At 41.0% G+C, this 72,089-nt stretch overlaps 3 protein-coding genes across 3 annotated transcripts in view; all 3 read right to left on the bottom strand.

Annotated features, from left to right (window-relative positions):
• LOC125372307 overlaps window positions 1-5,153 on the bottom strand; it is a 10,395-nt gene extending 5,242 nt beyond the window's left edge. Inside the window, exons 1-4 of the mRNA XM_048381659.1 lie at window positions 5,020-5,153; window positions 3,199-3,467; window positions 1,543-1,759; window positions 37-494 (exon numbers count right to left, since the gene is read on the bottom strand). Of these exons, the coding sequence (XP_048237616.1) occupies window positions 37-494; window positions 1,543-1,759; window positions 3,199-3,467; window positions 5,020-5,022 (947 nt within the window). The 5' untranslated portion in view covers window positions 5,023-5,153. The remainder of the gene's footprint in view (window positions 1-36; window positions 495-1,542; window positions 1,760-3,198; window positions 3,468-5,019) is intronic.
• A 40,721-nt stretch (window positions 5,154-45,874) lies between these two features.
• On the bottom strand, window positions 45,875-47,673 carry LOC124152867. The gene is made up of 2 exons (XM_046525922.2): window positions 47,137-47,673; window positions 45,875-46,145 (listed from the first exon to the last, which is right to left on the bottom strand). Exons 1-2 carry the CDS (start codon window positions 47,602-47,604, stop codon window positions 45,897-45,899), a joined length of 717 nt encoding a protein of 238 aa, XP_046381878.2. The 5' UTR covers window positions 47,605-47,673; the 3' UTR covers window positions 45,875-45,896.
• Window positions 47,674-55,166: 7,493 nt separating this feature from the next.
• LOC125372306 lies at window positions 55,167-71,766 on the bottom strand. The gene is made up of 8 exons (XM_048381658.1): window positions 71,633-71,766; window positions 69,812-70,080; window positions 68,156-68,372; window positions 60,445-60,902; window positions 58,986-59,125; window positions 57,643-57,806; window positions 56,812-57,327; window positions 55,167-55,459 (listed from the first exon to the last, which is right to left on the bottom strand). Exons 1-8 carry the CDS (start codon window positions 71,633-71,635, stop codon window positions 55,208-55,210), a joined length of 2,019 nt encoding a protein of 672 aa, XP_048237615.1. The 5' UTR covers window positions 71,636-71,766; the 3' UTR covers window positions 55,167-55,207.
• Between the last annotated feature and the right edge of the window lie 323 nt (window positions 71,767-72,089).

Below are 72,089 nucleotides of genomic sequence, written 5' to 3'. Positions count from 1 at the left end.
ATATATTGGACATTCAAGCGACATGCACTTACTTACCCATCCTCATCGTAGAGAGAAAATCGCCCTGACCGACTTTCACTGAACTCACGCATGGTCTCACCATGAGGAAGTCTTGCAGAGAGGTCATCTACGACATGTAAGTACTTCAAGGGAATGTCTTTCTTCAGTGGATGACACAGAATACGGTAGTTCCACTGGGCGAACTCTGGAGTGCCGTTTACTACTTCCATGATTGCGGTAGGGAGATAGGCGAAGTTCTCATTGACGTTCTTGCTCCCGGAGTAGGATGTGAACCTGACCTTTTCCTGAAGATCAAGCCAGCTGGTTGCGTCGATGGCGTGTCGGTCGCTGCTGAAGGGCTCGGAGAAGTGTTGGGTGTCCATCGTCCATGCTGCTTCCATGTAACACAGGACGGGTTTAAAGTACTTCCTGTAGTCTCGAGTGCTATGGTCCTGGTCATTCCAGGCTCGGAACCATTCTCTCATTTCCGCCACCTGTGTAACACGATAGTGGAATAGATCAAAGTAATATTTCTATTGTCAAAAGAAATCTCCGCTAAACGTAGAGGCAGCTGCACGACTCCGACCACATCAAAAGCAAGTGTGCATGTTGTGTATCAAACAGTGATAATATCAGATCTTTGCTATCCTGCCCCTCTGTGGCACCCGTCACAAACACTTGCAAAGGCAAGGCAAGTGTTGAAACAGACGAGTTCATAGCACATGGCTCACCTCAATCCCGCAGGTCAGCTCGGCCAGCATTGAGAAGAAGCCATATTGGAACTGGTTTCACTAGTTTCACTCGTTCACGTGACTATTACATTACACACCTTTTTTATGCGAAATGTTGCTTGATATCCAGTTGCATACCTTCTTTCTATATTAAACTAACCTTTGCATACCTTATTTCTTCATGGATACTTTTTATACCAATGCGTAAAGCTTTTCTTTATTGGAACTATATGTGGAGGGATGCGGTATGGGTGAAATCAAGAATTATATCACTGCCCCATTGAGGCCCGAAAAACTATTTAGGTAACGAATGGTGGTCATCGGGCAGACCGTTAATATTACTACAATACGCATTATTCTATTAATAGTTCCCAGGATTCCAGGTCAGCAAAGGTTCTAGTACCTCGTGCTTGTCGCCAAAGAGGTTGCAGCGGTCAGGCGCTATGACATGGCTGATTGTGAGTCATCTTACCCCTTCGTTGATGGTTGCTCATATATAATTACCGAGGGTCCTGATGTGAGATCTTAACATGAATACTCGACTCTGACACAATACATTGACTCCTAGATGACCATTCATTCATTCATTCATTCATTCATTCATTCATTCATTCATTCATTCAGAGAAAACATGAAAAACAATTATTTTGCTCCATTTGAAAATAAAATAGGGCAAACGTTTCAATCACTGCAGTTTGTAAGCTGGCTTCAGTGTGTCAATATATAATGAAGAGGATTTAATGAAAATTAAATAAAAGATAATATACTCCGTTAACAATGTCAAATAAGTTAATATTCTGAAGTCACATACCTGTTCTACGACTGTTTTCTGGGCCGTCACTTCCGGTGGTACACCAGGGAACGGAATGTCCTTCATGGCGTGAAACATTGAAGAATTCGTGCTTGGCATGCGCAGTTTGTAGTCGTTGTGCCTCGTTCTGAAGTCAACGCCGTTGATGACCATGTTTACTTCGCCCATTCCAACGGTGCGATCATAGTTGGCATGGTTGTGGATAGAGCACACACCCCTTTAAGGAGAGACACACACTCCTTAAGTATCAAGAATTGACTTCAATATATTAACCGTTCACGGGGGTGTGAGGGTAAACACCAGTATGTCCAGCTGCGAAAATACGCTTAGCCTAGTGGATTTAAGTAAAAGCGTGAAGACCAGTTTTCACTATTATACATCCAAGTCAGTTCTTATAAATAAATAAGTTTACAAAAATAACTGCTTATTCAATCATTGGCTTGGTCAGCCATTCACATACTATTGAATCATTGGAAGTTGGAATCCCTTTATTCCTTAAGATGGGGCGAGCAGTACTTGTATTACCTGTGTCTCTTCCGTAAATAACAAAGGGTCAAAAGGGGATCCGGAGGCTCTTCCAATGTAGACAGATCCTATTTGACGTTAATGTACAATTGGAATCCTCTTTCTCATTTTGAACGTTCTCGAGATCTATACGATCGGAGTGAGTAAGTGAGTGGCCTCCTACCGTCATCGCATAATCTGACCTGACTGACCTACCTGAAGGTGTACGTCTCAGAATAATAGGGTGTCGTGCCGTCATGGCACTATCTTTCTGACTGACAAACCTGAAGGTGTTTCTTAGAACAATAGGGTATTGTACCATCATGGCACTTTCTTTCTCATTGACCCGACTGATGGTGCGTCTCAGCATGATAGGGCCTCGTACCGTCATCACACTACCTTTCTCACTGACCTACCATGAAGGTGTGTCTCAGCATAATAAGGTCTTGTACCATCGTGGCACATCTTTCTGACTGACCTACCATGAAGGTCTGTCTCAGCATAATAAGGTCTCGTACCATCGTGGCAAAATCTTTCTGACTGACCTACCATGAAGGTATGTCTCAGCATAATAAGGTCTTGTACCATCGTGGCACCACCTTTCTGACTGATCTACAATGAAGGTGTGTCTCACCATAATAAGGTCTTGTACCATCGTGGCACCATCTTTCTGACTGACCTACCATGAAGGTGTGTCTCAGCATAATAAGGTCTTGTACCACCGTGGCACTATCTTTCTGACTGACCTACCATGAAGATGTGTCTCAGCATAATAAGGTCTCGTACCATCGTGGCACCATCTTTCTGACTGATCTACCATGAAGGTGTGTCTCACCATAATAAGGTCTTGTACCATCGTGGCACTATCTTTCTGACTGATCTACCATGAAGGTGTGTCTCACCATAATAAGGTCTTGTACCATCGTGGCACTATCTTTCTGACTGACCTACCATGAAGATGTGTCTCAGCATAATAAGGTCTTGTACCATCGTGGCACCATCTTTCTGACTGACCTACCATGAAGGTATGTCTCAGCATGATAAGTTCTTGTACCATCGTGGCACTATCTTTCTGACTGACCTACCATGAAGATGTGTCTCAGCATAATAAGGTCTTGTACCATCGTGGCACCATCTTTCTGACTGACCCACCTGAAGGTGTGCGTCTCAGAATAATAGGGTCTTGAGCCGTCATGGTATTGTCTGATCTGTTTGACCCCAGACTGCCCGTCAGATCGGATTCTTTCCTCCACGTACAACTGCTGCATCATCATCTGGCGCATGATCTCCTCCATCCGGACGTGGAAGTTATCAATCCTGCCCTGAAGGTCGACATGTGGGAAGGGTGTGGTGGTGGTGTGGCGCACATTCCCACACGCGTACCCAATCAAGACCAACAAGGCGAAACTGGCGTAGCGGATCTGGAAACATGGAACATGACTTTGTAATTTCCTCACACAATGCACTTAGCCTTCATATTTAATCTCATTCAAATCAGATCCATAGAAGGTCGTATCAGGTGAACTTTCATCGACAATCACCATTTCGACATTTTTTTAACCACATAGATTCGGAAATTTACGAAAGAAAACCCACATAGAAGACAACTATTCCTTCGATGGTACTCCCTAAAGGGTGCCATGGCGCCCAGAAACGACAGGATGTATAAAATATCCAAAACAATATAAAGGGACGGTAGACTTTCTACTTTCGGATTAGTATTTTGCTTCGTTTTCAGGATACATATATTAAATCGGATGTACTAGTTTGAATGTTTCGCTCACTCGTACCGAGACTCCAAACGGAGTGAGTAAGTATGGTTTTACGCCGCTTTCAGCAATATTCAAGCAATATCATGGCGGGGGACACCAGAAATGGGCTTCACACATTGTACCCATGTCGGGAATCGAACCCGAGTCGTCGGCGTGACGAGCGAACGCTTTAACCACCAGGCTACTCGACCGCCCCGATTTACAATGGAGGTAACCTCAGATATTGAAGCACGGAGGTGTCGTATCGGAGTAAAAGATCTGATTTTAATGAGTTTGCCTATGTTTTTTCTCCTTCAAGAACAACCAGTGAACCATCAGAGAAGCATCTGAGTACATGTAATTAATAATGATATTTTAATAAACAATTAGTTGTGGTCATCGCATTGTTTTGGTACATGTTGCTATTCTGGACGTTTTGAAGTTTGCGTCGCCCTGGTTGATTATCTTTGGTTTGTCACTGGTACTATGATCGCAGTCAACTTGTACAACCTGCGCTACTTTAGGATTTCACCCACATTAATCAGACACGACTTGAGTCTTGGTTTCTCTGGAATACATGTAGCGTCTTTCGGTTTCTTCCAAGCGGTAAAATACAAGTACAGTAAACTACGGTTATAACGAACTCAAAGGGACCACTAATTTCAATTTGTTACAACCGTAGTTCATTATAAGCATAAGTACAACATATATACACAAGAAGGACGGGACCAAGAAACAGTTCGTTTTATCCGGAAAATCGGTATAAGCGTGTTCGTTATAAACGTAGTTTACTGTACTCGTACTTGAAGGCAAGTCTCTCCGGAAGTGAATCTGCATTTGTCTTAAGGTCACGACGCATGCGCTTTGCGGGAGCATGTGAAGAGCAGTGCAGATGTGGATTTGGATTTATTAGGAAAACAGTATGTGACAGCCCGTAGGTCTGTGTAACATGCCAATATCAAAATTGTTTACACGGAGCACCACAGAGATACGGTTCCCGCAGCTACATCAACTGACTACATGAACTTGCATCACTTTAGCCGTTCCTCCCATTACGCTGACGCTTAGTGATATAACTGCAATACTATTCAAAGTCACGTCAAACTCAACTCACTCACTCACTCTTGTCGGGTAAAAGAGTAGTTTAAGCGTCAACTCGTCACCCAGATGATCGGGGTTCGAATCCCATATGAGTATACAATGTTTGGCCGCCTGTACTTACCATAGTTGAATCGCTGTGCCAACACCTCTAGCAAAACTGTACGGTCTTATATAGCGTTCTTCTATCTAAAGGCGCCCATTTGAGAGATAAACAGCAGTTGTTTTTACATTCCTACCCGGTCTGTATATATTATCGCCGTTAATAGCACCTGCAAGACTCACAACTCTTTACGCTTCAGGTTATCAAATGAGTTATCATTTTTCGATAGTGAATAGAAAATGGTTCTATTTTGGGGCTTCTAAATCGCATACCTTATCTTACCAGATATACAACTGGTGATAGATTACTAAAACATGACAAACATTAGCATATATATTTAAATTCTTATCGCAGTATTTCGAAATTAGTGTTGTGGTCGTGTGTGAGTTTAAACATTTTGAAATTCCTGAGATTCTTAAATGTATATACTCTTCAACAAAGGGGCGTTCGCTCGTCACACCGAAGACTCGGGTTCGATTCCCGACATGGGTACAATGTGTGAAGCCCATTTCTGGTGTCCCCCGCCATGATATTGCTGGAATATTGCTAAAAGCGGCGTAGACCATACTCACTCACTCTTCAACAACACAAAACAAATTAAAGGAGTGAGTGAGTTAATTTTAAGTCACATCGGCAATATTTCAGCCATATCGTGACTATCAATAGTTAAATAGAATACATATACTGAAACGATTGTAAAAACCTGCCAACAAGGGACAGTAAAACAACTAGACTTATCACAGCAATAAATTTAAAACTAGTATGTAATAATAAAATCAATAGCGCTATACATAACAATACATTATAAAAACGGGCTATAGATCGCCAACAACTGAAGGTAGATCACCATGCTAGGGTCCATGGGGACTTACAGTACTTTTGCTACCTGCATGGACCCCAGCCGGATTTACATCATCCCTTCAGGTGTTGGCAATTATTGACAAATGTAGCCAAATTAAAAGAACACATATTCTACGATTAAAACTGTAGTTGGAAAAACATACTTTGAATGATATGGACTTACGATACCCTCTCAGGGGGACAATAATTTTATACTACTTTAACCCCCTTTGAGGATACAGCCACGATCAATCACAGAGATTTATTTATTCCACTAATGCTAAAATTCATTTATTATATACAAAGCTAATTAACAAAATTTACTGAACAACTCTATTTCTTTTAAAAAGCCAATAATTAAATGAGAACTAATAGTGTTAAAAAGATCCTTCATAGAATTAACCTTGAAATAGTTATCCCTTGTGATGGAAAAATCAACACAGTCAAGCAGGACATGCTTGACCGTGATTCTTTCATCACAAGGGATGCAAAACGGAGGATCCTCACCTTTCAATAGATATTCATTGGTGTAACGCGAATGGCCAATACGACATCGTCGTAAAATGACCTCTTCAAATCTGGACTGACAACCCAAGTAGGTGTAACCGATATTTGGTTTAATGTCATGTAATTTATTGATACCTACTTGGGTGTCCCACTTCTGTTGCATCAGATCTCGTATATATGATCCAATCACAGGCCTGTAATCAGTGTATGGAACAAGAAGTGGTGTCACAGATTTGTTGAGTGCAGCTTTAGCAGCAGCATCGGCCACTGTGTTACCTTTGATTCCAACATGGCTTGGTAACCAGGAAAAAACGATGTCGCATTGGCCAGTGGCAAGTTCATTATATAATTCAAGTATTTCGATTAAAAGTGGATGTTTTGTAGATTGATTTGTAATTGCCTGAAGACAGGAAAGAGAGTCGGAAAATATAATAAATTGTTTATGCTTCGATTGTTTACGAATGTATTTTAGTGCTGTTAATATGGCGTTTGACTCGGCTGTAAAAATAGAACAGTTATCCGGTATTCTAGATGATATTGTCCTGGATCCGATGATGGTAGCGCTTGCAACTGCGTCACCATCCTTTGATCCGTCGGTAAATATAGATTGATAAGTATTATATTTGTTTCGTAACTGATTATACTCTTGTTGAAAAATTAGTTGATTGGTTTCAGATTTTTTAAATTTAGTTAAGGTTAGATCCACCTCTGGTTTCACTAACTGCCATGGAGGGGAAGTCAAAAGTTGGGTGGGGGCTATATTTTCGAGAATTATTTGAGCAGTCAAAATGGACGATTGTATTCTTAGTCCAAGGGGTGGAGTGAGTGATGATTTTTTATTATATAGGTCTTCATAAAGAGGGTTAAAAACACAGTCATAGGCTGGATTGGAATTCAAAGAACGTAATTTAGAAACGTATTGTAAAGATAACTTAATGCGACGTTGTTTAAGTGAAGGCTCATCAGCCTCCACATACAAACTATGAATTGGAGAAGTTCGAAAGGCTCCAAGGCAAAGCCTCAGGCCCTGATGATGAACAGAATCCAGTTTTTTCAAATTGCTTTTACATGCTCCACCATAGACGATGGAGCCGTAATCAAGTTTAGAGCGGATGAGGGCTCTGTACAATTGGAGGAGGGTTTTCTGATCCCCTCCCCATTTTGCGTTTGAAATTACTTTTATGATATCAAGAGCCTTCAGGCATTTAGTTTTTAAATAATTTATATGTGGCAGAAACGTCAAGTGATGGTCAAAAATAAGACCAAGAAACTTGGCCTCTTTGACAACTTTGATAGGAGCACCATCCAAAACTAAATCAGGGTCCTTATGTTGCTTATACTTTCTGCAAAAATGAATGCAGTTGGTCTTGGCTTTTGAAAATTTAAAGCCATTTTCCAGACACCATTTATTGATTTTGTTTAAACACAATTGTAGTTGTCTTTCAATGGTATGCATGTTTTTACCACGACAAGAAACATTAAAATCATCCACAAATAATGATCCATCAAGTGAATCGTTTAAAACCTTCGACAAACTGTTTATCTTTATGCTGAACAATGTTACAGACAAGATACTGCCTTGTGGGACACCCTGATCCTGATTGTAATGGTCAGACAGGGTTGAACCCACACGAACTTGAAATTGTCTATTTTTTAAAAACTGAGATATAAATAGAGGCAAACGGCCCCTTAAACCAAAATCATGTAGATCTTTTAAAATACCATACTTCCATGTAGTATCATACGCTTTTTCGAGATCGAAAAATATTGATACAGCATGTTGTTTATTTATTATGGAATTTTTAATAAAAGATTCTAAACGGACTAAGTGATCGACAGTACTACGATTTTTGCGGAAACCACATTGAATGTTAGTAATGAGATTGTTGGTTTCCAAGTACCAAACTAAACGATTATTTATCATACGTTCCATAGTCTTACAAACACAGCTAGTGAGGGATATTGGTCTATAATTCGAGGGATCAGTATGATCACGACCAGGCTTAGGTATAGGAATGACAGTAGCATGTCGCCAAGATGATGGAAAATTTCCAGAAGTCCAAATATTGTCAAAGATATTTAGCATAGTTTCTAAACACGATTCAGGTAAATGTTTAAGGAGCTGATAATGAATATTATCAGGCCCCGAAGCAGTATCGTGAGCTTGCCCAAGGGCAGTATGGAGCTCATGAATGGAAAATACTTCATTATAATCCTCACCGTTATCTGAGTGAAAATTAAGCTTCTTTTTTTCTTGTTGTTCCTTATATTTCTGAAAGTTAGGCACATAATTAGATGATGAGGAATGTTGAGCTAATGTTGCACCTAATTTATTAGCAATATTAGATTTATCGGTTAGTAGAGTGTCACCCTCCTTGAGATGGTGAACACTGGATGTGGATCCTTTTCCTTTAATTTTCTGAACCATATTCCAAACCTTTGAAATAGGCGTTCGGGAATTAATTTTAGAAACATATGTTTGCCATGACTGTCGTTTATATTGCTTAAAGGTGCGACGAGCCTTGGCATTTGAAATTTTAAATTGATTCAAGTTATGGACTGTTGGATGGCGACGAAAATATTTTTCAGCCTTTTTTCTAGCCTTTCTAGCTTGTTTGCAGTCCATGGTAAACCATGGTTTACGGATATGTGGAACCGTAGAGGACTTTGGGATACATTCATCAGCTACTATATTCAATTCATCAGCAAAAACCTGAATAGGGTCATTATCATTTAGAAATAATTCGGGTTTTAGTCTTTCAGCGCATAATGTTTGAAATAAAGACCAATTGGCCTTTGTAAAATTCCATCTTGTAGAAGGTGGAACATCAGTTGGATTAACAGTTGATAGTATAGTTGGGAAATGGTCACTTCCACATAGATCATTGTGAACTGACCATTCAAAATCGTTCAGTAAAGTAGAATCAGTGAGAGACACATCCAAAGATGAGTAAGTGCCAGTTGCAGGATGCAGATACGTATGGGAGTCATCATTAAAGATACACAGATCATAATTAGATATAAAATCTTCAAGTATTTTACCTTTAGCATTTGTGTTTGTACCACCCCAGAGAGGATTGTGGCCGTTCAAATCACCCATGATAACACAGGGCTTAGGGAGCTGATCGTAGAGATTTTGAAGATCAGACTGCTGGAGAGCTGATGACGGCGGAATATACAGAGAACACAATGTAAATGCAACGTGCAAAGTAAGTCTCACTGCAACAGCTTGCAGATTAGTATTGAGAACAACAGGACTGTGTATAACGTTCTGTCGCACAATGATTGAAGATCCTCCTGTGGCCTTATCCCCTGGAGGAGAAAACGAATGATACGCACTGAACTGACGTAAATTAAAATTGTCTGTCTGCTTTAAATAGGTTTCTTGTAAGCAGAACGCTGATGGATTAAGATCCTTGACTAAGATATGTAATTCATGAAAATTAGTCTTTATCCCTCTACAATTCCACTGTACAATATTATTTGAAGACATTAACTTTTAGGGGGATTGACAGGAGATCTACCCCTCACCTTCCTTGAGGGTGACAAACTTTGTGCCCTTTGATGGCTGATGTCGGACACATCCATGTCCTCAAGGGATCCATACTTATTAAAAAGTTGGATCATATTCTCTGCCCCTTTTGAGGCTCTACCACTCTGATACCTTTTGGAAGATTCTGATTTTGGTTTAGACTTGTTCTTAACAATTTGTTTGATATTTTTGTCTGAGTCAGATGGTTGAGCTGATAGAGTTGATGACTGTTCTCGAGTTATAGTTGAATCCTTACCACAAGAAGTCTTGGACTGAGTTATTTCTTGTGACGTGATGAGTGTTTGGGAACTAGAATTCTCATGTGAATGCCTCACCTGGACAGCTGCAGACAATAATGTGGGACCAGATGTTTTAGTCCATGTGTAATCGGTCTGGCAACCGGTGGAGTGACATGTAACAGGTTTAGTCTTAGAAATCTGGAGTGAAGCTGAAAGAGCAGTAGAATAGGTTGGACCTGGATGTTCCTGATCAAGAACAATCTTTTTGGCATCGAAAAAAGAAATGTTGCGCTCGTGCTTGATTCGTGAAATTTTAGACTGGAGTTTCCATGTTGGACAATCTTTGGATGAAGAGGGGTGGTTGCCAGAGCAGTTGACACAGAGTGGAGGTTTGTCACAGATGGTATTGTTTTCACATGTGCCAGCACATCGATGACATGCAGCTGGAACATGGCATGACTTTGATCCATGGCCATACTTTTGGCAGGAGTAACAGCGCAAGGGATTTGGAATAAATGTATCTACCCTTAAATTACAGTAGCCAGCTTTGAGTGAGTCTGGACGCACTGGAAGACAGAATGTGAATAGATAAGTGTTGGTTTGGGTAATTTCATTATTTTTCTTTGCTGTGAAGCGTTTGACGGCAGTTACTCCTTGGGAAGTCAACTCTGTCACAATGTCATGTTCTGTCATGTCTGAAAGGCAACGTCCGATGTCACGTACGATGCCTTTACTGCTATTTAATGTTCTGTGAGGAGAAACCTGAACAGGAACATTAGCGAGTGATTTGGTTGATAAGAGAATTTGAGATTGAGTGGGTGTTCTGCATTCAATTAGAAGAGAGCCAGATCGTAGTTTTTTCACTTCTTTCACATTGCCAGCCAAACCTTCTATGCCCTTTGCTATGGCAAACGGATTGAGTTTTAAAGGACTACCATCTGGAGCAGACATCACAAGAAATCGAGACCAATATTCAGGATTTGTGGGACGTTTATGAGTATCATCATCCTCAGAAGAGAACGAATCATCAGATTCGTGAGAGCGTTTTTTGAGTGGGGGTGCCATGGTAGTTTTAAATGTGGTTCACCCTCCTAGCTCCCCACCCACCATGGAGTGTCAACGTGGACGATGCCACACGTCTGTGGATCTCCAACAGACGGCACCAAGGATACCAGGAGGGTATACTCAAGCAGAAGTATTAATCGAAGATCAATATATCCACCGGATTGGCCCATGAGCCACCGCCTTCTGGCACTGGCATCTAGGCAAATTTTGAATTTATCAAGAACAAAATCAATAGTCATGTATATTCAAACATATGTCATAAATTCAAAAAATTCAAACAGTAAATCAAATACAGTTATACATTTCCAAGCCGAATATTTCGAAAATTGAGCAAAAAGGTAAGGTGCTCAGGGCTTGGCATGACCAGCCGATTGATAAGACCGGGCCCATCTTACCACCCGTCTAGGCGAAGTAAGGGTCGAAGTGGTGTATTGGGCAAAGGAACACTATTCCTGGAACCAGTGCCCTCAACCACCAGACTCCCGTCCTCCGCCGACACAGGGACGCAACCCACGGCAAACGGGCTGCCCACTTTGGTCGCCTCTTACGACCAGCAATGGGGTGCTGTGGAAATATTCTACCCCGGTTCCACACGGGGGAAGAGCTATTAGCGCTACCCAGCACTCACCACGAGGAGGTTGCTCTTCACGAGTGCCACAAATTAAAGGAAGTCAGCGAGTGATACCCAAAGGCTGGAATATCTAAAGTAACACGTGGCCTATATACGTCACAATGGAAATCCCGTTCTGCACAGGTCACCATAGTTATAACTAACAGTTTGGACATATGTGTAGAAAATACAAGTGATGCTAAACGTGGCACGATGAGGTAAGTCTCACTGTGATATTAACTAGCGCTCACTGGCTACCCGTAATACACTTTACTCTCAAGAAGTTCATTATGATATCCACTCTAGGAACCTTTAGTCAAGGGGTAGTCCATTAGCATAATCGTTGAGTGGCCATACTCACGAGCTAAAAGAAAAAGGCTAAAAGTTGAAAATGATTTGACGCTACAGGAGAACGACAGTGCGCTCCTGAGAGTGAGGTCAGTACTGTTTCCGATGGTGTATGGGACAGTGGTCAAGTTAAACTGTTACTCTGTAACAGATACATATTTCTGTCCCAATCGGAGACAGGAGTGTCTCGCAGTGTCCTTAGTTTTGCAAAACAACCTTATACTTGGCCGGCGCTCATGTTCCGTAAATTCTGACTGCAATCTTATGACCACAGATTGGCTGTATGGCTGTGTGGCTGCTTTTACTAGTCCGGACTAATGTTGGTTTTAAAGTGCTGGCGCACTGAGATACCATGCCACCGTTTTCACATAACTACGCTTCTGAGACACAATCTACCCGACTAGGACACATGTAGTATAGTCCGAGCCGACCAGTCCTTGTTTAAACCCACTAACCGAGCGCCAGGCAGCGCAGTGGATTAAGCCTCAGCTTGGAGAGCGAAAACTTGATTGCTCGATCCCCGTCCGCTTCATACCAGTAGAGGTTAAAAGATTTGTTGTCACCCTGGCTGGCGCTTGACATTAAGAGTGAATGAGTATGGTTTTACGCCGCTTTTATCAATATTACGGCGGGGGACACCAGAAATGGGCTTCACACATTGTACCCATGTCGGGAATCGAACCCGGGTCTTCGGCATGACGAGCGAACGCTTTAACCACTAGGCTACCCGACCGCCCAATTGACATTAAGAGGTGAGCTAGGTATCAGTGCACTATGTCTGAGTGGGGTATTCATGATAAAATCTTACCTTTGGACCCGCGTTAATATTACACTTGAAATCATCCGCCATTTCAATATTAAAGTGCTAAATGAAAGTTATATATATAGATCAACCTTTTCGGGTGATATCATTGCAGACATATAGCGATGTGAATGCACGTGTGTGTGTGCGCGCACACTTAGATACCATGCCACAGTTTTCACATAAATACCCCACTCAGACACAGTATACCCCACTCAGACACAGTATACCCCACTCAGACACAGTATACCCCACTCAGACACAGTATACCCTCTAGGACACAGTATACCCCACTCAGACACAGTATACCCTCTAGGACACAGTGTACAACCGTCTCAGTCGAACAGTCCTTGTTTAATCCCATAAACCGAGCTAGGCTAAGCGGAGTTTCATACCGGCTTTTACCTTCACACCTCCATAAACGATAAATATATTGAAGTCAATTCTTGATACTAAAGGAGTGTGTGTGTCTCCTTAAAGGGGTGTGTGCTCTATCCACAACCATGCCAACTATGATCGCACAGTTGGAATGGGCGAAGTAAAACATGGTCATCAACGGCGTTGACTTCCGAACGAGGCACAACGACAAACTGCGCATGCCCAGCACGAATGTTTCACGCCACTGTGGACATTCCGTACCACCGGAAGTGACAGCCAAGAAAACGCCTCCTGAACAGGTGACTTCAGAATATTTACTTATTTGACATTGTTTACGTGGTATTCTATCCTTCATTTAATTTTCATTAAATCCTCTTCGTTATATATGACATGCTGAAGCCAGCTTACTGCAGTGATTGCAAAGCTTGCCCAATTGTTATTTCCACATGAAGCAAAATCATTGTTATTTCATTTTTTCTATGAATGTGTTTATGTGTGTGTGTGTGTGTGTGTGTGTGTGTGTGTGTGTGTGTGTGTGTGTGTGTGTGCGTGTGTGCGTTTGTCTGCGTGTGTCTGCGTGTGTGCTATATTATTCTGCATTCGGATATACCCGATTACATTCGTTTTCTGGATAAGTGCAAATCAGATATGATCGTCCAAATGCTTCACCTCGACTCGACCAAATCGCTGTGTAAAGTTGCGTCCCTTGGGTATGTTATATGTGAACTCGCCTGTCTGGACTTATGTCGATCTTTTAATGCTAGCCCACTGTGATACAAAAGTTTAACATGACACCACTCAGACACAGTATACTGACTCCGAACCGGCCAGTCCTTGGCACGGTAACAACACAAGTACATCTTATAACGTATTTTGGTTTGACGTGGCCGGGGATCGAACCCCCGATCTTCCGCTCTCCGGGTAGACGCTCTACCACTGGACCACGCAGGCGGTCTCCAGTGAGTGTTCAATTTATCAGAATACACTCGGATACTGATTATTTTGCTGAGAGTGAGTTAGTTGGGTTTAACGCCGCTTTGAACAGTACTCCAGTTATATCAGGCATGTCAGCTTAATGTCGGAGGAAACAGCTGCGATGACATCAGCTCCAACACCAGTGACGACATCACCTCCGACGCCAGTGGTGACATCAACACCGACGCCTGTAATGACATTGGCTTCGACGCCAGTGAAGACATGCCCTTCGACGTCTGTGATAACAAACATTTATTCTACGACTGCAAAGATGAAAGAAATAAACATACTTTTACTCCCTCTCAGGGGGACAAGAATTTTACAGTACTTCAACCACCATTGAGGATACAGCCACACTAACAATCTCATTTACAAGTTACACACTACTGATACTAAAAAATGGTAAATATGTACATAAATTCAATATTTATCAATCAGTTCAATTTCATTTAAGAACCTAATTATTAAATGAGGTGGAACATTATTACAAAGATCCATTAATGATGTTGCCCTGAAATATTTATCCATTTTGATGGAAAATTCAACACAGTCAAGCAGGACATGCTTGACCGTGACTCTCTAATCACAAGGGATACAAAACGGAGGATCCACACCTTTCAGTAAATACTCATGTCTATATCTCGAATAGCCAATAGGACATCGTCTGAAAATGATCTCTTCAAATCCAAGTGTAACCGATTGTTGGTTTTATTTGGTGCAATTTGTTAATATCTACTTGGGTGTGCCACTTCTTTTGCATTAGATCAACATGTAATTACAGGTTTGTAATCGCTGTTGAATTAGAAGTGGTATCACAGATTTGGTGAGTGCTGCTTTAGCAGCAGCAGCCATTGAGTTACCAATGATTCCAACATGGTTTGGCAGCCAACAAAAGACGATGGTTTTTTTAATTCTAATATTCCATGTAAAAGTGGTTGTTGATAGGAAAGAGAATCAGAAAATTGTGAACTGCTTATTTTTAGAATGAGTATTTACATACTTTAGAGCTGTTATAAAGGCGTTTGATTCTGACTTGTCATTTGGTAATAATGTTTTTGATCCAATTAAAGTGGCCCTTGCAACCACATCACCATCCTTGGATCCATTTGTAAATATAGATCTGTAAGTATTGTAGGTGTTTTGTAAGTGATTGTATTCTTTCTGATATACTCGTATTAGTTGATTAGGGTCTGGTTCTTTAATTTTGTTGATGAAAAATCTACCTGTGGCTTCACCAGATGCCACGTAGGAAACGACAGAAGTTGGGTCGGAGATATGTTATTGCAGCAGACATTTCAGGTTTTACTCTTATGCCCGGGGCTGAATAAGGGATTGTTTCTTATGATACAGATCCTCATAAGCTGGATTACATTGATTTGTGGTGTATTGTAATGATTGTTAGAGGGATGGCTCATCAGCCTCCACAGGCTATTGACAGGAGATGTCTGAAGGCACCAAGGCAAAGCTTCAGGTTTTGATGATGAACGGTGTCCACTATTTTTAAATACTTTTATAGGCTCCACCATAAACGCTTGAGCCATAATCAAGTTTAGTGAGTGAGTGAGTTAATATTTAACGTCACATCGGCAGTATTTCAGCCATATCGTGACGAGAACTGATATAAAATACAAAGATTTGAATGGATTAAATATCTGTCATCGAAGGACAGTAAAAATAACTAGAGTATCACAGTTTGGATTTTAAAACTAGTTGAGAACATTTAAAAGAATACATTTTCAATCAACAATACAATATAAAAATGGGCTATAGATCACCAGCAACCAAAGTTAGGACACCTTACTGGGGACCGTGGGGACTTACAATACTTTTGCTACCTGCACGACTCCCCAGCAGGATTTACACCATCCCTTCAGCCGCTGGTGATTATATGCAATTTAGCCAACACTTAAAATAAACAAATATTCTACGTCTAAAACTGTGGCAAGAATAAATGTACTTTGAATGATGTGGTCTTACATATCCTCTCAGGGGGACAATAATTTTACGTTACTTCAACCCCCTTCAAGGATACAGCCACTAACAATCTCAGTCATCAAATTTATTTTACCAAGTATAAAAACTATATTATATACAAAACATATCAATCAAAATTTATGTAACAATTCAATTTCTTTTAAAAAGGCAATAATTAAACGAGCATTGATACTAAAAAGATCCTTTAAGGATGAAACTTTGAAATATTTATCCCTTGTGATGGAAAAATCAACACAATCAAGCAGGACATGCTTGACGGTGATTCTCTCATCACAAGGGATACAAAATGGAGGATCCTCACCTTTTAATAAAAATTCATTTGTATACCTGCTATGGCCAATACGACATCGTCGTATTATGACCTCCTCAAATCTGGACTGACAACCCAAGTAGGTGTAACCGATATTTGGTTTAATTGCATGTAATTTATTGATACCGACTTGGGTGTCCCACTTTTTTTGCATCCGATCACGGATGTAAGATCTAATGATAGGTTTATAATCACTATAGGGGATGAGAAGTGGTGTCACAGATTTGGTGAGTGCTGCTTTAGCAGCAGCATCAGCCATTGTGTTACCAGTGATACCAACATGGCTTGGTAACCAACAAAAGACGATGTCGTATTGGCCAGTAGCAAGATCATTATGTAGTTCTATAATTTCACGTAAAAGTGGATGTTTACAAGATATATTCTTAATTGCCTGAAGACAGGAAAGTGAATCAGAAAAGATAATGAACCGTTTATGTTTAGATTTATTATTGATATATTTGAGAGCAGTTAATATTGCATCCGATTCTGCTGTAAAAATGGAACTGTCATTCGGTAATCTAGTTGATATGGTTCTGGATCCAATGACAGTGGCGCTGGCAACAGCGTCACCATCCTTGGATCCATCTGTAAATATGGAATTGTAAGTATCATAAGTGCTCCTTAATTCATTATATTGTTGTTGATAAATTAGTTGATTTGTTTCAGATTTTTTTAATTTGGTTAATGTGAGATCAACTACTGGCCTTACCATTTGCCAAGGAGGTGATGAAAACAGTTGAAAGGGAGCTATATATTGCAGTTTAATATTAGCGGCAGACATGGCAGACTGGATTCTGATTCCAAGTGGTGGAACAAGAGACGTTTTTTTATTATAAATATCTTGGTAAAGAGGATTAAAGATGCAATTAAAAGCTGGATTTGACTGATTTGAATATAATTTAGTGACATATTGTAATGCTAATTTCAGACGGCGTTGTTTAAGAGAAGGTTCATCCGCTTCTACATACAGACTGTGAATTGGTGACGTCCTAAAGGCTCCAAGGCAAAGCCTTAGGCCCTGATGATGGATAGTATCGAGTTTTTTTAAGTTACTTTTGCAGGCTCCACCGTAGACGATGGAGCCATAATCGAGTTTTGAACGGATCAATGACCTGTACAAGTGTAGGAGGGTTGTTTGATCACCTCCCCACTTAGAATTTGAAACTACTTTCAACAAATCGAGTGCCTTCAGGCATTTAGCTTTAAGGTAATTAATATGCGGAAGGAAAGTTAAATGACTATCAAAAATAAGGCCCAAGAACTTGGCCTCTTTAACAATTTTGATATGGGTGCCATCTAAATAGAGCTCAGGGTCCTTATGCGGCTTATATTTTCTGCAGAAATGTATACAATTAGTTTTTGATTTCGAAAATTTAAACCCGTTTTCGAGGGACCATTTATGAATTTTATTGAGACAGATTTGTAACTGCCTCTCTATTGTATGCATATTTTTTCCTCGACAAGAAACATTTAAATCATCCACGAAAAGTGATCCATCTACTGAATCACTTAAAACCTTTGAAAGACTATTTATTTTTATACTAAATAAAGTGACAGACAAAATACTGCCTTGTGGGACACCCTGATCCTGATGATAATGATCAGACAGGGTAGAGCCCACGCGGATCTGAAATTGTCTGCCAGTTAAAAACTTGGATATAAATTCAGGCAAACGGCCTCTCAATCCAAAATCATGTAAATCCTTTAAAATCCCGTGTTTCCACGTTGTGTCATACGCTTTTTCTAGATCGAAAAAGATAGACACTGCATGCTGGTCAGTAATGATTGCATTTTTCACAAATGATTCTAACCGTACTAAATGGTCAACGGTACTTCGATTCTTTCGAAAGCCACACTGAATATTTGTAATTAAATTATTTGATTCCAAGTACCATGTTAATCTATTGTTGACCATGCGTTCCATGGTTTTGCAAACGCAACTGGTCAATGAAATGGGTCTATAATTTGAGGGATCACTGTGATCCCGTCCAGGTTTCGGTATGGGTATTACTATGGCATCACGCCAGGAAGAAGGAAACTTACCTGTTGTCCATATATCATCAAAAATCAACAAAAGGGTTTCTAAACACGGTTCTGGCAAGTGCTTCAGGAGTTGGTAGTGTACATTATCAGCTCCTGTAGCAGTATCATGAGCTTGTCCAAGAGCAGTATGAAGTTCATGGATCGAAAATATTTCATTATAATCTTCCCCATTATCAGATTTAAAAGTTATAGTTTTCTTTTCCTGCTGTTTTTGAAATTTTTGGAATTGAGGGACATAATTTGAGGAAGAAGAATGTTTTGCTAACGTTTCACCGAGTTTATTAGCAATATCCGATTTATTTGTTATAAGGTCATCCCCAGACTTAAGATGGTGGACACTACTTTTAGAACCCTTACCTTTAATTTTCTGTATCATGTTCCATACCTTGGACATGGGCGTTCGTGAGTTTATTTTGGAAACATAATGTTGCCAAGATTGCCGTTTATTTTGTTTAAACGTACGCCTGGCTTTAGCATTTAAGATTTTATATTTATTCAAATTATGGACCATTGGATGGCGACGGAAATAGTGTTCAGCCTTTTTCCGTGCCTTCCTAGCTTGTTTGCAGTCATTGTTGAACCATGGTTTACGGATGTGTGGATTTGTAGAGGACTTAGGAATACATTCATCAGCGATTTTGTTTAATTCATCAGAAAATAATTGCACAGGATCAGTCACGTCAATAAATAGGTCAGTCTTCAATTTTTTGGATGCGAGCATTTCAAATAAAGGCCAGTTGGCCTTAGTGAAGTTCCATCTTGTTGAAGGTGGAACATCTGAAGGTAAGACAGGTTTTAAAATGGTAGGGAAATGATCACTGCCACAGAGGTCGTCGTGGACGGACCATTCAAATTCGTTTAATAAATCAGAGTGAGTGAGTGATAAATCAAGAGCAGAGTAGGTACCTGTACCGGGATGAAGATATGTGTTTGAACCATCATTATGTATACACAAGTCGTTGTTTGAAATGAAATCTTCCAAAAGTTTACCCTTGTTATTTGTCTGAACACTACCCCAGAGTGGATTGTGCCCATTTAAATCACCCATAATAATACAGGGCTTGGGGAGTTGATCATAAAGAGCCTGAAGTTCAGACTGTCGAAGGGAAGAAGATGGTGGAATATAGAGCGAACACAAAGTAAAAACTATGTGTAAGGTTACACGGACGGCAACAGCTTGAAGAGGAGTAGCAAGTTGAACAGGGCTATGGATAACGCCGTTTTTCATGAATATTGAAGAACCTCCAGTGGCTTTTGCCCCTGGAGGTGAAAAGACATTGTAGGAGGTATAACCTCTTATATCGAATTGATCAGTGTCTTTGTAATATGTTTCTTGAAGACATATCGCCGATGGTTTGAAATCCTGAATTAAAAGTTGTAAATCATTATAATTAGTCTTAAGTCCTCTACAGTTCCATTGTATTAAATGTGATGATTGATTCACGGTGGCTCAATGGGAGATCTCTCACGTGAACGTGAGGAAGAAGAACTCCTTTCGCTACTGTCTGACGATGGAGTCACCTCCATGTCTAAAGCACTAAAGGAGTTGTGAGTAGTTACTTCCGAAGAAGAGGGGGTACTGGGTGATTGATTTCTATTTAACTTTTTTCTTTGTTTTTTAGATGATTTTCGTTCCAGAGAAGATGGTTCTTCAGGAGATGTTTCCGGCAATGCTGCAGGAGAAGTTTCAGTAGCAGCTTCAGGAGATGCTTCAGACGAAGTCTGAGTTTCAGCCTGAACACCATATGATATTGATGTGGAGTTACGTTCAGTGATAGCAGTGACAGAAGTACTTGGAACAGGTCGATTTGAATTGACCCATGTCAAATCAGTCTGACACAGTACAGATGAGAATTTTTTAGCAGATTTGGTCACTGCAGCAGAATAATGCAGAGTTGAAGGAGATGTTGATTGACTGGCAACAAGCTCCCTAGCCTCTGCAAAAGAGATGTTTTTTTCACATTTCAGTTTTAGTATTTGGGTTTCTGTTTGATATACAGGGCAGGATTTAGAAGAGGCCATGTGTTGGCCTGCACAGTTTGAACACTTTAGATCCTTAGTACAATCCATACTCTCATGGTTGCCACCACAACGATGACAAACCATGGGGCGTCTACATGTTTTCGAACCGTGACCAAACTTTTGACACTTGTAGCATCGGAGTGGATTGGGGACATACACATCCACTCCGATGTTGACATAACCTGCTTTTATTGATTGTGGAACCGATGGACGGGCAAAGGTGAACAAATAGGTGTTTGTTTGAATGATATTTGACTTGTCATCCTTACGGGTAAAACGTTTGACAGATAGTACTCCTTGATGTTTGAGTTCCGAAACAATCTCATCTTCAGACATGTCTGAAAGTGAACGTGTCCTGTCGCGAACAATGCCACGACAAGAGTTCAATGTTCTATGCTTAGAAACAGCAACCTCAACATTAGCAAAGTGTGTGATTGATAATAAATTTAGAGATTGCTGTTTCCTCAAGCATTCAACCAGAAGAGATCCAGTACGCAGTCGTGTGACATTTTTGACTTCTCCACAACATCCATGAATTGCTTTGGATACAGCAAAGGGATTTAGTTTTAGTGGTTCATGATCTGTGGCTTCGATCACAAGGAATCGAGCCCAGGAATCAGGAAGAGTATCAGCTTCATCAGAAGAACTAGAGTCCAAATGACGTCTTTTTGAACCAGAGTGTGAGTTAGCCATGATTATGTTGAAGTGATTCAGCAACCCTGCTCCCCACCCACCACGGAGTATCATAATAGACAGTGTTGCAAAGCACCGGATCTCCAAGATGCATACACCAGGGCTACAGGGTTGTTATACTCCAGAAAATATGACACAAACAGCAATATCTGTATACCAAAATAGATGCCAGGCTGGTTCTGCCCAAGACAAGAAATTGGATACATACTGAGTTTGGAGGTCAACATTACCAGATTGGCCCATGAGCCACCGCCTTCAGGCATGGGACTCTAGGCAAATTTGTACATATAATTTTCAATGAAAACATTCATTTACAGTATTCAAAAATACAGAACATAATTAACATGAATGTGTACCATACACAGGGCATGGCATGACCAGCCGATTGATAGAACCGGGCCCATTCTACCACCCGTCTAGGTGAAGTTAGGGTCAAAGTGGTGTGTTGGGCAAAGGAACACTGTTCCTGGAACCAGTGCCCTCAACCACCAGAATCCCTTCCTCCACCGACACAGGGGCGCAACCCACGGCAAACAGGTTGCCCAATTTCGTCGCCTTGTACGACCAGCAATGGGGTGCTGTGGACAAATTCTACCCCGAGTCCACACGGGGGAAGAGCTATTAGCGCCACCCAGCACTCACCACGAGGAGGTTGCTCTTCACGAGTGCCTAATCAAGTTTAGAGCGGATCAGTGTTCTGTATTGTTTTTATATCCACACTCCACTTGGAATTGGAGACAATATTTATTCAATCAAAGGCCTTCAGACATTTGTTTATTAAGTATCTAATGTGGATCAGAAAGGTCCAATCATGATAAAACTGTTATGCCTACAAATTTAAGCTTCTTTTACAAATATAATTGGGGTGTCAATAACATTAGTTCTTGGTTTTTGTGAGGTTTATATTTTCAACAAAATTGAATATAGTTTGTATTAGAGGTTGAGAATTTAAAATCATTTATCCTTTAACGTCTAAAGACCATTTATGGATTTTTTTTTAAACATAGCTGCAGTTGCCTTTCAATAGTACTCATGTTTTTGCTGTTGATGATTCTGGTTCTTTGTTTCACGTGAAGGCTTGTTGATTGTAGATCCTCTGTCTGTGATGCTGATGTTGCTTATATTGTATCATCTAGAGATGTTTGAGCTGTTAAATCTACTAGGATCTGCTGATAACGAAACCAAGAGATGGTTGTTTTACATCCCGTGGATGCTGTCGGCAATAGGTGTGGAAGTACTGTTGCTAAGTAGGAATTAGAAGAAGCATTCTTTTTGCATCCTGAAAAGAGACATTGTTTGTGTGTTTTTAGTATTTTTGATTGGAGGGCAAAATCTGGACAAAGTTTTGATGAGGCCAAATGGTCCCCATCACAATTTGCACTTTTAATGGCATCTGTGCAATCAGTGTTCTCATGTGAGCCACTACAGTGGACACAGACTGTGCTGAAGGTGCAGGTCTTGCAGGTCACCATGTCCAATGTTTTGACATTCGTAACATCAGAGAGGGTTTGGAAAATACACCTCCACTCCATTATTAAAATACCCAGCTTTGATACATTTAGGAATTTTAGAAAGTGAAAAAGTAAAGAGATATGTGTATGTCTTGATAACATTGTCATTTTGTTTCGATGTTTGTTACAATGCCTCGACATGAGCTCAGCTTGTGAGACAGCAACCTCTACATTTGCAAAATGGCTGACTGGTAACAAGTTTACAGATTGCTGTCTCCTTACACACTACACAAGTATGAAGCGGGTGACATTTTTTACTTAACCACAGCAGCCATTGATGGCCTTGGAAATGTCAAACGGATTTAATTTCATGGGCTGATGATCTGATGCTTCGATTACAATGAATCGAGCCAGGAAATCTAATAGTACTTCAGTTTCATCATCTTCAGGATCTAAGTGTTTTAACCACAGTGTTTTATAGACCTAATGAAAGAAAGTGTTTCTGCACCCCTGCTCCCCACTCACGATCGAGTGTCAATAATGATGGTGTTTTATTGCATGCGATATCCACAATGCAAAACAGAAGGGCTACAGGGGTATTATACTTCAGCACATATGACATGAATAGTTATATTTGTCTACCAAATTTACTGCCAGGCCGGTTGTGCCCATAACAATAATTTAGAGACATACAGAATCAAGCAGGCAACATTACCAGATTGGCCCATGAGCCACCGCCTTCTGGTATAGGACTCTAGGCAATATATTACATCAATCATAAGTGTTTTCAAAGACTAAGACCAAGCAATACATTTGTGAGAAACAAACTACAGGTATGTGCAATAAAATAAGTATTATGCACAGGGCTTGACCAGCTGATTGACAGAACCGGGCCCATTCTACCATCCGCCTAGGCGAAGAAATGGTCAAAGTAGTGAGTTGGGCAAAGGAACTCAGCTCCTGGAACCAGGGGCACAACCCACGGCAAAGGGGTCGCAGCTTCTACCCCGGGTCCTCAAAGGGGTCACAAGGATGTGACACCTGGATACAACGGTTCCTCGCTTGAGTAGTGACCCACGGCCCGAAAGAGGTCCGTCTTGGACACTGCCTCTTGATGCCTTGAAAACAATAGGGTTATAGTCACATGACATCCAAAGTGCCTCGCTCATGCTGTTGCCTGTAGCATCCCAATGGCAACAGCAGGGGCGAACCATGCTTACTGTCCTTTATCAGAGTCGAGTATGGTTTTTTTTATGGTGACTTGTAAGGGATGGACAAGGGGGGACGCACGTATTTTTATGCATGTGAATAGCGTTCAAAAATCGTCAATCGAGACGAAAGGACTGCGTTCCTGCTACGTGCTCAAAATGAATGACGTAAACATTGAACAGTGTCTCTTAAATGCGTTCCTTTACGTTTGCCTGCTTTGTTTTCGCAAAATATTATTTCATTTCACAAACAAAACTTTTGACTTGCCTTTCTTTTGCTGTAAAGTGTATGTTATTGGACATTCTTATCTACTGATTTGTAATTCTTTATTCTGATTTTCAGTTCAATCGCACAAGAACACCTTGCCATATACCAGTCTATCAAACATACAACTGCATGCATGTACTCTCTTGTGCCCGGATATTTACTTTGGAAATGTATTCTGTAAATTATATTTTTTTTGTATAACTAAGTTATGTCACGTTAATACAACTAATACAAACTAATACAAAGCAAACAAACAATAGCCTGTTATATCAGCATATACAAGCGCACTCGAGAGCCTTTTGTAAAAATGAAATGTACTTTTGGCCATGTGGCCTCGCCTTCATGACTAAAGAAATGAATCGGATAATATTCCTAATCACTCCATGCACTCTCACGATATACCAAGCATAGTCACGAAGTTGCAAAGATTAAGACATGATACCACTAAAAAGGTAATGTAGAAAATCTGATTATCTAGATCCGGACAGGATGGGTCGGTATGCACTTCAGTCGTCACCACTCGCCCCTTTCCGTATATAACACGAGTTGGTCACGAATGTATGCACTTGTGTTAGGGTCTCGGGTTATTTATGTATTAAGTTAGTTGAAGAAGATGAGGAGTAAAAGAAGGCGTTGGATTTTGCATTTGTTTTACGATAAACATGCTCTCAAATTGAATAAAAAAGTCAACAGTTTTATTGTTAAAATGGCATGGTACTTGTCATAATATCGCAACCACACGGCAAGGAGTGATGGATATATTACAATAAGATGTTACTGCCATCTGCTTGACCCGCGACACATGTGGGGGCCAATTTCATGAAAGTCAGATCTTTTACTCCGATCCAATACCTGTCTGCATGATGATCTGAGGACATCACGATGGAAAGTCGTGTCAGGTGAAGTCTGAGCGAACTTTGACCGTCCAATCAAAACATTTGTGTAGATAAATTCTGGCGTGACCATCATCCAATGACTTATACGTTATAGTCGCCTTGCCTTAATATTTCGACTGAACGAGAATATACCATTAAGTCTCAGGCCATGTCTCTGACGCTATTCTTTCAAACTGCCTGAAGAAACCTTGTACTTCAGACTCATCAAAGACAGATAACAACCATTTATCTTAAACACTATACTGACTTATAAGTGCCTCAGCTTGAGATCATCTTACATCCTTCTTTCCTCTCTTTGAGCCTCTTACTTACTTTCCTCTAATTCTAGTTTCATCAACTCTAACTGCTCTGCAAAGGGGATACCTACGCTATTTGCCAAAGAGTGAGTGAGTTTAATATTATAGTCACATCGGCAATATTTCAGCCATATCGTGACTAAATCAAGTTGTACAGTAATAATACATAACTATAACCTATAAAATCTGTCGGCAAAGGACAGTAAAATAACTAGAATATCACAGCTATAAATATAAAACTAGTAAGTAACTATAAAATTTGGACTAATCAATACAATACAATATAAGAGTTGGCTAGAGATCACCAGCAACCAAAGTTAGGCCACCACACAAGGGACCATGGGGACTTACGGTGCATCTGCTTCCTGCATGGTACCCCTGCAGGATTTACACCATCCCTCTGGTCACTGGTGATTAGTAGTAAGTTTAAGCCAAAGCATTTAAAAACAAACAAGTATTCTGCGATTAAAACCAAGGAAAATGAGAAATACTTTGAATGAAATAGGACTTATGTACCCTCTCAGGGGGACAATTATTTTACGTTACTTCAACCCCCTTTGAAGGTACAGCCACTAACAATCTCAGTTATTAATTCATTCTTCCAAATTAAAAATATACTTTTTACAACATATCATATACATATCAAAATTTAACAATCAAGTCTATTTCTTTTAAAAAATCAATAATTAAATGAGTACCTATATTAAAAAGATCCTTCATAGATGAAACCTGGAAATAATTATCCCTTGTGATGGAAAAATCAATACAGTCAAGCAGGACATGCTTGACTGTGATTCTTTCATCACAAGGGATGCAGAATGGAGGATCCTCACCTTTTAGTAAATGTTCATGAGTATAACGAGAATGGCCAATACGACAACGTCTTACAATGACCTCTTCAAATCTGGACTGACAACCCAAGTAGGTATAACCGATAGTTGCTTTGATTGCATGTAATTTATTTATACCCACTTGAGTGTCCCACTTCTTCTGCATTAGGTCTTTGATATAGGATCTAATAACAGGTTTATAGTCACTATATGGTAGTAGAAGTGGTGTCACAGATTTGTTGAGAGCTGCCTTTGCTGCAGCATCAGCCATAGTGTTACCCGTGATTCCAACATGACTGGGCAACCAGCAAAAGACGATGTCGTATTGGCCAGTAGCAAGGTCATTATACAATTCTAAAATATCTAAAATGAATGGATTATGCGAAGAGCTAGATTTGATTGCCTGTAGACACGATAATGAATCTGAAAAGATGATGAACCGTTTACAACTGTACTGTTTTTGGATATATTCCAAAGCAGTTAATATTGCCTTGGCTTCAGCAGTGAAAATGGAGCTATGGTCTGGTAAGCGAGATGAGACGGTTTTGGATCCAATGACAGCAGCACTGGAGACTGTGCTGCCGTCCTTGGATCCATCTGTAAAAATAGAACGGTGGGATTCGTATTTAGCTCTAACTTGTAAATATTCTTGCTGATATACTAATTGATTTGTGTCTTGTTTTTTAAATTGTGTGAGAGTCAAGTCCACCTCCGGTCTGATAAGTTGCCAAGGAGGGGAAGACAGAAGCCTGAAAGGAGAAATATTATCTAAATCAATATGTGCAGCTGTAATGTGGGGTTTAATCCGAATGCCTAGTGGTGGGACCAGCTTAGGCTTACTATGAAAAAGGTCTTCGTAATGGGGTTGAAATATACAGTTATATGCAGGGTTTAACGGGTTAGAACGTAATTTTGCAATATATTGAAGCGATAATTTGATACGGCGCTGCTTTAACGATGGTTCATCAGCTTCTACATATAAGCTTTCCACAGGAGACGTTCGAAAGGCGCCAAGACATAGTCTTAGGCCCTGATGGTGAATAGAATCTAATTTTTGTAAATTGCTCTTACAGGCTCCACCATAAACGATGGAGCCATAATCTAATTTAGAGCGGATTAGAGACCGATACAAGTGTAGGAGAGTTGACTGATCACCTCCCCACTTCGTGTTGGCAACAACTTTCAACAAATCTAGAGCCTTCAGGCATTTAGTTTTAAGATAGTTAATATGCGGCTTAAAAGTTAAATGGTGATCGAAAATGAGACCCAGGAACTTGGCCTCTTCTACAACCTTGATAGGAGTGCCATGTAAAAATAGTTCTGGATCTTTGTGGTGCTTGTATTTTCTACAAAAATGAATACAATTGGTCTTAGCTTTTGAAAACCTAAAACCATTTTCAAGACACCATTTTTCGATTTTGTTGAGACATAGCTGTAACTGTCTCTCGATGGTACGCATATTTTTACCACGACATGAAATATTAAAATCGTCCACAAAAAGTGAACCATCAATGGAATCATTTAAAACCTTTGACAGACTATCAATCTTTATGCTAAACAGAGTTACAGACAAAATACTGCCTTGTGGGACACCCTGATCCTGATTATAATGGTCAGACAGGGTGGAACCCACACGAACCTGAAATTGTCGGTCTGTTAAAAATTGGGATATAAATTGAGGCAAACGGCCTCTTAACCCCAGATTATGTAGATCTTTTAAAATACCATGCTTCCAAGTGGTATCATACGCTTTTTCTAAATCAAAAAAGATTGATACTGCATGCTGATTATTGACAATTGCATTTTTGACAAAGGATTCTAAACGTACCAGATGATCAATGGTACTTCTATTCTGACGGAAACCACATTGTATGTTACTTATAAGATTGTTAGTTTCCAAGTACCACACCAGTCGATTGTTTACCATTCGCTCTATGGTTTTGCACACACAGCTAGTTAGTGATATTGGTCTATAATTAGAAGCATCACTATGGTCCCTACCAGGTTTAGGTATGGGGACAACTATAGCATTACGCCATGAAGGAGGAAAATTTCCTGACGTCCATATCTGATCAAATATATCAAGAAGCGTCTCTAAACATGAATTAGGTAAATGCTTTAGGAGCTGATAATGAATATTATCATCTCCCGTTGCAGTCCCGTTGCAACGCTTGACCAAGTGCAGTATTTAGCTCGTGTAGCGAAAATACCTCATTATAATCTTCTCCATTTTGAGAAGTAAAATCAACCCTCTTCATTTCCTGCTGTTTCTGATATGTTTGAAACTTGGGATCGTAATTCGTGAATGAAGAGTGTTTGGCCAGCGTCTCACCCAATTTATTAGCAATGTCCACTTTATCAGTTAATAAATGGTCACCTTCCTTGAGATGGTGGACAGTCGATTTTGAGCCTTTACCTTTAATTTTAGCAATCATGTTCCAAACCTTGGATATCGGCGTGCGAGAATTAATTTTAGAGACATAATTTCTCCAAGACCTACGCTTATTCTGTTTGAATGTACGGCGTGCCTTGGCATTTGTTATTTTTACATGATCTAGATTATGTACAGTTGGATGTCTGCGGAAATATTTCTCCGCTTTTTTCCTGCACTTCCTAGCCTGTTTGCATTCTTTATCAAACCATGGTTTTCGAATGTGTGGATTTACAGAGGACTTTGGAATGGTTATGTTGGCAATTTCGTTTAAAATATCAGAAAACAGCTGAATAGGATCAGTGATATTCCTGAACACATCAGGCTTCAACCTGTCAGTACAGAGTTCCTGAAAGGAAGGCCAGTTGGCTTTGGTAAAGTTCCACCTTGATGTGGGTGGAACGTCAGATGGATTATTTGCTGTTAGGATGGAAGTAAAATGGTCGCTGCCACACAAGTCATCGTGGACCGACCACGTAAATTCGTTCAAAAGATTTGAATCTGTTAGTGACAGATCTAAAGCGGAATAGGTTCCAGTAGCAGGATGTAAATAAGTATTTGATCCATCATTGTAAATGCATAAATTATTGTCAGAAATAAAATCTTCAAGTACTTTCCCCTTAGGATTAACGTTAACACTTCCCCACAGAGGGTTATGTCCGTTTAAATCACCCATGATAATGCAAGGCTTAGGGAGCTGATCATATAAGGATTGAAACTCTGATCTCTGAAGCACAGAGGAAGGAGAGATATACAGAGAACACAAAGTAAAGGTTATGTGTAAAGTCAGTCGCACTGCAACAGCTTGAAGATTAGTACGAAGTGAAACAGGGCTGTGGATCACACCCTGCTTCACCAGAACAGTAGATCCTCCAGTAGCTTTAACACCTGGTGGAGAAAATGAATTATAGGAACTGTACCTGCGCAAATCAAAGGTGTCGGTTTCTTTGAGATACGTCTCTTGGAGACAGATTGCTGATGGCGTAAAATCTTGTATTAAAAGGTGTAACTCGTTAAAATTGGTCCTGAGACCTCTGCAATTCCACTGTACTAGTGGATGGTAAATGGTCATGTTACTGGTGGGTGAACGGGAGATCTATTTCTCCCACTTCGTGGCGACTTACTTCTGTTGCGCCCTTGGAGATGAGGAGAGACATCCATGTCCTCCAGAGTCTGAAAACGATTGTATATCTGAATCGGGTCCCGATGACCCTTTGAGACACGATCTGAAGTTTTGGAATAATCAACCTTTTTGATGGCATTTTTAACAACAGGGGACTGATTTGGAGCCGGAGCAAGTTCCGGCGCTGCTACCATTAACGGTGTTGACACAGTTGCTGATGGTGATGAAGTATCAGTTTGAGAAGAAGAACTGGATTGAATCAAGGAGTAGTGTGCTGTGGAAACCCAAGTGATGTCTGTTTGGCACTGAACGGATGCCATGGATTTGGGATGTGTGCGAGACACAGCAGCTGAGTAGGATACAGCTGCAGGTGTAGAGACAGTAGCCATGATTAGCCGTTTAGCTTCCAGGAAGGTGATATTCCTTTCATGTTTTAATTTCACAATCTGATGCTGGATTTTAAATTTGGGACAGGACTTCGAAGAAGCCACGTGGTCTCCTGAACAGTTTGCACATTTAGGTGTTTTGGTACACCTCACCTCACTTTCGTGATCATGTTCTCCACATTGGTGACATATCTTGCGGTTGTTACAAGATTGTGCACCGTGTCCAAACTGCTGGCACTTGTAACAACGAAGTGGATTTGGGATGTACCTGTCCACTTCGATGTGAAAATAACCTGCTTTTATATGTTTTGGAGGAGCTGATTTTGAAAATGTCATCAGATAAGTGTTGGATTTAAAGATTGATTCTTCTCGTTTGTATGTGAAACGTTTCACATGTGTCACACCTTGATCTTGTAATTCATCAGCAATTTCATTTTCAGTCATATCATAGAGACAACGGTCCCTATCTCTGACAATCCCTTTGCTGGAATTAAGACTTTTATGTGGGGAAATGAGTACAGCAGTAGAAACCAAAAGATTAGCAGCTTGTAATGTTGTAGACTGCTTTTGAGTCTTGCATTCAACAAGCAGTAATCCAGACCGAAGTTTTTTAACATCTTTGACATCACCAGCAATGCCATAAAGTGCTTTGGAAATGGCAAAAGGATTTAGTTTCAATGGTGAACCATCAGCAGCGGAAACGACTAAAAATCGAGACCAACTATTAGAAAGATTCTTTGGGATGGCATGTTCCTCATCAGAGGAATCATCTAAAGAACGTTTTGTTTTTTTGTTTTGAGCCATGGTGAAGTTGTATATGGTTCACCATCCCAGCTCCCCACCCACCATGGAGTATCACAAGGACAATGCTATAAGCCAGTGGATTTCCAACTGGCAGCACCAAGGATACTGGGATGGTATACTCAAGTAGATTAACGAAAATTCAATTAATCCACCGGATTGGCCCATGAGCCACCGCCTTCTGGGCATACGACTCTAGGCAATTTATATTTTCCACAATCAAAATACCAGATTTGTCACAATTTTTTTTTTGGCCAAGTCCTTAAGTAGAAAGTTCAATCAAAAGTGATATAAGTACAATACAGTCACATCGGCAATATATCACAAACACAATAAGTGCTCAGGGCTCGGCATGACCAGCCGATTGATAGGACCGGGCCCATCCTACCACCCGTCTAGGCGAAGTAAGGGTCGAAGTGGTGTATTGGGCAAAGGAACGCTATTCCTGGAACCAGTGCCCTCAACCACCAGACTCCCGTCCTCCGCCGACACAGGGACGCAACCCACGGCAAACAGGTTGCCCATTTTAGTCGCCTCATACGACCAGCAATGGGGGGCTGTGGAAATATTCTGCCCCGGTTCCACACGGGGGAAGAGCGATTTGCGTTACCCAGCACTCACCACGAGGAGGTTGCTCTTCACGAGTGCCTATTTGCCAAAGAACAATAAAAACCTTCTGATGATAATTAAAACTAGAGGTATCTCGGACGAGCCCTCAAATAACATTTGTCCTGTCACGGAGCTGTGTTCCAGAGACCAGGGTGTCATTAAACAAGAAAAAAAGTAATTATGAAAACGTGGTGATAGGTTCACAGGTTTATCAATATCACCTAGTTATCATTATACAAATCTATTTTTATATTTGTGGGTTAATTGGTGCATGTTGTATAAAACGATTTTATGGATGAATTGGGACTCCTTGATGCCAGATACTACTATGATTATATTTCCATGTGATAAATAAAAGATATATATTATTATAGCCTTTTTTTTAAGTTTAAAACTTAGAATATAATGTTCCTGCAGACACAGAAGACCCTATATATTAGTTTTAATACATAGCCAAAGGTACTTAAACCAACTACAATTTTTCATCTTATAAATTAAAACAATATATTCATACTAATTTTCAATCTCTATAATGATGATTATATTAACATTGCACTGTCTATATCCAGTTTGCTTTGACAATCATTAGATGATTGCAATACAGATCAAACGTATTCTTAATTTCATTAGGACATGCTTTTTATGTTTCCTCATTCTAAACGCATGTTTCAAATTCCCACATAAACAAATTATTAATGTTATTCCTTTTTCTCTTTAAACCAACAGATATCTGCATTGCACAATGACTGTGATTATATAATTTTACATCTTGGTATACCTGTGCATGTGTACCTCTATCAGTGAGTATGATTTTACGCCGCTTTAAGCAATATTCCAGCAATATCACGGCGGGGGACACCAGAAATGGGCCTCACACATTGTACCCATGTCGGGAATCGAACCCAGGTCTTCGGCGTGACGAGCGAATGCTTTAACCACTAGGCTACCCCACCGCCCCTTTGTGTACTAGTAATAGATGACACATACATGACTTTTTAGCGGTCATTATTCATTACTGAACTGCATGTTATGTCAATAATGATATGTTACATAAAAATGGACTCTAGTATTCTATCATGTTTAAAGAACCAATCAATTCACTGTGGAAACATTTTTAATAACTAACATAAGATCAAAATAGATCCAAATTAAAATGTGGAGATATAATCAAGGAGTCTAATACATTTCAGTTATTCTGTCTAAACTCCAGTCGTATAATTCTGGCAATATGTATTGTGACTGAACCTTTAAGTCAAATAACCATTGGCTGAGTGAATTAGTCAATATACATATTGACTGAAATTTTTAATCAATTTATATCTTGCCTGATTATAGACACTGACTGTAACATATATAAGTATAATCTGTTATATGCAAATACAAATAACATTAATAAATCCATTTATCTACATGGAATGTTTGTTGGGTTCAATTTGCACTTATGTCATCATCAGAATATGTAATTATAAACTTTCTTAATCATTTTAATAGATCTATTTGATAATAATATCTAATAAATAGACTTAATAACACAGGTGTCTTGAAGTACTGTTGAATAAAAATCAGGATACATAGCTACAGCAGGATAGTGTGTGGGTGGTAAGAGAACCTTGTCAAAATAATAAAATTATTAAATATATACTATGTTACTAAAACAAGAAGGTACAACTAGGATTGACATCTATATATGTATCATACACATCTTGTATGATTTGTTGTTTGTTGGGACAAATCACTGTAATTTACTAGTATTTTAAGAGCATGAGTATCAGAATTCTGTCAGAGTGAGTGAGTGAGTGAGTTATGGTTTACAGTCACATCGGCAATATTTCAGCCATATCGTGACTAAATCAAGTTATATAGTCATGAAACACAAAACTGAACTAAAAACCTGTCGACAAAGGACAGTACAATAACTAGAGTATCACAGATTTTAGTTAAAACTAGTTTGAGAGTATATAAAAGAACAATGGTACAAGTCAACAACATAATATAAAAACGGGTTATAGATCGCCAGCAACCAAAGTTCGGCCACCACACTAGGGACCGAGGGGACTTACGATGCTTTTGCTTCCTGCACGGCACCCCAGCCGGGTTTACACCATCCCTTCAGTCGCTGGCGATTGTAGTCGATATTAACCACCAATTAAAACGAACAAATATGCTACGATTAAAATGTGATAGCTATAAATTTACTATGAAAGAAATGGAACTTATGTATCCTCTCCGGGGGACAATAATTTTACTGTGCTTTAACCCCCTTCGAGGATACAGCCACTTACAATCACAGTTGTGAATTCATTCTACCAAGTTTAAAACATAGTTTTTATACAATATTATGAATCAAAATTTTGCAAACAATTCTATATGTTTTAAAAAATCTATAATTAAACGAGAGTTGATACTAGTAAAAAGATCCTTAATAGATGATGCTTTGAAATATTGATCCCTTGTGATGGAAAAATCAATACAGTCAAGCAGGACATGCTTGACCGTGATTCTTTCATCACAAGGGATACAAAACGGAGGATCCTCACCTTTTAACAAATACTCTCGGGTATATCTCGAATGGCCAATACGACATCGTCGCAAAATGACCTCTTCAAATCTGGACTGACAGCCCAAGTAGGTGTAACCAATGTTTGGTTTAATTTCATGTAATTTATTAATACCTACTTGGGTGTCCCACTTCTTTTGCATTAGATCTCTGATGTACGATCTAATCAAGGGTTTAATATCACTGTAGGGGATTAGAAGTGGTGTCACAGATTTGTTGAGTGCTGCTTTTGCAGCAGCATCAGCCATTGTGTTACCAATGATTCCAACATGGCTAGGTAACCAGCAAAAAGCGATGTCGTATTGGCCAGTAGCTAAATCAGTATATAATTCGACAATTTCGAGTAAAAGTGGATGTGTACTGGACATGTTTAGAATAGCCTGAAGACATGAAAGAGAGTCTGAAAATATTATGAACTGCTTATGCTTAGATTGATTTTGAATGTATTTAAGAGCTGTTAAGATGGCGTACGATTCTGCCGTGAAAATTGAACTGTCATGTGGCAATCTGAACGATATTGTTCTGGATCCAATGATAGTAGCGCTAGCAACTGCATCACCATCCTTGGATCCATCTGTAAAAATAGATTTGTGTGTATCATATTTAGTTCTCAGTTGATGGTATTCTTGTTGATAAATTAGTGGATTAGTTTGGGATTTCTTTAAGTTTGTTAGAGTCAGGTCTACCTCTGGCTTTATCAATTGCCAAGGAGGTGAAGACAGAAGGCGGTAAGGAGAAATATTTTCAAGGTGTAAATTCGCATCAGAAAGATCAGTTTTCAACCTTAATCCAAGAGGGGGAATTAGAGAAGATTTCTTTTGGTAGAGGTCGTCATAGAGGGGGTGAAAAATGCAATCATATGCAGGGTTTGACTGATTTGAAGATAATTTGGAAATATACTGTAAAGATAATTTTAGACGTCTGAGTTTTAGTGATGGTTCATCAGCCTCTACATATAAACTGGTAATTGGAGAAGTTCTGAAGGATCCAAGGCAGAACCGTAGTCCTTGGTGATGTATAGAATCAAGAATTTTTAGATTGGTTTTGCATGCACCCCCGTAAACAATGGAGCCATAATCCAGTTTAGAACGTATGAGAGATCTATATAGTTGGAGGAGGGTCTTCTGATCACCTCCCCACTTTGAATTGGAAACGACTTTTAACAAATCGAGTGCCTTCAGGCATTTAGCTTTAAGGTACTTTATATGGGGTTTAAAAGTCAAGTGGCTATCAAAAATAAGTCCTAAAAACTTGGCTTCTTTTACAATTTTAATAGGTGTGCCATCCAAATAAAGTTCTGGATCTCGATGTGGCTTATAATTTCGACAAAAGTGAATACAATTGGTCTTTGATTTAGAAAATTTAAAGCCATTTTCGAGACACCATTTTTGAATTCTATTTAGACATAACTGCAATTGTCTTTCTATAGTATTCATATTTTTACCACGACAAGAGAGGTTAAAATCATCCACAAAAAGCGATCCATCAATTGAATCGTTTAAAACCCTAGAGAGGCTATTGATTTTAATACTGAACAATGTGACAGACAAAATACTGCCCTGTGGGACACCCTGATCCTGATTATAATGATCAGACAGGGTAGATCCCACACGAACTTGAAATTGTCTGTCTGTTAAAAAGTTGGATATAAATTGAGGCAAACGGCCTCGCAATCCAAAATCATGTAAATCTTTTAAAATCCCGTGTTTCCATGTTGTGTCATATGCTTTTTCGAGATCGAAAAAGATAGACACTGCATGTTGTTTGTTTAGTATGGCGTTTTTTACAAATGATTCTAAACGGACTAAGTGATCGATGGTACTTCTATTTTTACGGAAACCACATTGAATATTTGATATGAGATTATTGGTTTCTAAGTACCAAACTAGACGATTATTTATCATGCGTTCCATGGTCTTGCAAACGCAGCTTGTCAATGAAATTGGTCGGTAATTGGAAGGGTCGGTATGATCTCGCCCGGGTTTAGGTATTGGAATAACTATGGCATCACGCCAAGAAGGTGGAAAACTTCCTGACGTCCAAATTTCATCAAACATATTCAACAGTGTTACTAAACATGATGCTGGTAAGTGCTTCAGGAGTTGATAATGTATGTTATCAGCTCCAGTAGCAGTATTGTGGGATTGTTCAAGGGCAGTATGCAGTTCATGAATAGAAAAGATTTCATTGTAATCTTCCCCATTATCTGATTTAAAATTAATTGGTTTCTTTTCCTGTTGTTTTTTGTAATTTTGAAACTGAGGCACATAATTGGAAGAGGAAGAATGTTTGGCCAAAGTTTCACCCAGTTTATTTGCAATATCAGATTCTTCAGTTAATAACTCATTCCCATTCTTAAGATGGTGAATGCCAGATTTAGATCCCTTACCTTTGATTTTCTGGATCATGTTCCAGACCTTGGACATCGGCGTTCGTGAATTAATTTTTGAAACGTAAGCTTGCCAAGACTTGCGTTTATTTTGTTTAAACGTACGCCGTGCTTTAGCATTTGCAATTTTGAATTTATTTAAATTATGGACCATAGGATGGCGACGGAAAAAACGTTCGGCTTTCTTCCGTGCCTTCCTAGCTTGTTTGCAAGTATCATTAAACCATGGTTTACGGATGTGAGGAATAGCAGAGGACTTGGGAATGCATTCATCAGCTATTTTGGTAAGTTCTTCAGAAAACAGTTTTATTGAATCAGGAACATCAATAAAACGAACAGGAGTTAATTTGCTCGTACAAAGTGACTCGAACAATGACCAGTTAGCTTTAGTGAAATTCCATCTTGATGATGGAGGAACATCAGATGGAGTTATTGTTTGAAGAATAGTTGGAAAATGATCACTTCCACACAAGTCGTCGTGGACTGACCATTCGAATTCACTTAGAAGCTCAGAGTTGGTAATTGACAGATCCAGAGATGAATAGGTGCCTGTACCTGGATGTAAATAGGTTTTAGAGTTATCATTAAAAATGCATAGAGCGTTGTCAGATATGAAATCTTCTAATGTCTTCCCTTTGCGGTTTGAATCAGCACTACCCCAAAGTGGATTATGTCCATTTAAATCGCCCATTATGATACAGGGCTGAGGGAGCTGGTCATAGAGTGCCTGAAGATCTGTCTGTTGAAGAGTAGAAGAGGGCGGGACATAAAGTGAACATAAGGTCAAGACAATGTTTAGAGTTATTCGGACAGCAACAGCCTGAAGTGGCGTATTTAGTACAACAGGGCTATGTATAACACCCTGCCTCACCAATACTGAAGATCCTCCAGTGGCCCTAGGTCCTGGAGGAGAGAAGTAGTTATATGCATTATATTGTTTTATCTGGATTTGGTCAGTATCTTTATAATACGTTTCCTGTAAACAAATAGCCGATGGTTTATAATCCTGGATTAATAATTGCAAATCATTGAAATTGTTCCCGAGTCCTCTGCAATTCCACTGGATAATAGTAGAAGAGCAACTCATGGTGGCTCAACTGGAGATCGAGTGCGAGGAGGAGGTCCGTTCCCTTGGACTGGGAGTGAGGGACTTACCTCCATTTCCAGAGGTCCAAAAGTATTTTGTACCTCTACAGGGGTTGTAGTAGGAGAAGGCACCTCCAAGTGCTGGAGAGCCCTGGCCCTTCTCCTCATTTGTTTTTTTTGTTTGTTAGACAAGTGACCTTTACCATGAAAATCTTCAATGTCATTGATAGATTCTGATTCTAATTGGTTTGCAGCTGTGGGATCAGATGAAGGATTCTCTGTTTGTGAAGCAGACGTAGCTAGTAAGGGGCTGTTTTGAGACATCTGGGTGGAATTGTCTAGAGTAATCTGAGTATCCTTGACCCAAGAGATAATAGTTTGAGTGCAGGATGTTGATACATTTACAACTGGAGATGGGGCAGACACAGCAGCTGAAAATGTTTTGGTGAAAGGTGTTTGGGGTGGCAGAAATAATTTTTTGGCTTCTGTGTACGAAATATTGTTTGTACATTTGATTTTTAATATCTGTGATTCACGATCAAAGACAGGACAGGATTTTGATGAGGACAAGTGCTGTCCGTCGCAGTTAGCACATTTGATGTCATTTGTGCAATCATCTGAACTTTCGTGAGTTCCACTGCAACGAAAGCATCTTGTCCTGGCAGTGCAAAATTTGGCTCCGTGGCCGAACTTTTGACATTTGTAACACCGGAGTGGATTGGGGACATACACCTCCACCCCGATGTTAAAATAACCAGCTTTAATGTTTTTTGGGATAGCAGAGAGGGAAAAAGTAAAAAGGTAAGTTTGAGTGTTGACAATACTTCCATCCTGTGTTTTTCTGGTAAAGCGTTTTACTGAGGTAACACCTTGGTTGGACAATTCATGAGCTATTTCAGCCTCTGTCATGTCTGCGAGACAGCGAGCACGATCTCGCACAATACCTTTGCTGGAATTAAGTGATTTGTGTGCAGAAACAACAACCTTTGTGTTAACAAATTGCTGGATACTCAGCAGATTAACAGATTGTTGCTTCCGATCACACTCAACAAGGATTGAACCAGAACGAAGACGGGTCACGTTCTTTACTTCCCCACAGATGCTTTGAATACCCTTAGAAATAACGAAAGGATTGAGTTTGAGAGGATTGTCATCAGCGGATGCCATGACAAGGAATCTTGGCCAAGAATCAGTGACATTTGGAAATACTTCTTCATCAGATGATAAAGCATCAACATGACGACGTTTATTCTTTGAAGAACCAGAAGAAGGGATGTGAGACATGGTTGGATTAATATGATTCGGCATCCCTGCTCCCCACCCGCCATCGAGTGTCAACAAGGACAGTGTTATAGGGCATCGGATTACCAGCATGCAAACACCAGGGATACAGGGATGTTATACTCCAGCAAGTATGACGTGAATAGCTATATTTATCTACCAGATGTAGTGCCAGGCAGGTTCAGTCCATGACAATAAACTGGAGACATACAGAATACAGAGGTCAACATCACCAGATTGGCCCATGAGCCACCGCCTTCTGGCGTAAGACTCTAGGCAGTTTAGTCCATCCAAAATTGTTAATTCATACAAATTATGAATGGCCAAGACCAAAATAGATACTAAAATACAACACAGGTGTGCATAAACAATATTACGCACAGGGCCTGGCATGACCAGCCGATTGATAAGACCGGGCCCATCCTACCACCCGTCTAGGCGAAGTAAGGGTCGAAGTAGTGTGTTGGGCAAAGGAACACAGTTCCAGGAACCAGTGCCCTCAACTACCAGACTCCCGTCCTCCGCCGACACAGGGACGCAACCCACGGCAAACAGGTTGCCCATTTTAGTCGCCTCATACGACCAGCAATGGGAGGCTGTGGAAATATTCTGCCCCGGTTCCACACGGGGGAAGAGCGATTAGCGTTACCCAGCACTCACCACGAGGAGGTTGCTCTTCACGAGTGCCGAATTCTGTCAGAAATGGTGGATCTTTGAATTAACACCTGTGGTGACTCAAAACACTAAATGGTGAGGCAAACTTTTTGATGGGCAGAATAATATGGATAAATCTCTTATTTCAAAGTATGATGACCGGTATGCAATGTATATTGCAACTGAGTAACTGATTGCCTGATTAATGCATGACAGATTTCGTTTGGCATATTTCTAAAAAATAATGTCTGAATTAAAACTTAAAAATCAGATGTAAGAGGAAAATTTAAAAATAAAAGAATCATTTTTATTTTATTCTAAACGGGTTTTTTTTCATTTTCAATTATTTGTAAAGGCACGGATGTATACTAACTATAGATCAGTGGTAAAGGCCTGTCAAACATGTGTGTGTGCTGCAAATGTAGGCATAATTCCAATTATATTACATTGCAGTCCATGGTAATATGAGAACTACTTGTTAAGATTTGAATGCCTGAAGGCTTGAAATTGTCGTGGGAAATAACACAAAGGCGGATAAATAAAATGAGTTTGCATTATTTCATTGATGCGATATGTTAAAAAAAATAATTCGAAGGATATGCTCATCAAACAAGGGCTTATCCCGGAAGACATAATGAAGTAATTAATTAAACATTTGAATATATTATATTCATATAAATATGGCAACAATTGCGATGATGGTCGGTGGAGCTATTGTTAATGCTCTAGCTTTTTCGGGGAGTAATTTTTTTATTTTCTAGTATGAGGGAATCAAACGCTAAAGAATTTGAAGAGGAGCGTAAACGACATAACGAAGCAATGAAACAACTCCAAGCAGCCCAGTCGCAATATACGCGGCAGAGAATGAAGAGATTAGACTTTATTCATGAAAAACTGCTTAAGGAAGGACATTCACTTCAAACGTTTAAGGAAGTCGAATCTGCCATGCACGAATACTACCTCGTTTATGGGAAAAAACTCGACCCAATAATGAGACCAACAATGAGTCAGTTTTATACACCGTCAGAGGAACAAAAGAACCGCGAGGTCGCATTTGTGATTATGGGATTGACTTCTGTATTGATTATGCGATTCAATGATAGTCATAAGTCGTTTTAAAAGAAATATCAATATTAATTAATAATGAATAAAATTTACTATAGCCCACGAGGATATTGGAAAGGTGCAGGAGCAATAAAAAAAATAGCCACCGCGGCTAAGGTATCTAAAGATGTGGCCAAGGATTGGTTAAAGAAACAAGCGATGTGGCAAATATATTTACCGGCACCGCGTTATATACCGAGGAAAAAGTTTGATATTTTTACAACGAATGAAGTTCATCAGGCTGACCTCTTGTTTCTTCCCCACGATAAGGTAAAACGCAACACGTATAAATACGCTTTAACAGTAGTGGATGTGGCTAGTCGATACAAAGAGGCTGAGCCATTAACCTCGAAAGATTCAACAGAGGTAGCTAATGCACTGAGTCGCATATATAAACGCGGACCACTAAAATGGCCTAAGCTATTTCAAGTAGATCCCGGTCGCGAGTTTATGGGATCGGTAACTAAACTGTTAACAAAGCACGATGTCGAAATCAGGCGTGGTGAAAGAGAGGCCCACCACAGTCAAGCCATCGTTGAAAGATTTAACAGGACATTAGCGGAACGTTTGTTTGGCTATCAGTATGGGATCGAAATGAAATCCGAGCGATTGAGATCAACCGAATGGGTGACACGATTATCAGCCGTTGTATCAGCGCTGAATAATGAAGTAACGAGATTAATAGGGAAGAAACCATCCGATGCGATTAAAATGAAATCCGTGACTTCCGAATCTTCAGCACCGAGGAGAGGCAAAGAACGAAAACTTCCGGATAGAGTAAGGGTAAGATATTTATACCAGCCCGGTGAACTCGAAGGAGGTCTACGTAGCGCAAGCGATCCGATTTGGTCTCTTAAGACGTATAACATTAGTCGATTTGTTACGAAAGAAGGAGAGCCTATTCTTTATTATCTTCAAGATGGACTGGGTAGGGCATTTGTTCGAGAAGAGTTGTTCATAGTTCCCGACGGTACGGTACTACCACCATAACCATAAGCATAGGTAGTTACACCATCCTTATCAATCCATCTCTTTGTATCTAAGGGGGATAATGATGTCTTGTTCATTCTTAATCCATATATCCTATGATTGTAACTTCTTAAAGAGTTCATCTCGTGTTTGAACGTTCTACCATTGAATAATGATTCTTTATACTGTTCGTGTTTGATATGCTTTTTTACAACATACTTCTTAACGCCCTTAGCTTTTCTTATCTCCCCATTATCGGACTTCTTTATAGAATACATCTTAGGTCTTAATCCAACATACTCCGTTATAGGGGTCCCAGCACATTCATCCTTCATCTTACCTAACACCTTTTTATTTACTACACTGTGCAGTGGATTATCTTTTTGGTAATCGCTCGTGTCATACATATCTATTTTTTCTGCCATATCTTTATACACATCCTCGGTTTGTATTTCCATCAACAAAGAATCTGTGTCAGTTTATAACATGCACGTGTATGTGTATGTGTGTGGCTGCTTATACTAGTCCGGACTGATGCCGATTTATAGTGCTAACACACTGAGATACCATGCCGCAGTTTAACATGAATACCCCACTCAGGCACAGTATACTGACTCCGAGTCGACCAGTCCTTGTTTTAGCCCCTTAATGCCGAGCGCCATACAGGGTAACAACAAGTACCATCTTTTAACGTCTTTTGGTATGACGCGGGCGGGGATCGAACCCCGGACCTTCCGCTCTCCGGGCGGAAGCTCTACCATTCTACCACGGAGGCGGTGTGTTAACACATGAACATGGAAAAGCAAACCAGTGGTCGAAACCATGAGCACCGACCCGTGACACTGGGCAAGATGACATCAGTCAGACAGGCCACAGGGCCAGACCACTTATACACATATTACACAACTACAAGCATGCACTTGGGACTTGAGTCCCACAGCTGAATTATATCGTAACCATCACTTTGAACAGCATTTCTGTGCTGCATATGTGCGTAAATTACACACAAAACATCAGCATAAACCAATTAATTTTGAGTTGCTTCACAATGTGCACATATATATCCGAGGGGCGTTCAATAAGTTTTACAACTTCAATGTAAGACCAAGTCGCAGAATATCTTTTGCACTAAGTGTATTGAGGTGAATGGAGATTATATTGAAAAATAAAAATGCAAAAGATATTCTGCGACTTGGTCTTATATTGAAGTTACAAAACTTATTGAACGCCCCTCGTATGTGCATGAAAATTTAATACTCAATAGTATAACATCACTTTGCGAAATTACCAAATGTACCCTCTTTAACTTGCGTACCTGTATTACTTCACGGATCTCTACTTACTGATCAAATGCAGGTATCACTTATGCTTTTTGTTTGTTTGTTATTTAACGCCGCACTCAGCAATAGTCCATCAATATGACGGCGGTCTGTAAATAGTCTGGACCAGACAATTCAGTGATTGACATCATGAGCATCGATCATCGCAGTTGGGATATGATGACATGCACTAACCAGGTCAGCGAGTCTGACCACTCGATCCCGTCAGTCGCCTCTTACGACAAGCATAGTCGCCTTTTACGGCAAGCATGGGTTGCTGAAGATCTATCCTGACTCGGATCTTCACGGGTCTGTCACTTGAACTCTACCTCACTGAATGATACTCAAAACAGCTACACGTCACTTACTGTAACTTAGACATGCATCGCTGTCGTCAGCTTCTGCGATAATATGACACGCCTAGTTGAATCAGGAAATAAATTTGCATGCTAGTAATTGTTATCTGGAGGAATTGAAATGTCATAGTGAGGTACGATCTTACAAATTCACTTATAAGGAAATATCCCTCTTTTAAGAATGCATGTCATTCCCGCATATACTACCATACTCGTGTGGGTTTTAGGTGTGTACATGTCAGAAAGTTAAAAAGGCTGTTACTATTTAGAAACTCGAGAAAAGCCATAGAATGAAAACTATAGGTTTGTTATAGTAGTATTCAGATTAGTATAGATCCTGAACATCAACTGACATTTGAACAGTTTGCATATTGTTGTATTGTTCACGGTGACTTTTTCAGTTCCATCAAGACAATGTAGGACTATCAATTTCTTTTGTAAACACAAACTAGGTCTGCAACAAACTACTAGTATTTGTCTACCAACAATTAAAATTCATCACCGTGAATTTATAATTACCTGTGAATTGACTATTTAATATTCTGAGGCTGGCTGAGGATTATATGTATGTTTATGGAGTGGAGTGAGTATGGTTTTTACGCGTTTTTAGCAATATTCCAGCAATATCACCGCGGGGGACACCACAAATGGGCTTAACACATTGTACCCATGTCGGGAATCGAACCCGGGTCTTCGGCGTGACGAGCGAACGTTTTAACCGCTGGGCTACCCGACCGCGTCGTATATGTTTATGAAAACATACTTACATGAATCATGTCCGTAACACAAACATATTTGTTCCGAACGCAACAGTAGCCATTAGATCTTAGGAAAAGGTTCAAAACATAACCCCATGCATATAAACGTGCGGGGAAGTGCACCCACGCATTTAGTATGCTTAAAATGTCACGTCATATACACAACTTGTACATTATTATCCCAATATCCACTGTTAAAATAAAACCTGATAGCAATTCAATGCAGTGCTTTGATGAAGTCAGGGGTAACAAATAGTCAACGTGCACGGGAAACTTCAATGGTAAAGTGGATCTCGCCATATGTTACTTATAACTTCATTACGTCACTGACGTGGTTGCTGCACACTAACGAGCCAATGGTGAGGATATAACGCTGTTATGTTATGGAACCATTGAAGTAAATGCAATTTTTTGTCAATATGGTATTCTTCCATTTACCCATGAAAGAACAGTTAGGAGCAAAAAATAGGATAAATCTAAACCTAGGCATATAGGATTTCAAGGTAATGAAATCTGTGTCATCTATAAACATCATTTACGATTTTTTCACACGTTAGAAAATACAGGAGAGTAATGGCAGGGTATATGTTCATAGCACCCGTGAACATCCGGGCTAGAGGCAACCCTAGAAGTCTTCAGCAGCCCATGCTTGCCGTAAAAGGCGACTATGCTTGCCGTAAGAGGCGACTAACGGGATCGGGTGGTCAAGCTCGCATGTCATCGTTTCCCAATTGCGTGGATCGGTGCTCATGATGTCAATCACTGGATTGACTGGTCCAGACTCGATTATTTACAGACCGCCGTCATATAGCAGGACTATTGCTGAGTGCGGCGTTAAACAACAAACAAGAAATCATATGTGCCCAATAGACACTTGATTGACCTGCGTTATAAATGCAAATGATATGTACATTTCAAACGTTGGTCATATGCCCTCTGATGACACGTTCATTTCCTAAAACGCATCGATTTGGAAAATACAGTCCCTTCGTGTGATGATTGATCCTTGGTTTGTCAGCGCCATGCCCGTGCCTTTCGGCTTCACCAAATTTCAAATGTCTTGTTCAGAAGGTGTTCTCGGACAGGTTACCGGGACATCTTTCGAACGCACCAGCTTCGCGGAATCGACCGAACGTAACCTACTTCGAGGAATTCGTATGTCTCCTTGGCGGGTAGAATGTAACACGTGACTCCTTGAACGTGGCAGATGAGATTTAGGGCTGATAGGAGCAGGACGCATCGCGAGATGCTCCTACTCAAAACTTGCGTGTTTTCAGAGCCCTACTAGGGTTATACTTCCAAGTGCATACTTCCATACCAGGGAAGTTCAATTTGTAAATAATGTGTTTATTATAAATATCTTGTGGGTTTATTAAAAGGGTTGAATTTCCGTTTTCAGTTATAGTTTTCATTTGAGGGGTTTCTTCTCCTCATGTCTGCTTCAAATAACTTGCACAGCCTTTCCTCCATTAATAAGCTTGCATAATATTGTTCAGAGCGGAGTTAGACAAAACACACAGTCAGACGCATTATTGCATCTTGTGACCCTGCCGGACAGTGGGGTAGCATTGTGGTTGGATTCCAAACATGGGTACAATGTTCGAAGTCCATTTCTGGCGTCCCCTGCCGTGCTATTGCTGGGATATTGCCAAAAGCGGCGTACAACACACATTCTCTCACTCCTGTAAAAATGTCTCATATAACTGTTAGTTTTTTTCATGCACTTTATTCAGAATTTTTACCAGGATGCTAGTCCATGGATACAGTTCACGCTGGATACAAATTCATAGGATGACCGTCCCAGCAGTGCGTCTGTCCATCACACCATAAGATGGAGTACGTGTTTTTGTAGCTTAGTATCAGCTGATGGGTGTGACCTAGAGCTTCGCTTGTGACCATCGTCTTGCGCTCTCCATGTTTCATAGACTCCTGAACGTCGGGGGACAAGAAGATGTCATGGACGTGTGGACCTGGAGGGGTCCTGGTTGCGGCGCCGGTTCTCAGGTGTAGCGTTTTCTGGATAAAACATTGGCGTTTACAAATATAACACCATTCTTGATATTCAAAATGGTACAGTTAAGATATTATCAAAGTTACTGCAAATGAATGTAATTCTTCTTCTAGAAGGACATGGGGTGGCCCAGTCGTCTTAGGCCACGCAATTAGCTGTGCAGAATTGCGACCCTGGGACAGAAACCTATGATAGTGGGTTCGAATCCCGGTCCCACACGGTTATGTTTCCAGGTTTGTCAGCGCCATACCTATCCTCGTGGGTTTCACCAAAGTGGTAAACGTCTGAGACCTGCATCACTTCGGACTTTCCTCCAACATTAAGCTGACGCGGCGTAATATAACTGGAATACTGTTCAAACCGGCGTTAAACCAAACTCATACACTCACGTTTCTTGGAGATTAATATGGGATTTCCTTTTACAAAGCCTGCATGTAAGAGTGAAAAAGTATGGTTTTACTCCAATTTTAGCCAGCGATATCACGTTGAGGTAACACCAACATTGTACCCATGTTGGGAATCGAACCCGGGCCTTTGATATCACGATCGAACGCTTTAACCACAAGGCTACCCTACCGCCACTCAGTGTGAGTGAGATTTGAACATGATTTCAGTTACAGCACGGCTTGTCAGCTTCACGTTGGAGGAAAGCCAGTAAGTCTTTCCACTTATATTTGGTGAAACCCGTCGTGTCGTGTGATTTATCGAGGATCATAGTCAAGATAGCAGATCCTGGTTCTAGTAAGGGACGCTACTCTGCACGATGAATTGCAGCTCCTCGGACGACTGAACGAGCCGAGAACAATAAACGGTATCACGTGGTATTTAAGTTCGTTTTTCATCTAAACGACTCTTTTTTATAACTTATGTTAATGCAAGAATTCAAAACAGCTTACACCATCACCTGTATCCTAAAGCTCCTATATTCTACAACACCTGCATGATGCATTATCGTTGTAAACATTTTTGGCAATATTTGAGGTAATGTTATCTGACCTCAGAGGATTGAGTGCCGTTGCTGGAGTCGGTGAGGGTTGGATGATGATGAAAAAGTCCCTTGTACTTTTGTATGTCCATTAACATGTCCTTGAGAGCGTCAAGCTCCTTCCACACACCAGACCCCTCCATATGGACTGGCACGATGGGGTACCGCATCCTGATTTTCCCTACCCCCGGGATATTGGGAAGGACGATCCTAGTGCCCGAAGCCGCCACCCGCTGCACATTCCCGTGTTTGTCCAGCACTCCAACATTGCTCTTGGTGGTGTCAGAAGGATCCGTGGCCACTTCTTTGCCCGAGAACAACCCAGCAGGCGTGTGGTAGAAGTTGGCATAGCTGGAATCGTTGTATGCCGTCTCGGGCGTTTGGCCTCCCACCCTTTTGGGGTCTTTAGCCTGTGTCCCCCTTTTCCAGAAGTTTATGCCGAATGGGTTCCAGGTGAACATCGGGGTACTATAGATCATCTCAAGGGGTAGGGCGTACGAGTAACGCCGGGTCCACGACTGGCACGTCTAAACATAAAACAGGAACTATAAGTATCTAGACCTTAAAAAGTGAACGTTTTGTTCCGCATAAAACAATATTCCCACCATATTATGACAGGGCACACCAAGAAAAGGATTTCAGCGTTGTGCATAAAACACCTGGGCAAATTCATCCTTAAGATCCGGGGTAGAATAGGCCTTCTAGGCGACTCGCGGGTTCGGATGGTCAGGCTCGCTGACTTTGATGATGCATCGTCATCGTATCCCAATTGCGTGGATCGATGCTCATGATGTCCATCACTGGATTGTCTGGTCCAGACTCGATTATTTACAGACCGCCGTCATATAGCTGGAATATTGCTTTAAACTACAAGCATACAAACATAATCCAAGTCTTTGATAGGCATTTAAAAGTTGGAAGAACCACGACAAGACAAGACAAATATAAGTGGAAAGACTTACTGGCTTTCCTCCAACGTGAAGCTGACAAGCCGTGCTGTAACTGAAATTATGTTCAAAACTCACTCACACTGAGTTGCGGTAGGGTAGCCTTGTGGTTAAAGCGTTCGATCGTGATATCAAAGGCCCGGGTTCGATTCCCAACATGGGTACAATGTTGGTGTTACCTCAACGTGATATCGCTGGCTAAAATCGGAGTAAAACCATACTTTTTCACTCTCTTACATGCAGGCTTTGTAAAAGGAAATCCCATATTAATCTCCAAGAAACGTGAGTGTATGAGTTTGGCTTAACGCCGGTTTGAACAGTATTCCAGTTATATTACGCCGCGTCAGCTTAATGTTGGAGGAAGTCCGAGGTGATGCAGGTCTCAGACGTTTACCACTTTGGTGAAACCCACGAGGATAGGTATGGCGCTGACAAACCTGGAAACATAACCGTGTGGGACCGGGATTCGAACCCACTATCATAGGTTTCTGTCCCAGGGTCGCAATTCTGCACAGCTAATTGCGTGGCCTAAGACGACTGGGCCACCCCATGTCCTTCTAGAAGAAGAATTACATTCATTTGCAGTAACTTTGATAATATCTTAACTGTACCATTTTGAATATCAAGAATGGTGTTATATTTGTAAACGCCAATGTTTTATCCAGAAAACGCTACACCTGAGAACCGGCGCCGCAACCAGGACCCCTCCAGGTCCACACGTCCATGACATCTTCTTGTCCCCCGACGTTCAGGAGTCTATGAAACATGGAGAGCGCAAGACGATGGTCACAAGCGAAGCTCTAGGTCACACCCATCAGCTGATACTAAGCTACAAAAACACGTACTCCATCTTATGGTGTGATGGACAGACGCACTGCTGGGACGGTCATCCTATGAATTTGTATCCAGCGTGAACTGTATCCATGGACTAGCATCCTGGTAAAAATTCTGAATAAAGTGCATGAAAAAAAACTAACAGTTATATGAGACATTTTTACAGGAGTGAGAGAATGTGTGTTGTACGCCGCTTTTGGCAATATCCCAGCAATAGCACGGCAGGGGACGCCAGAAATGGACTTCGAACATTGTACCCATGTTTGGAATCCAACCACAATGCTACCCCACTGTCCGGCAGGGTCACAAGATGCAATAATGCGTCTGACTGTGTGTTTTGTCTAACTCCGCTCTGAACAATATTATGCAAGCTTATTAATGGAGGAAAGGCTGTGCAAGTTATTTGAAGCAGACATGAGGAGAAGAAACCCCTCAAATGAAAACTATAACTGAAAACGGAAATTCAACCCTTTTAATAAACCCACAAGATATTTTATAATAAACACATTATTTACAAATTGAACTTCCCTGGTATGGAAGTATGCACTTGGGAGTATAACCCTAGTAGGGCTCTGAAAACACTCAAGATATGAGTAGGAGCATCTCGCGATGCATCCTGCTCCTATCAGCCCTAAATCTCATCTGCCACGTTCAAGGAGTCACGTGTTACATTCTTCCCGCCAAGGAGACATACGAATTCCTCGAAGTAGGTTACGTTCGGTCGATTCCGCGAAGCTGGTGCGTTCGAAAGATGTCCCGGTAACCTGTCCGAGAACACCTTCTGAACAAGACATTTGAAATTTGGTGAAGCCGAAAGGCACGGGCATGGCGTTGACAAACCAAGGATCAATCATCACACGAAGGGACTGTATTTTCCAAATTGATGCGTTTTAGGAAATGAACGTGTCATCAGAGGGCATATGACCAACGTTTGAAATGTACATATCATTTGCATTTATAACGCAGGTCAATCAAGTGTCTATTGGGCACATATGATTTCTTGTTTGTTGTTTAACGCCGCACTCAGCAATAGTCCTGCTATATGACGGCGGTCTGTAAATAATCGAGTCTGGACCAGACAATCCAGGGATTGACATCATGAGCACCGATCCACGCAATTGGGAAACGATGACATGCGAGCTTGACCACCCGATCCCGTTAGTCGCCTCTTACGGCAAGCATAGTCGCCTTTTACGGCAAGCATGGGCTGCTGAAGACTTCTAGGGTTGCCTCTAGCCCGGATCTTCACGGGTGCTATGAACATATATGACAGAAGTGTGTAAATCCTGCCATGACTCTCCTGTATTTTCTAACGTGTGAAAAAATCGTAAATGGTGTTTATAGATGACACAGATTTCATTTCCTTGAAATCCTGTATGCCTAGGTTTAGATTTATCCTATTTTTCGCTCCTAACTGTTCTTTCATAGGTAAATGGAAGAATACCATATTGACAAAAATTTGCATTTATTTCAATGGTTCCATAATATAACAGCGTTATATCCTCACCATTGGCTCGTTAATGTGCAGCAACCACGTCAGTGACGTAATGAAGTTATAAGTAACATATGGCCAGATCCACTTTACCATTGAAGTTTCCTGTGCACGTTGACTATTTGTTACCCCTGACTTCATCGAAGCACTGCATTGAATTGCTATCAGGTTTTATTTTAACAATGGATATAGGGATATTAATGTACAAGTTGTGTATATGACGTGAAATTTTAAGCATACTAAATGCGTGGGTGCACTCCCCCGCACGTTTATATGCATGGGGTTATGTTTTGAACCTTTTCCTAAGATCTAATGGCTACTGTTGCGTTCGGAACAAATATGTTTGTGTTACGGACATGATTCATGTAAGTATGTTTTCATAAACATATACGACGCGGTCGGGTAGCCCAGTGGTTAAAACGTTCGCTCGTCACGCCGAAGACCCGGGTTCGATTCCCGACATGGGTACAATGTGGACAAATACTAGTAGTTTGTTGCAGACCTAGTTTGTGTTTACAAAAGAAATTCATAGTCTTACATTGTCTTGATGGAACTGAAAAAGTCACCGTGAACAATACAACAATATGCAAACTGTTTAAATGTCAGTTGATGTTCAGGATCTATACTAATCTGAATACTACTATAACAAACCTATAGTTTTCATTCTACGGCTTTTCTCGAGTTTCTAAATAGTAACAGCCTTTTTAACTTTCTGACATGTACACACCTAAAACCCACACGAATATGGTAGTATATGCGGGAATGACATGCATTCTTAAAAGAGGGATATGTCCTTATAAGTGAATTTGTAAGATCGTACCTCACTATGACATTTCAATTCCTCCAGATAACAATTACTAGCATGCAAATTTATTTCCTGATTCAACTAGGCGTGTCATATTATCGCAGAAGCTGACGACAGCGATGCATGTCTAAGTTACAGTAAGTGACGTGTAGCTGTTTTGAGTATCATTCAGTGAGGTAGAGTTCAAGTGACAGACCCGTGAAGATCCGAGTCAGGATAGATCTTCAGCAACCCATTCTTGCCGTAAAAGGCGACTATGCTTGTCGTAAGAGGCGACTGACGGGATCGAGTGGTCAGACTCGCTGACCTGGTTAGTGCATGTCATCGTATCCCAATTGCGATGATCGATGCTCATGATGTCAATCACCGAATTGTCTGGTCCAGACTATTTACAGACCGCCGTCATATTGATGGACTATTGCTGAGTGCGGCGTTAAATAACAAACAAACAAAAAGCATAAGTGATACCTGCATTTGATCAGTAAGTAGAGATCCGTGAAGTAATACAGGTACGCAAGTTAAAAAGGGTACATTTGGTAATTACGCAAAGTGATGTTATACTATTGAGTATTAAATTTTCATGCACATACGAGGGGCGTTCAATAAGTTTTGCAACTTCAATATAAGACCAAGTCGCAGAATATCTTTTGCATTTTTATTTTTCAATATAATCTCCATTCACCTCAATACACTTATTAAAAGTGCAAAAGATATTTTGCGACTTGGTCTTACATTGAAGTTGTAAAACTTATTGAACGCCCCTCGGATATATATGTGCACATTGTGAAGCAACTCAAAATTAATTGGTTTATGCTGACGTTTTGTGTGTAATTTACGCACATATGCAGCACAGAAATGCTGTTCAAATTGATGGGCACGATATAATTCAGCTGTGGGACTCAAGTCCCAAGTGCATGCTTGTAGATGTGTAATATGTGTATAAGTGGTCTGGCCCTGTGGCCTGTCTGACTGATGTCATCTTGCCCAGTGTCACGGGTCGGTGCTCATGGTTTCGACCACTGGTTTGCTTTTCCATGTTCATGTGTTAACAGACCGCCTCCGTGGTAGAATGGTAGAGCTTCCGCCCGGAGAGCGGAAGGTCCGGGGTTCGATCCCCGCCCGCGTCATACCAAAAGACGTTAAAAGATGGTACTTGTTGTTACACTGTATGGCGCTCGGCATTAAGGGGCTAAAACAAGGACTTGTCGACTCGGAGTCAGTATACTGTGCCTGAGTGGGGTATTCATGTTAAACTGCGGCATGGTATCTCAGTGTGTTAGCACTATAAATCGGCATCAGTCCGGACTAGTATAAGCAGCCACACACATACACATACACGTGCATGCACGTCGCTATATAAGTGCCATTATCTTGGACGCGACGTTAAACCCCATTTCACCTCACCTGACCACATGTGTTAACATGCGCCCATGACATCGCCAGAACATTGCTGACACTGCATAATAAAGCACACAAACTCCTTCTCCTTTTTAAACATTTATTTATCTTTATTATTGTGGGTGCTGTAGTACTTAGGACCGTGTCGTTTTAACATATTCAAAAGCATACAACTTCAGTGCTATCTAAAAAATACCACTTACAAGATGCAAATGATCGCAAAAAAATCGACAGATGATTTGAAGACAAGTGGACCATCTCGGTAAATTATTGAATTTATTGCATTTTTCTGTCAGTGAAAAATCTTATACCATATGAACAGTTACCATCTTTGGTAACTTGTATTAGTGTACAAGGTGATAGTAATTGGGATGCTTTTACAAATTTCAGAACATTCGGGGACACGATATGGAGGTAGGCACCCTCAATTTGTGATATTCCTCATGGGTTTGTACACAACAGTTCCTCAGAATCTAGTGTACACGTAGCGGATTGACACGAGTTGAGATGGTACTTTTATCAGGATCTTCACAAAGTGTTCTTTTGGGGAACACGTGGACTGCTTATCTGCACAGGGTATTAACAATAAAAGGTTAAATAACAATAATATTTTTTTTCCTTTTTACTGGGATATTTTGGGGTTATGTTGGCCACAATTGATTGTAGGTCACTCAAAAAAAACATAGTCTATGGATTTTTTGTTTGTTTGTTGTTTAACGCCGCACTAAGCAATATTCCAGCTATGTGACGGCGGTCCAATCCAGTGATTGACGTCTTGAGCATCGGTCCATGCAATTGGGAAACGATCACATGCATCAACCAAGTCAGCGAGCCTGACCATCCGATCCCGTGTGTCGCCTTTTAAGACAAGCATAGTCACCTGTTACGGCAAGTATTCTAAAGACCTATTTTTCACGAGTCCATAGTCTTTGGAGGGTAATAAAAACATACTCCATTTTGGGGAGGAATGGGTAGCCATTATAAACCCAACCCGCTCACTTTAAGAGACTCACCTACAGATGTGTATATAGCAGATAATGTGTGATAATATAGTCTTTTATAGATCTACCTGACACAGTAGGTGAAGTGAGGTGAAATGGGGTTTAACGTCGCGTCCAAGATGATTGTACTTATATAGCGACGTGCATGCACGTGTGTACGTCTGCTTATACTAGTCCGGACTGTTGCCGACTTATAGTGCTAGCCGACTAAGATACCATGCCGCAGTTTAACATGAATACCCCACTCAGGCACAGTATACTGACTCCGAGCCGACCAGTCCTTGTTTTAGCCCATTAATGCCGAGCGCCATACAGGGTAACAACAAGTACCATCTTTTAACGTCTTTTGGTATGACGCGGGCGGGGATCGAACCCCGGACCTTCCGCTCTCCGGGCGGAAGCTCTACCATTCTAATTCTTATTTCACGTCTAATGCTTAATTCCAGTTTTGTCTTGATAATATTCCAAGTTTTATCAGCACCATACCCCTGTTCGCACATTTACACGCCAACAAGAAAACTACCGATCAAAGCGGCCATAAACCAAACTCGCTCAATTATGTTCAGCAAAAATGAATAGAGAATATTATTATTTATACCATGGGTACAGTATAAGAAGCGCGTATAAAGACAAAGAGTTAAGCTCTATACTGAGAACAATCAGACCCGAGGCGATACTGGGTCTCTCATGTTGAATACCAACTTCATCCGGCTACTTGTTCCTTAATTGCTCAGCTTCAGAAGAAAGAAACCACAAAACCTGCTACATACACATATTTAACATGTGAATGTTTCAAACTTTTGTCTACATCTCCAGGTAAACTACAGTTTCGTGGCGCTATTCTTACTATGTGTGTGTGTTTGTACTAGTCCGGACACCGTTTTTTATATTTCAAGCAAGATGCAGGGTAATAACAAGTACCATGTTTTAACGTATTTTGGTATGACGCGGCCGGGGATCGAACCCCGGACCTTCCGCTCCCTGGGCTGACTTCTGTCTTCTTAACCACTGAGGCGGTCTTTGTAAACAGTAAACGTCTATGTGTCTGCGCAGAGTTCACTCCCTCAGTAATTTCAGGATCCTATGATCATGGCTTCAAATCCCCAATTAGCCAATATTGATAAAACATCTCTGCTTGCACGCCATGAAACAAGTAAAAAAATCTTCAAAGCGGAGTTAGACCAAACACACAGTCAGTCGCACTGATGCAATTTCTGACCAAGGTTAAAGCGAGCATTCTCACGTCACAAAGAAGGCCCGGGTTCGAATCCCAACATGGGTACAGTGTGTGAAGCCCATTTCTGGTGTCCCCCGCCGTGGTATTGCTGGAATATTGCTGAAATCGGCGTAAAACCATACTCACCCTGAGAACTACAATATTAGCTATTCCCGTTTCCTATGACGTTAATAGTCGCCAGCAAATACAATCGGATGTACGACGCATTGCTTTATGATCGTGTGAAACCTATTTGTGGCGTCCCGCCGTGATATTGCTGGAATATCACCAAAAGCGGATAAAAAAACATACGCACTCAGTCCTGTATAAATGTCTCCTACACAATGGTTAGTATTTGCATGCACTTTATTCATCACCTCACCAGGAGGCTAGTCTACTGGATACAAAGTGGAAGGATGGCCGTCCCAGCAGACCTGGCTTCCGTCACACTGCATGATGGTGTACGTGTTGCGGTAGCCAATCAGCAGCTGATGGGTGTGACCTAGAGCTTCGCCTGTGAAAATCCTTGTGTGACCTCCAGATTTCAAGGTATCCTGAACGTCGTGGGACAAGAAGACGTCATGGACGTGTGGACCTGGTGGATTCTTGGTTGCGACGCCGGTTCTCAGGTGTAACGTCATCTGGATAATACAATGACGTCATAAATATTACACCATCCGTGATATTCAAACTGTTACAGTTAAGATGTTATTAAAGTTACAGCAAATGACTGTCATTCTTCTTCTAGGAGTGGGGTCACGGGTGGCCCAGTCGTTTAAGGCGCCCTAAATCGCAGGGCAGAGATGCGCCCCTTGGACACACCAGGAACATATGATAGTGGCTTCGAATTCCAGTTCGACACGGTTGTTTATCTAGGTCTGTCTGCTCCACTGCCAGGCATGTGGTTTCATCGAAATGGTAAACGTCTGAGACCTGCATCACTTCGGGCTTTCTACCCACATAAAGCTGATTGGCCATTTTTAACTGTAACACTGTTCAAAGCGGCTTTAAAGCAAACTCACTCACCCATGTTTCTATGAGAGTGATATGCGATTTCTTTTCACACAGCATGAGTTTGATTGAGTCAGCTTCGCGTGGGAGGAAAGCCCGAGGTAAGTCTGGACGTTTACCACTTTCATATTTAGTGGAACCCAGGGTGTCGTGTCGTATTGTGTGCGTTACCAAGGATTAAAGTCAAGGTGCCTGATCCTGGTTCTACTAAGGGACGCAGCTCTGCACAACGAAAGCAGCGACTTGGACGCCTGGACGACCCTTGATGCCTAAACAACATCATATGGTATTTAAGTTCACAATTAAACGACTTTAACTTTTGATAACTTCAGTTGATGCAAGTGAGACCCGTAAATTCAGCCAATGACGGGTCTTCATATTCCATAACACCGGCTCCGTGGTCTAGTGGCAGAGCGTCCGCTGGAGAGCGGAGGGTCCGGGGTTCGATCCCCGCCACAGTCATACCAAAAGACATTAAAAGATGGTACCTCTTGTTATCCTGCCTGGCGCTTGGCATTAAGGGACTAAAACAAGGACTGGTCGGCTCGGGGTCAGTATACTGTGTCTGAGTGGGGTATTCATGTTAAACTGCATCATTGTATCTCAGTGGGCTAGCAATAAAAAATCGTCATTAGCCTACTGAGATACCATGCTTCAGTTTTAACATGAATACCCCACTCAGACAAAGTATACTGACTCCGAGCCGACCAGTCCTTGTTTCACCCCGTTAGTACCGGGTGCCGGGTGCCGGGTGCCGGGCAGGGTATCCATTTAACCTGGAACCACCGACCTTCTGCTCTCCGGGCAGACGCTCTATCCACTACAGCACGGAGGTGGTCCCGGGGTTGATACAAGTGGAGAAGCTACATTAGCATGCACCATCTACACCCCCACCCCCACTTGTATCTACATGCACCTATATTCTACCTCACCTGCATGTAAAAAAAAATGGCAATATTTAATGAAGGTAACGTTTTCTGACCTCAGCGGAGTCAGTGACGTTGCTGGAGCCGGAGAGGTTTGGAGGATTCTCAAAGAGTCCCTTGTATTTTTCCATGTCCATCACCATGTCTTTGAGAGCGTCAAGCTCCTTCCACACCCCAGAACCCTCTCCATGGACAGGCACGATGGGGTACCGCATCCTCAGTGTCCCTACCCCCGGGATATTTGGAAGGAAGATCCTAGTGCCCGAAGCCTCTGCTAGCTGCACCTTCCCGTGTTTGTCCAGCATCCCAACACCGCTCTTGGTGGTGTCAGCAGGATCCCTGGCCACTTCCTTGCCCGTGAAGAATTCAACAGGTGTGTGGTAGAAGGTCTTGAAGCCAGTACCGTTGTATGCCGTGTCGTTCGTCTTGCCTCCCACCCTTTGGATTTCAAAAGCCTGGGATCCTCTTGGCCAGTTCTCCAGATCGTATGGGTTCCAGCTGTATAAGGGGCTCAAGTAGATCACTTCGAGGGGTACGGCGTACGTGTAGCGCCGGGTCCAGGACTGGCACGTCTAAACATACAACGAAAACCGATATTCCCTGGGCCTTAAAAAGTGCATCAGTGAGTTAGATTTACGCCGCTTAAAACAGCACACCCACAGCGAACGTGATTACAACATTGTACCTATGTGGGGGATCGAACCTGGGATTCGGCGCGACAAACGGACGTTGTTACAACCGGACACCCATTTCTACTTCTTAAAAATGTACAAAGTACAAGTCAATTCAGGAAAAACAAAGAATTCGGGTTATGGCGAATTGTCAGTTAGTACTAAACATATTTGTATCCATGTTAAGTATCGTTTAAAATTTAAGAATTGCCAAACCTTGTTTTGTGAGACAGGGTCCAGTGTGCATTGATCCACACTCATGGGGGCAACGCGGGGCTGGGTGGTCTGCGCCACCCACAGGTTCCGGTCGGAGAAACCACGATGCGCGACCTCTTTTGGAGATCCACTTTTCCCCACCTTGTACCACCGGTGGTAGTAACCTAGAGAAATATAGATAATGGCAAGCAATTTAAGATTAGACCACAAGGAGTGCCAAATTAGCTTCCACTGGAAGCGCCCTTACAATCACCTTTACGTACGCATATCGAGTACTCCCGTTGTTACTCCTATGAATAGCAGAAGGTAAGTGAAAGTCAAGTAATATAATACCTTTGCCTTAGTTCATTCATTGCACAGCTTTGCCTAGGAAAACAATATGTTTGTGATGCAGACTCAGTTCCTCTTATTATAGCTAGGCGCCAGCCTTGTTTGTTTATAGTCACATGATACTGCGTTGTGACCACATGTTATTGGCCTGAGGACAGTTTTATTTCAAAATAGGATCCTTCTCGATTGAGACATTATCTGCAAATTGTACTGGAATATGACGTCACAAATCAAATCAAAAGTTATATCACCGTTCCACTTTCAGCGCGGATATTCATATTAACCTGGAAACACCGGTCACTTCAAAGTGTCACTCTGGTCTCTATGACCGTAAGGTAATATATACCCTATATCCGTGCTCATCATAACACCACATTTATTTGAGACAGAATTGTACCGTTATGTAAAGCATGAAATATCATCACAAGTCATCACTAGTCTATTTGACAGTGATTTATAAACACATGCTTATGATATAGTCGGAATCGTGCAATCGACACTGTTTTTAGTAGAGACTGTGGAATGGGTTTTGTCCATTTCTTTCGGTCAAAGTGTTCGCTCTACACACAGAAGATCAGATTAAGTTTCCCAACATGGAAATAATGTGTGATCCATTTTGTGCATAGAGGTAGCCTAGCGGTTAAAGTGTTCGCTCGTCACAAACAAGATCAGGATTCGATATCCAACATGGAAATAATGTGTGATTCCTTTTTTTGCATAGGGGTAGCCTAGCGGTGAAAGTGTTCGCTCGTCACAAACAAGATCAGGATTCGATTCCCAACATTCCATTTTGTGCTAACCCCATCGTAATATTTAAGAAGTGCACGACGAGTGGGAATTGTTTATCGTTCAATAAAACACTGCAAGGAGAATAAACCACGAGGGGCGCAAATGGTTCGCTGAAAACCAGTATTTCCTTATGGGTCCCAATTACAATCTTTGACACTTTCAAAGAGAAGAAATGTGAAAGAAAATATAACTTGAAGCAATAGTAACAGGTCAGGGGAACATACCTGTGTTAAGGGGTGTATCGTCTGTCTTTGAGGCGTCGTACAGTAGCTCGCCGAAGACGTCCTCCGTCAGATTGGCCTGGTAGTTGTCTTTGCCGGGAATTTCACTCATCAAGTCGTCCATGAGCGAGTAGGTCTTCCCGCTGATAGAAGATGTAGAAAGACTGATGCGTACAAACATTCTTAAAAAGTATACAGAGATTTTTAAAGCGGAAGCATAAATCATACTGGCCTTACACTATCACCTTCCCAAGGCAAGGGTGTTTACTGACTATAAAAGTCCAGTTTCCACCCTTGCCGAACTAGGTTGGAATTATGGAGTAATATTTTGGCTGAACTAACGAGTCTCTGCATAGTCCAATCAAAATCGAGTAGCCAAATCGACAACCGTTTCGGAAAGTGACGTGCAGATTTCGGTCGATTGCAGGATTTGCAAAGCATGTGTACCGCTAAATCGGCGTCGACAGATATTTTCCAAATCTTTTCATGTAATTAATCAAGGTACTCAACAGATTTGATGCACTTCGCGAAGTAAGACGCGTTTTATCACAATATAGGTTTGATAATGGATCAGATCGTCTTCAATGGGCGCCGCCATTTTGTTTGAAGCAAGTGCAAGTGATATGAAAAGTGGAATCTGATTGGTCAATAGGAGGGGCATAGAAGGGACATAATTGTAATAGCCCAGAAATTCCAGCCTTTTACAGTCAGTTAACTCCCTTGCCTCGGGAAGATGTGCACTGTTGACCCAAGACATACATTACGTCGTATAGCCTATGGCGTCACAAGTTGTGCCTTTATCCGTGCTACAAGTAGCTGCTCGATGGCTCGTTGGCAGATTTGCACCGGTTTTGTTATTCGGCATTGTACCTTTGCCCTTTGGTATTGCCAAAGAAATCTGACAGGTCATAATATAACTGAAATAGTGTCCAAAGCGGCCTTAAACCAACTCACTAACTCATAATCCGTCACTGCACTGTTCTAATGATAAATCAGGGATTGTAATTATAACATATTATCTGTGTTAATAGTAGCGTTGTGGCCTCTAGCTACATAAACCATATATATTTTTGCTTTGATTTTTATAGTATCCATATGATCATGATAGTAATTCCATTCTAGAGAGGAAATCAATGAAGGGTTATAAAAACAGGCGACATTGTTCTTTCTTTTCTCCAACGTTTTATAAATATGACAAACATGCAACAATAAAAAGTTTCTAAAAAAATATCCAAATATAAAAACAAAATTGGCCGGACAGAAAAATCCTTGAAAGGGCTACTTCCTTTGATTTAGAACGCGAAAGGAGTGAAATCTACCGAAAAGTCAAAACAGTTTACAAGCAAGCTTGTGTAGGCTTTACTACTGTAAGGGAGGGTCGTGAAAGTGAGAACATAAAACAAAATAGGCATAACGTTTTTAGAAAATATATTGGACATTCAAGCGACATGCACTTACTTACCCATCCTCATCGTAGAGAGAAAATCGCCCTGACCGACTTTCACTGAACTCACGCATGGTCTCACCATGAGGAAGTCTTGCAGAGAGGTCATCTACGACATGTAAGTACTTCAAGGGAATGTCTTTCTTCAGTGGATGACACAGAATACGGTAGTTCCACTGGGCGAACTCTGGAGTGCCGTTTACTACTTCCATGATTGCGGTAGGGAGATAGGCGAAGTTCTCATTGACGTTCTTGCTCCCGGAGTAGGATGTGAACCTGACCTTTTCCTGAAGATCAAGCCAGCTGGTTGCGTCGATGGCGTGTCGGTCGCTGCTGAAGGGCTCGGAGAAGTGTTGGGTGTCCATCGTCCATGCTGCTTCCATGTAACACAGGACGGGTTTAAAGTACTTCCTGTAGTCTCGAGTGCTATGGTCCTGGTCATTCCAGGCTCGGAACCATTCTCTCATTTCCGCCACCTGTGTAACACGATAGTGGAATAGATCAAAGTAATATTTCTATTGTCAAAAGAAATCTCCGCTAAACGTAGAGGCAGCTGCACGACTCCGACCACATCAAAAGCAAGTGTGCATGTTGTGTATCAAACAGTGATAATATCAGATCTTTGCTATCCTGCCCCTCTGTGGCACCCGTCACAAACACTTGCAAAGGCAAGGCAAGTGTTGAAACAGACGAGTTCATAGCACATGGCTCACCTCAATCCCGCAGGTCAGCTCGGCCAGCATTGAGAAGAAGCCATATTGGAACTGGTTTCACTAGTTTCACTCGTTCACGTGACTATTACATTACACACCTTTTTTATGCGAAATGTTGCTTGATATCCAGTTGCATACCTTCTTTCTATATTAAACTAACCTTTGCATACCTTATTTCTTCATGGATACTTTTTATACCAATGCGTAAAGCTTTTCTTTATTGGAACTATATGTGGAGGGATGCGGTATGGGTGAAATCAAGAATTATATCACTGCCCCATTGAGGCCCGAAAAACTATTTAGGTAACGAATGGTGGTCATCGGGCAGACCGTTAATATTACTACAATACGCATTATTCTATTAATAGTTCCCAGGATTCCAGGTCAGCAAAGGTTCTAGTACCTCGTGCTTGTCGCCAAAGAGGTTGCAGCGGTCAGGCGCTATGACATGGCTGATTGTGAGTCATCTTACCCCTTCGTTGATGGTTGCTCATATATAATTACCGAGGGTCCTGATGTGAGATCTTAACATGAATACTCGACTCTGACACAATACAGGCACTCGTGAAGAGCAACCTCCTCGTGGTGAGTGCTGGGTAACGCTAATCGCTCTTCCCCCGTGTGGAACCGGGGTAGAATATTTCCACAGCCTCCCATTGCTGGTCGTATGAGGCGACTAAAATGGGCAACCTGTTTGCCGTGGGTTGCGTCCCTGTGTCGGCGGAGGACGGGAGTCTGGTAGTTGAGGGCACTGGTTCCTGGAACTGTGTTCCTTTGCCCAACACACTACTTCGACCCTTACTTCGCCTAGACGGGTGGTAAGATGGGCCCGGTCTTATCAATCGGCTGGTCATGCCAGGCCCTGTGCGTAATATTGTCTATGCACACATGTGTTGTATTTTATTGTTTATTTTGGTCTTGGCCATCCATAACTTGTGTATGTTCTCAATTTTGGATTGTATACATTGCCTAGAGTCTTACGCCAGAAGGCGGTGGCTCATGGGCCAATCTGGTACTTTCGACCTCTGAGTTCTGTATGTCTTCAATTTCTTGCCATGGGCCGAACCAGCCTGACATTTTATTTGATAGACAAATACAGCTATTCATGTTGTTCTTACTGGAGTATAACACCTCTGTATCCCTGATGTTTGCATGTTGGAGATCCGGTGCAGGACAACATCGCTCTTTGTAGCACTCCATGGTGGGTGGGGAGCAGGGGTGCTGAATACATTAATTTCATCATGGCTCACAATATATCTGGTTCAAACCGCAATGACAAGAAGAGACGTCTGGAAGCTGAGATTTTCTCATCTGACGACGATGCTTCTATTTCACAAACTTCAAATTCTTGGGCTCGGTTTATCGTAGTGGAATCACGTAATCAACTACCTTTGAAAATCAATCCCTTCGCTATTTCTAAAGCCATTGAAGGAATCTGTGGTGAGGTGAAGAATGTTTCACGGCTCCGGAGCGGCTCTCTTTTGGTGGAGTGTGCACGGAGACAGCAGGCTATTAATCTTTTAAAATGTACTAGCTTTGCTAACACAGAAGTTGTTATTTCTGAACACAGAACGTTGAATTCGAGTCGGGGGATCATCCGCGACAGAGCTCGTTGCCTGGCAGAAATGTCAGAAGAAGAAATTTTGGAAGAACTTAAAGGACAAAGTGTAACATCTGTGAAACGTTTCAATAGAAAAGATGGTGAAAATTTCGTTCCAACAAATACTTATTTGTTCTCCTTTTCTCTTTCAACAATTCCACAATCTATTAAGGCAGGCTATTTTAACATCGGAGTGGAGGTGTATGTCCCCAATCCGCTCCGATGTTACAAATGTCAGAAGTTTGGGCACGGCTCCAAATCATGTGATCGTCCAACTGTTTGCCACCGTTGTGGTGGAAATCATGATGGTACAGGCTGTACAGCAGACCTGAAATGTACCAATTGTAAGGGTGAACATGTAGCATCATCTAAATCCTGCCCTTTTTGGACACGTGAAAAAGACATTTTGACAATCAAATGTCAAAACAACATCAGTTACTTTGATGCCAAAAAACTCTTTGATAGCCGGACACCTTCATCCAAACAATCTTATGCTGCTGCTGTTGCTGCTGCTGTCTCTCGCCCTTCAACAAGTAGATCTATAGAATGTCAGACGGACTTGACGTGGACACATTCTGAACACCCGCTGCCTCTGACTACATCATGTGACAGTCAAACAACTCATTCTGTCAGCCCAGGTGAAATGTCTCCAGATTCTATCATTGTGACTCAGGTTGTGGCCCCATCTACACCCACTCCTGATATACCAGCTACCAACAAACCATCAACTGAAATGCCCAAAAAACAAAAGAAGAAACAAAACAAGAAAATTTCTACTAAGATCCCTACTCTCACTGAAACTTCTGTAGATGTTCACAATTATTTTGAGCCTCTTGAGATGGATGTCACCCCATCTTCACACCACAGCAGTGGTGACTCCTCTTCACGTTTACGTGAACGATCTCCGGTAGAACCACCATGAATCATTCGAATCTAATTCAATGGAATTGCCGAGGACTTAGGCACAATTTTAACGAACTGCAATTATTATCAACGGATATTTGTCCATCAGCAATTTCTTTACAAGAAACGTACCTTAAAACAACCGACAAATTTGATTTAAGGCAGTATAGTTCGTATCATTCCTTCTCTCCTCCGGGAGATAAAGCTACTGGAGGAGCTTCTATTTTGGTGCGGCGGGGCGCTGTTCACAGTCCTGTTCCGCTTGACACGAATATGCAAGCTGTTGCAGTTAGACTTACACTGCATATTGCCTTCACACTTTGCTCCTTATACATTCCTCCATCCTCAAATCTTCAGCGTAATGATCTACAAAAACTGTACGACCAGCTCCCAAAGCCCTGTCTCATCATGGGTGATCTAAATGGTCATAATCCTTTATGGGGAAGTTCAACCATTAATCAAAAGGGTAAAGTCATTGAGGATTTTGTTTCTGATAATGACCTCTGCATCTTTAACGATGACTCGGACACCTACTTACACCCTGCAACTGGTACGTATTCATCATTAGATCTGTCTTTGACGGATTCAGTTTTGTTGAATGAATTCTCATGGTCCGTCCATGATGACCTATGTGGGAGTGACCATTTCCCCACGGTGCTTAAACCAATTAATCCCGCTGATGATCCACCTTCACCTCGATGGAATTTTGTGAAGGCTGATTGGCTTTTATTTCAATCTTTATGCAAAGATAAATTACTACCTACGTCTTTTCAGAATGTTACTGACCCGATTCAATTGTTCTCAGATCTACTGAATGAAATTGCTGATGAATCAATACCTAAGTCCTCGATCAACCCACGTGTTCGTAAACCGTGGTTTGATGACACTTGCAAACAAGCTAGGAAATGTCGTAAGAAGGCGGAGAAGTACTTCCGTAAACATCCCACTGTCCATAATTTAAATATTGTAAAAATTTCAAATGCCAAGGCAAGACGTCTATTTAAGCAAAATAAACGTCAATCCTGGCGGACTTATGTCTCCAAAATTAACTCTCGTACCCCTATGTCCAAGGTATGGAACATGATTAAAAAGATCAAAGGCAAGGGATCAAATTCTACAGTTCACCATCTGAAGGATGGCGATACTTTGTTAACTGATAAATCTGCCATTGCCAATAGCATTGGTGAAACTTTATCTCATCATTCTTCTTCATCTAATTACGCTCCTGAATTTCAAAAATATCAGCTTCAACAGGAAAAGAAAAAAGTAAATTTTACATCTGATAATGGTGAAGATTACAATGAGGTATTTTCACTACATGAGCTATATACTGCCTTAGGGCAAGCTCATGATACAGCAGCAGGCGCTGATAATATTCATTATCAGCTGCTGAAACACTTGCCCGAATCATGCCTTGAAACTATGTTAAATATATTCGATGATATTTGGACATCTGGGATGTTTCCAGCTTCATGGCATAAAGCCATTGTTATCCCCATTCCCAAACCTGGGCGGGATCATTCTGATCCATCAAATTACCGACCTATCTCTTTAACTAGCTGTGTTTGTAAAACGATGGAACGCATGGTAAATAATCGATTAGTGTGGTACTTGGAAACAAATAATCTTCTTTCCAATATACAATGTGGTTTCCGGAAAAATAGAAGTACTATCGATCATTTAGTGCGTTTAGAATCGTTCATTAAAAATTCCATTGTAAATAGACAACATGCTGTATCGATCTTTTTCGATTTAGAAAAAGCTTACGATACAACATGGAAACATGGTATTTTAAAAGATCTTCATGATTTTGGATTAAGAGGCCGTCTGACTCATTTTATATCCCAGTTTTTAACAGACAGGCAATTTCAAGTCCGAGTGGGTACAACCCTGTCTGATCATTATAATCAGGATCAGGGTGTCCCACAAGGCAGTATTTTGTCTGTCACTTTATTCAGTATAAAAATTAACAGTTTGTCAAAAGTTTTAAATGATTCAGTTGATGGATCACTTTTTGTGGATGATTTTAATCTATCTTGTCGGGGTAAAAATATGCACACTATAGAAAGGCAATTACAATTATGTCTTAATAAAATTAACAAGTGGTGTCTTGAAAACGGGTTTAAATTTTCCAAATCAAAAACTAATTGTATTCATTTCTGCCGAAAATATAAACCGCATAAGGACCCTGAACTATTTCTGAATGGCACCCCTATCAAAGTTGTTAAGGAGGCCAAGTTCTTGGGACTTATTTTTGATAGCCACTTAACTTTCCTTCCACATATTAAATACCTTAAAGCTAAATGCCTGAAGGCACTCGATCTATTAAAAGTTGTTTCTAATTCAAAGTGGGGAGGGGATCAAACAACCCTCTTACACTTGTACAGGTCACTAATTCGTTCCAAACTTGATTATGGCTCCATCATCTATGGTGGAGCCTGCAAAAGTAATTTACAAAAACTAGATACGATACATCATCAGGGTCTGAGGCTTTGTCTTGGAGCTTTTAGAACGTCTCCAATTCACAGTCTCTATATAGAAGCAGATGAGCCTTCTCTCAAACAACGCCGTCTAAAATTATCTTTACAATATGTCACTAAATTATATTCTAATCAGTCCAATCCAGCTTTTAATTGCGTCTTCAATCCTCTTTACCAAGATATTTACAATAAAAAGTCATCTCTTGTTCCACCACTCGGAATCAGAATCCAGTCTGCCTTGTTTGCTTCCAATATTAAACTGCAAGATATAGCTCCTACTCAACTGTTTTCAACACCTCCTTGGCAAATGGTACGGCCAGAGGTTGACCTTACATTAACAAAATTAAAGAAATCAGATACTAACCAATTAATTTACCAACAAGAATACCACCAACTTAGAAACAATTATGACACTTATAAATCTATATTTACAGATGGATCCAAGGATGGTGGCGCAGTTGCTAGTGCCACTGTCATTGGATCCAGAACAATATCTTCACGTTTACCTGATAACAGTTCCATATTCACTGCAGAAGCAAACGCCATTTTTACAGCACTTAAATATGTCAGTCGTCAATCTAAACATAAAGAATTCATTATTTTTTCTGATTCACTTTCATGCCTTCAGGCGATTAAAAATATGTCACCCAAACATCCACTTTTAATCCAGATTCTCGAATTAATTAATAATCTTGCGACTGGCCAGTACGACATCGTCTTTTGTTGGTTACCTAGCCACGTTGGAATTATTGGTAACACAATGGCCGATGCTGCTGCTAAGGCAGCACTCAACAAATCTGTGACACCACTTCTGATCCCATACACTGATTTTAAACCCATGATTCGATCTTACATCCGAGATCTTATGCAACAGAAGTGGGACGCCCAAGTAGGTATCAATAAATTACATGAAATTAAACCAAATATCGGTTACACCTACTTGGGCTGTCAGTCCAGATTTGAAGAGGTCATTATGCGACGATGTCGTATTGGCCATTCAAGATATACACATGAGTATCTTTTAAATGGTGAGGATCCTCCGTTTTGCATCCCTTGTGATGAAAGAATCACGGTCAAGCATGTCCTGCTTGACTGTATTGATTTTTCCATCACAAGGGATAAATATTTCAGTGTCAAAACAGTTAAGGACCTTTTTAATGATGTTAATTCTCATTTAATATTACGTTTTTTAAAAGAAATAGAACTTGTACATAAATTTTGACGTGCTTAATGTATTATTTTATAAATTGGTAGTGCTAATAAATAACTTAGATTGTGAGTGGCTGTACCCTCGAGGGGGGTTGAAGTAGCGTAAAATTATTGTCCCCCTAAGAGGGTATGTAAGTCCCAAACCATTCGTAGTATTTTTATGCATACCAGACTTTTAAATCGTAGTATATTTGTTAGTTTTATTCAATGGCTAAACTTGCATATAATCGCCAGTGACTGAAGGGATGGTGTAAATCCTGCCAGGGTCCATGCAGGAAGCAAAGGTACCGTAAGTCCCCATGGTCCCTGGTGTGGTGATCTCCCTTTAGTTACTGACGATCTCTAGCCCATTTTTATATTGTTTTGTTCCTTAATACTTAATTCTTTTAATTGTTCCGCAACTAGTTTTAAAATCTTATCTGTGATATTCTAGTTCTCATACTGTCCTTCGATGACAGATTTTTATAAAGTTTAAATATATGTATAATTCATGTCTAATTTCTCGTCACGATATGGCTGAAATATTGCCGATGTGACGTAAAGCATTACATCACTCACTGACACAATACATTGACTCCTAGATGACCATTCATTCATTCATTCATTCATTCATTCATTCATTCATTCATTCATTCAGAGAAAACATGAAAAACAATTATTTTGCTCCATTTGAAAATAAAATAGGGCAAACGTTTCAATCACTGCAGTTTGTAAGCTGGCTTCAGTGTGTCAATATATAATGAAGAGGATTCAATGAAAATTAAATAAAAGATAATATACTCCGTTAACAATGTCAAATAAGTTAATATTCTGAAGTCACATACCTGTTCTACGACTGTTTTCTGGGCCGTCACTTCCGGTGGTACACCAGGGAACGGAATGTCCTTCATGGCGTGAAACATTGAAGAATTCGTGCTTGGCATGCGCAGTTTGTAGTCGTTGTGCCTCGTTCTGAAGTCAACGCCGTTGATGACCATGTTTACTTCGCCCATTCCAACGGTGCGATCATAGTTGGCATGGTTGTGGATAGAGCACACACCCCTTTAAGGAGAGACACACACTCCTTAAGTATCAAGAATTGACTTCAATATATTAACCGTTCACGGGGGTGTGAGGGTAAACACCAGTATGTCCAGCTGCGAAAATACGCTTAGCCTAGTGGATTTAAGTAAAAGCGTGAAGACCAGTTTTCACTATTATACATCCAAGTCAGTTCTTATAAATAAATAAGTTTACAAAAATAACTGCTTATTCAATCATTGGCTTGGTCAGCCATTCACATACTATTGAATCATTGGAAGTTGGAATCCCTTTATTCCTTAAGATGGGGCGAGCAGTACTTGTATTACCTGTGTCTCTTCCGTAAATAACAAAGGGTCAAAAGGGGATCCGGAGGCTCTTCCAATGTAGACAGATCCTATTTGACGTTAATGTACAATTGGAATCCTCTTTCTCATTTTGAACGTTCTCGAGATCTATACGATCGGAGTGAGTAAGTGAGTGGCCTCCTACCGTCATCGCATAATCTGACCTGACTGACCTACCTGAAGGTGTACGTCTCAGAATAATAGGGTGTCGTGCCGTCATGGCACTATCTTTCTGACTGACAAACCTGAAGGTGTTTCTTAGAACAATAGGGTATTGTACCATCATGGCACTTTCTTTCTCATTGACCCGACTGATGGTGCGTCTCAGCATGATAGGGCCTCGTACCGTCATCACACTACCTTTCTCACTGACCTACCATGAAGGTGTGTCTCAGCATAATAAGGTCTTGTACCATCGTGGCACATCTTTCTGACTGACCTACCATGAAGGTCTGTCTCAGCATAATAAGGTCTCGTACCATCGTGGCAAAATCTTTCTGACTGACCTACCATGAAGGTATGTCTCAGCATAATAAGGTCTTGTACCATCGTGGCACCACCTTTCTGACTGATCTACAATGAAGGTGTGTCTCACCATAATAAGGTCTTGTACCATCGTGGCACCATCTTTCTGACTGACCTACCATGAAGGTGTGTCTCAGCATAATAAGGTCTTGTACCACCGTGGCACTATCTTTCTGACTGACCTACCATGAAGATGTGTCTCAGCATAATAAGGTCTCGTACCATCGTGGCACCATCTTTCTGACTGATCTACCATGAAGGTGTGTCTCACCATAATAAGGTCTTGTACCATCGTGGCACTATCTTTCTGACTGATCTACCATGAAGGTGTGTCTCACCATAATAAGGTCTTGTACCATCGTGGCACTATCTTTCTGACTGACCTACCATGAAGATGTGTCTCAGCATAATAAGGTCTTGTACCATCGTGGCACCATCTTTCTGACTGACCTACCATGAAGGTATGTCTCAGCATGATAAGTTCTTGTACCATCGTGGCACTATCTTTCTGACTGACCTACCATGAAGATGTGTCTCAGCATAATAAGGTCTTGTACCATCGTGGCACCATCTTTCTGACTGACCCACCTGAAGGTGTGCGTCTCAGAATAATAGGGTCTTGAGCCGTCATGGTATTGTCTGATCTGTTTGACCCCAGACTGCCCGTCAGATCGGATTCTTTCCTCCACGTACAACTGCTGCATCATCATCTGGCGCATGATCTCCTCCATCCGGACGTGGAAGTTATCAATCCTGCCCTGAAGGTCGACATGTGGGAAGGGTGTGGTGGTGGTGTGGCGCACATTCCCACACGCGTACCCAATCAAGACCAACAAGGCGAAACTGGCGTAGCGGATCTGGAAACATGGAACATGACTTTGTAATTTCCTCACACAATGCACTTAGCCTTCATATTTAATCTCATTCAAATCAGATCCATAGAAGGTCGTATCAGGTGAACTTTCATCGACAATCACCATTTCGACATTTTTTTAACCACATAGATTCGGAAATTTACGAAAGAAAACCCACATAGAAGACAACTATTCCTTCGATGGTACTCCCTAAAGGGTGCCATGGCGCCCAGAAACGACAGGATGTATAAAATATCCAAAACAATATAAAGGGACGGTAGACTTTCTACTTTCGGATTAGTATTTTGCTTCGTTTTCAGGATACATATATTAAATCGGATGTACTAGTTTGAATGTTTCGCTCACTCGTACCGAGACTCCAAACGGAGTGAGTAAGTATGGTTTTACGCCGCTTTCAGCAATATTCAAGCAATATCATGGCGGGGGACACCAGAAATGGGCTTCACACATTGTACCCATGTCGGGAATCGAACCCGAGTCGTCGGCGTGACGAGCGAACGCTTTAACCACCAGGCTACTCGACCGCCCCGACTTACAATGGAGGTAACCTCAGATATTGAAGCACGGAGGTGTCGTATCGGAGTAAAAGATCTGATTTTAATGAGTTTGCCTATGTTTTTTCTCCTTCAAGAACAACCAGTGAACCATCAGAGAAGCATCTGAGTACATGTAATTAATAATGATATTTTAATAAACAATTAGTTGTGGTCATCGCATTGTTTTGGTACATGTTGCTATTCTGGACGTTTTGAAGTTTGCGTCGCCCTGGTTGATTATCTTTGGTTTGTCACTGGTACTATGATCGCAGTCAACTTGTACAACCTGCGCTACTTTAGGATTTCACCCACATTAATCAGACACGACTTGAGTCTTGGTTTCTCTGGAATACATGTAGCGTCTTTCGGTTTCTTCCAAGCGGTAAAATACAAGTACAGTAAACTACGGTTATAACGAACTCAAAGGGACCACTAATTTCAATTTGTTACAACCGTAGTTCATTATAAGCATAAGTACAACATATATACACAAGAAGGACGGGACCAAGAAACAGTTCGTTTTATCCGGAAAATCGGTATAAGCGTGTTCGTTATAAACGTAGTTTACTGTACTCGTACTTGAAGGCAAGTCTCTCCGGAAGTGAATCTGCATTTGTCTTAAGGTCACGACGCATGCGCTTTGCGGGAGCATGTGAAGAGCAGTGCAGATGTGGATTTGGATTTATTAGGAAAACAGTATGTGACAGCCCGTAGGTCTGTGTAACATGCCAATATCAAAATTGTTTACACGGAGCACCACAGAGATACGGTTCCCGCAGCTACATCAACTGACTACATGAACTTGCATCACTTTAGCCGTTCCTCCCATTACGCTGACGCTTAGTGATATAACTGCAATACTATTCAAAGTCACGTCAAACTCAACTCACTCACTCACTCTTGTCGGGTAAAAGAGTAGTTTAAGCGTCAACTCGTCACCCAGATGATCGGGGTTCGAATCCCATATGAGTATACAATGTTTGGCCGCCTGTACTTACCATAGTTGAATCGCTGTGCCAACACCTCTAGCAAAACTGTACGGTCTTATATAGCGTTCTTCTATCTAAAGGCGCCCATTTGAGAGATAAACAGCAGTTGTTTTTACATTCCTACCCGGTCTGTATATATTATCGCCGTTAATAGCACCTGCAAGACTCACAACTCTTTACGCTTCAGGTTATCAAATGAGTTATCATTTTTCGATAGTGAATAGAAAATGGTTCTATTTTGGGGCTTCTAAATCGCATACCTTATCTTACCAGATATACAACTGGTGATAGATTACTAAAACATGACAAACATTAGCATATATATTTAAATTCTTATCGCAGTATTTCGAAATTAGTGTTGTGGTCGTGTGTGAGTTTAAACATTTTGAAATTCCTGAGATTCTTAAATGTATATACTCTTCAACAAAGGGGCGTTCGCTCGTCACACCGAAGACTCGGGTTCGAT

This window comes from Haliotis rufescens, unplaced genomic scaffold (genome assembly GCF_023055435.1).
Source record: "Haliotis rufescens isolate VD_foot unplaced genomic scaffold, xgHalRufe1.0.p SCAF_4, whole genome shotgun sequence".
NCBI classification, from domain to species: domain Eukaryota; kingdom Metazoa; phylum Mollusca; class Gastropoda; order Lepetellida; family Haliotidae; genus Haliotis; species Haliotis rufescens.
The sequence above is the reverse complement of the archived record's forward strand: the minus strand, read 5'-3'. Positions and strand labels throughout refer to the sequence as shown.

Coding starts and splice junctions, on each gene's coding strand:
- LOC124152867 (XM_046525922.2), bottom strand. CDS start 47,604: ATGATCTATAGTACCCCGATGTTCACCTGGAACCCATTCGGCATAAAC. Junction 46,146..47,136: donor ACGGCACTCAATCCTCTGAG/GTCAGATAACAT, acceptor TGTTTTATCCAG/AAAACGCTACACCTGAGAAC.
- LOC125372306 (XM_048381658.1), bottom strand. Junction 59,126..60,444: donor TCTCTCTACGATGAGGATGG/GTAAGTAAGTGC, acceptor ATCTTCTATCAG/CGGGAAGACCTACTCGCTCA. Junction 57,328..57,642: donor ACCCTGTCTCACAAAACAAG/GTTTGGCAATTC, acceptor TTGTATGTTTAG/ACGTGCCAGTCCTGGACCCG.